Source organism: Danio rerio, chromosome 9 (genome assembly GCF_049306965.1).
Source record: "Danio rerio strain Tuebingen ecotype United States chromosome 9, GRCz12tu, whole genome shotgun sequence".
NCBI lineage: Eukaryota > Metazoa > Chordata > Actinopteri > Cypriniformes > Danionidae > Danio > Danio rerio.
In genome coordinates this window covers 28,919,967-28,992,055 of record NC_133184.1, presented here as the reverse complement: position 1 = coordinate 28,992,055, position 72,089 = coordinate 28,919,967, and the positions used below count along the sequence as shown (strand labels likewise).

Here is a 72,089-nt window from a genome sequence, read left to right as displayed (position 1 = left end):
TCTGATTTTCAGTAAGAGGAGAGAGTAAAAATAAAACGTGAAATTACATTTAAAAATCCAAAATAAAGAAATAAAACTACTATTATATTATTGTAATAAAATACACTATATATCCCAGCAGGCACAGGACATCAACTTGATGTCAGATTGAAGTTGTACTCCAATGTTGTGGAAATGTTGTATTTTGCTTGGAAATGAAAATTGGGTTGACATCAAAACCCAACGTCAGGCCGATGTCAGTGTCCAATGTCCAACCTAAAATCAACCAAACATTAATGTCTTATGTTGCAGCTTGATGTGTGGACATTACCACTATGCTGTCTATCAGACGTTGGATTTTGGTTGCCATACCTGACAAATACTTGCCAGTATTTGACGTCAATATGACATTAGTTTAAGATGTTGGCTCGGTGTTGGATTTTGGTCACTTTCCAACACAAACTAAAATCAACCAAATGTCAACGTCATTTCATGCCATTATTGGACGTCAAAATAACATTGTCCTTAGACTCTGACTAGACATTGAATTTTGGTCACCTGAAATCACAACCTAAATCTAACCTAATATTAATGTCTTATGATGTTGTGTGCCTGCTAGAATTATGCATAAGTTAATAAAATTCTTTCTTTTTAACATTTTTTACAGTAAAACTTGACATTAAATAATTTTATAATATAAAGACATTTTAATTGTCCTTCTATAATATAAGATAAGCATACACAATATTGTGCTATTCCAATTTGTATAACAATAAATAGCAAATTTACATTCTAAAAAATATATTTTGACATATGATTTATCCCTGATGGAAGAGTGTAAGTAAGGGTTAATTCTTCACCATGTCGTGATCCTTTAGAAATCATTCCATTATGCTTACTTGCATCTGAGTAAATATATTTTATGCTGATATATTGCTGCTCCATCTATTTTTTCAGTTTTTTATGTCTGTAATAGAATGTCCACAAAACAGAATATACAGTTGAAGTCAGAATTATTAGCCCCCCTGAATTATTAGCCCCCTGTATATTTTCCCCCAAATTCTGTTTAGCGACAGATTTTTCAACACATTTCTAAACACAATATTTTTATAACTCGTCTCTAATAACTGATTTATTTTATCTTTGTCATGATGACAGTAAATAATATTAGACTAGATATTTTTCAAGACACTTCTACACAGTGTAAAGTGTCATTTAAAGGCTTAACCAGGTTAATTAGGTTAATAGGCAGGTTAGGGTAATTAGGCAAGTTATTGTATAATGATGGTTTGTTCTGTAGACTATCAGAAAAAATATTGCCTAAAGGGGCTAATAATTTTGACCTTAAAATATATATATATATATATATATATATATATATATATATATATATATATATATATATATATATATATATATATATATATATATATATATATATTTTTTTTTTTTTTTTAAATTAAAAACTGCTTTTATTCTGGTCAAAATAAAGACTTTCTCCAGAAGAAAAATTATTATCAGACATACTGTGAAAATGTCCTTGCTCTGTTAAACATCATTTAGGAAATATTTAAAGAAGAAAAAAAAAATTAAAGGGGGGCTAATAATTCTGACTTCAACTGTGTGTAATATGTATGTAGAAATAACTGTAATATCCCGAATAGTGCAGATTAATGGTCAACGCTTTCCTATTTCTAGCCTGGAATTGAGTCTGTAAGAGAATGTGTTGTAGAGGTGAGAGATGTTGGTGAAGAGACAGAATAATATAGATGACTTTGTTTATAAAGGCAGCATATGGAGTGAAAGAATCCCGAGTCAGAGCTCAGTCTGACAGAGAACCTGTAATTACTGCTGTCAGAGAACGGCCTACAGTCACAAATGACTGTACCAGCAGCCAAAGTCACCCTGCCTTACAACACACACTCACACACACAACTGGCACACACAATGCTGAGTGATAGAGGCTTGCAGAGACAGAAAGAGGTTGGAATGTGTCCTTTGTTTTAGTCCCACGACTTGTCCTGAGTCTGAGGGAAATGCTACAATTGGCCTAGCTTGTTTTTTTTTTTTTTTTGTTTTTTTTACAGCAAGGGCGTCCTGAAGGACAAAACCCCTGCCGCACCCACACCCATCTCCATTTCTAATACGGAGTCCTGTGGGCCCTGCTACTTTCAGAGATTTTTGGAGGTGAGAATAAATGAGGCGATGTGAACCGACACTGCTGTCCATTGTGCCTCTCTGGGCTCTGACAACACACAGAATACTAACAATGTGTTTAATGGACACAGGGAGCATGTGGTGCTTCACCCCTCCTGCAGGTGTCGGCGTGGGGCTTTTGTGTGTGGGACAGGGTATTTAGGACATGTGTGTGGGCTCAAGTCATCTGGACTCCAAAAAAAAGAGTATTATTATGCGTAGTTTTATGTGAAAGTAAAGTGTCTTAAAGGCATAGTAGTTCACATAATAATGAATGTTTACTATTACTTCAAGGCCATCCGAGATTTGGAAAGATTTTAGCTGATAGTTTTGGTAATTCATAAAATGAAAAGTAAATGGAAAACAAAAGTAATACTCATGGTTCCAGATGACACATAAAGAAGTGAAACTATTGATATGTGGAAGAAACTGAACGTTATTTACATCATTATTAATCCACAGCCAAACAGTCCTGAAAGCAGAAAATCTTTTAAATCTTCTACTGAAGGGAAAAAAGAATGACCTTAGAGTGAATAAATTAACGGCAGACTTTCATTTTTTGGGTGAATTGCATGGAAATGAAAAGTAAAACATGTTGTATTTATTAGTGGTTTGACATGTTTACTTCTGGCTCTGGTGGACTGGGACAGGTGGGAAATTTTTTGATAGGAATGCTTGGGAAATGTGTTTTGCTCTTGTTTCCACTCTTGTTTAAAATGATAAACAAGTAAAAAAAAAAAAAGCATAGTAAAACAATAAATGTGAGTTACATGCTGATGTTAGCCTGACAATATTTATAATGTTTTGAATGTGTTAAGCCTGATTTATACTTCTGCGTCAGGTAACCGGCGTAACCCACGGCGCAGGCAACGCGCGTGGCTGTGCATTTATACTTCTGCGCGCTGTGTCTGTCGGTCTGCATTAACACTTCCGAAACGCTAGTTGGCAGTGAGGTGTAAATGTTCCTCTGTGTCGAGTTTCTTCGCTACTATTTTGCATTTCCTGAACACTTCCAGGATGTACAAGTGGCTCAAACTCGCTCATTTTGAGGCAGGAACCGGCGGACATGCAACAAATTTAACTATGAGGTAAACACAAAACAAAACTTTCCATCCGGAGCTCTTTCACGGTACTCCACACTTGTAAATAATCGCTCGCGCGGCGTCGCGCCATTCTTGTGCCTCTCGGTCCCGCCCAGACTCGTCAGCGCTACCAAGCCGACCAATCACAGAGCTTACGCTACGCGTCGTGTAGTTACATTTTTTGAGAGGTGCACGTCAGCGACGGTGATGGCCACGGCGAAGGGCTATGCGTCAGCGCCGTAGCATACGCCGGCGTTTGACGCAGAAGTATAAATCAGGCTTTATACTCACCAAAATAGCCTTCATTTTATTAAAAAAGGAAACTTTTGTTATATGTTATCATAGTATTAGGTTTTAAAATAACTGATTGTATATGATTATAATAGCATGCTTGAAAATGAAAATTTTTGATGATAAAGATTTTTTCTTCACTCCGGGCTAGTATACTTAACTAAAACAAAAAATATACATTTTTGTTTAATAAAATAAAACTATAAATTAAATATAATAATACCAACAATTCTGTTCCTAATTTTTATGGACAGAATTTCAAAGCGCAGCCTTGGGCTGGAGGGGGTTCACTGGATCTCTTTATTCACAGACGATGTTGTTCTGTTGGCTTCATGGACCTTCAGCATGCACTGGGGCAGTTTGCTGTCTAGTGTGACGCGGCTGGAATAAGAATTAGCACCTCTAAGTCCGAGGCCATGGTGTTCCACTGAAAAAAGTAGAGCTGCTGCTCCTCCACATTGAGAGAAGTCAGCTGAGGTGGCTTGGGCATCTGTTTTAGATGCCTTCTGGAAGCCTATCTAGGGAGATGTTCCAGTCATGTCCCATCAGGAGGAGGCCTCGGGGAAGGGAAGGACTATGTCTCTTGGCTGCTCTGGGAACGCCTCACAGCAAGAAGGTTGCTGGTTCGAGCCTTGGCTGGGTCAGCTGGCGTTTTTGTGTGGAGTTTGCATGTTCTCCCTGCGTTTGCGTGAGTGCTCTGGTTTACCCCACAGTTCAAAGACATGCGGTACAGGTGAATTGGTTAAGCTAAATTGTCTGTAGTGTATGAGTGGAATGAGTGTGGATGTTTCCCAGAGATGGGTTGCAAATAGAAGGGCATCCGCTGCGTAAAAAACATGCTGGATAAGTTGGTGGTTCATTTCGCCGGGGCGACCCCACATTAATAAAGGGACTAAGCCGAAAAGAAAATTAACATGATGTTTAATAAAATGATAATTATAATAATAGTAATAATAAAATCAGGTATTGATTATGTCAGCAGCTATATCATGAGTGTTATTTTAATAAATAAAAGTAATCTCAAAATAAATATAAGTTAAATAAATATAAAAACAATGCAAATCCTGTGTAATAATTTATTATTGACACATAGCATGATTTATTTAATTTGTTTATTGGCCATAACTTCAAAATAATCCTTGCCACAACGTTATCTGTATATCTGTTTTAATATATTTTAATGTCAGTATCACCAACAGAATCAAATTAAAATCCAGTAACATAAGTGTGCATTTGTTTATCCAAATCGACCACTTGTTTCTGTTAGTAAACCTTCATCCTAATGCTTTCCCCTTGAGATCCTGACATCCCTTTATCAGCTATAGAAAGCATCAAGAATCATGCATGAATATATCCTGGGGTGTTGGTTGTGGCCCTCTTGTCTCGGCGTCTGTCCCAGTCATGACAGGCTGCTTGCTGTGGCCTCTGTCTTGTTAAGAGCTCTGATTGATGAAGGTGGTCTGGCAATGCCACCCCCCAACCATCACCTTTCCTCACACACTTTCACTTGTCGCCCCATCTGCCCAGCACCATTTTCTTTTTTCAATCCATTTCTCTTGTTTGCTCTGTGTGGAGGAAGGTCATTCATCTCTTGAGTTATGATGCTTTATTTTGTTCATAATACCCCCTGCACAACAAGTCAAGATCTCATGATTTGTGACCGACCTCCATCTGCAAGTTTTGGCATTTCTGTCTCAATCGGGTCAATCTGTTCTTCTCTTTAAAGGGTTTATAAGAGTGAGAAAATACTATGTTTTTTCTAACTAACTAACTAACTAACTAACTAACTAACTAACTAACTAACTAACTAACTAACTAACTAACTAACTAACTAACTAACTAACTAACTAACTAAACTGAAATAAGCTGCCTATTGTAATCATTGTTAGCTGAAACAAGCAAATGAGCAAGATAAAAAACAAACAAATAATTAAATAACTTGAAATAAATAGGTTGTCATGCGTCATCATGGTTGTTATACACTTACCGGCCACTATATTAGGTACACCTGTCCAACTGTTTGTTATTGCCTTAAAATTTCTCATCAGCTAGGCACATAGCAGCAACTCAATGCATTTAGACATGCACACATGAGCAAGACAATCTGCTGCAGTTCAAACTGAGCATCAGAACGGGGAAGAAAGGTGATTTAAATGAATATGAACATGGCATGGTTGTTGGTGCCTGACAGGCTAGACTTTATGAATATTGTTGCTGATCATTTCCACCCCCTTATGACCACAATGTACCCATTTTCTGATGGCTACTTCCAACAGGCTAACGCACCATGTCAGAAAGCATGAATAATCTCAGACTGGATTCTTAAACATGACATGGAACACACTGTACTCAAATGGTCGCCACAGTCACCAGATCTCAATCCAATAGAGGACCTTTGGGATGTGGTGGAACAGGAGATCCATATCATGGATGTGCAGCCGACAAATCTGCAGCAACTGTGTGATGCTATCATGTCAATATAGACCAAAATCTTTGACTAATATTTCCAGTACCTTGTTGAATCTATGCCACGAAGGATTAAGGCAATTCTGAAGGCAAAAGGGGGTTCAACCCGGTACTAGTAAGGTGTACCTAATAAAGTGGCAGGTGGGTGTATGTTAAAACAAACAAGAAAGCAGGCAAGCAAATAAACAAACCTGAAAAAACTACAACAACTACTATTACAACAACAACCACTACTACTACTACTACTAATAATAATAATAATGACCAATATTACTAAATTATGTTACTAGGACACCACATACTTCTAGCAAATGGTTTGTTTTGTTCCTGACTAACCTGCACTTTTAACTAAAACCTCAAGTCGAATTAAATTCCTCTGCTGCCGCTTGCATAATTCATGATACAGACATACAATTATGCAAATCCTGCAAGCAATTAGCAAAACAACAGCGCTTTAAATATATAATGAACATAAAACAAGGCTTCAACCTGACAGTCCCTATTGCCTGGCATCCAGCAGGAGGCAGTAGAGCTCTTCACAAACACCTCCACCATCTCCATCCCCCACACCTCCACTCAACCCAGGAGGAGATCTACCGAAGGCATTTCCCCCAGTTTACCAGGCCGCTAGCTCTCAACAGGGGGCAGTAGAGCTCCACCAATCTCCTGGGACGCACACTTTTTCCACAGTCACCCCGAGTGGGACAGACCAAAAAAAAAAAAAAAAATCAGATATAGGCAACAAATCGGGATTGGGCATCAAGACCTGATAGTGTAAAGAGGGCCATCTGGAATTGTCTTCCATGATGAGCATTTTTCTCATACTCTTATGCTTATGTTCAGATGTTAAAAGCTATGCAAATAACCTGTTCTTTGCCATAAAAGTAAAATTACTGAATCAAGACAAAGAAGCCTGAGAAAAATACTAATTTTAGCAGAAATTTTCAGATATAGAGAGTAATATAGAGGCATATAGAGGTTTTTGCATTTGATCTCTTCATTTATTAAAGTTAAAATACCGAGCTGTGAGTATGTTAAATGTGCTGTTACTATATTATATAACAGAATGTAGCTTTATTTTTTTCTTTCATACATTAGAATTGGCTATTTTGAGCAAAATATTAAACACAATAGAATAAAATAGTGACATTTATTGGATTTAGAGCAGAGATGTCCAAACTAGAGCCTACGGGGTAACGTTTGATTTGGCCCACTTTGAGAATGTTAGGCAGGGTTGGTGGTAATGCCTTTACATATTGTCATTTTTAATGTTTTCGTAAACTTTTGTTTGTTTGCTTTATTGTTAAACTACAAAAAAATTTACATTAACTGTTGTGAATGAATCCAATTGTTTTTTAACATACTGCTGTTTGACGGATACACCACAATTCAGAAGTCCTCGAAGAGCAAATCAGGGCAAAGGTAGATGCAGATTGACTTGTGTATTCATTCAGCGATAAACTCCATTGTGATGTAAATTGAATTATTGTTTTCATTGTTATAAAATGTTAATAAAAATAAATAAATAAAAAAATACATTAGTTAATATTATCATAATACATTAGTAAAATATAGTTAATATGATTGAAGTAATGTGTTTATTTTGAAAGAATTTAGGAAATGATCCATGGCAATGTTAATACTAAACTTCACAGCCCACAGCCCTCAATCAAGTTTGGTTTTTGGCCCTTCATGAGAAAAAGTTTGGGCACACCTGATTTAAAGAAACACTTCAGTGATGACATAATAAAATACTAAGAAATTTGCAGCCAAAATACTAATGCAACTGTACATAGTTTACCCACTTTACACTTTTTACTTTAATATTATAAAAAAAAATGCAGTATTATTCTATACACATTGTATAACACACTTATTATTTTATATATTTTATAATCAGAGGTCAGCATAATGTTTGATATTTTACTAAATATATTTCATCTACATTTACTTCTTTATTTGCTTATTTAAAACATTACTCTTGAATTCTGTATACTTTATATTTACTGTATATAAATCACTTGTGTAATCTGTGTTTACTTTGACACCAAAATTTTACTTAGATAATACCAATGCTGCTTTCAAAGTGGACAAGCATTTAGTCAGCTGTGGTCTTAGAATAAACAAAAGTATTACACACAAATGGTGAAATAATAAGAATGAAAAAAAAACATATATTAAGTTTGATCTATATTTCAATATTTACACTACAGATATTGCTGTATGTTACAATTTACTACACTACAATATACATTACTCTTAGTTTTTTTCCCTTTACTTTTGTCAAATGGTGAGGTTTTGGCCACTGTCCCCACTGGCTTGCTTGGTTTTGGACTTGTGGAGCTGTGCATTGATTGATTTGTTCTTCAGTGTTTGGACTTTCAGCAGTGAAAATTAAGCCACACTGAACTGAACTAAACTGAACTTCAACTCTGAAAACTGCACTGACACTGTTTCAATGTACTAGAACTTCTATGGTAAGCAGTCTACATTGTGAAAGCGCTATAGAAATAAAAATGAATTTAAATGAATTGTCACATCTTATCATACTCTCTGAACATACAGGTCAGCATTCACCAAAGACAACATTACCCACACTTATGTACAAAATTCAATGGAGTGCAAGGCTAACTGGTGTGACCGCGGCTTTAAGCTTGATTTATATCAAAATGAATATAGATAAATTCCCGAAAATGTTCGCAGCTGGCGGCAGCAGAATCTGTATATACACTGTGAAAGATTCTCAAGAGTAGGGAAAATGTGAGCTGCGTTTGATTAATGAGATCGCAGCGAGAGCGGTGAAATACTGATGGGAATGGATGAGAGGACTATTAAACACAGCCTCTGGAGTCCAGAAGTCAGAGCTTTGCAGAGCGCCTCTGAAAGGAGATCAGGTCAGGGGAGATGCATTTGAGGGAGTCCCACTCCGTGTCCCAGGAGAGCTTACGCCGATGTTAATTGGGATAGCCTGTGCTGGAGATCCAGACCTGGTTTGCATTGGCCTGTCCTACTCTTTGTCCCCGTCAGTTGAGATATTGAGGGTTGAGAGAACAGATTCTGGCCCATGGGAGGGTAAATCTGCCCTGATCCGAGGGATGTGTGTAGCTACAACCTTTATCTCTCGAGTTCAGTGCAGATGCCATGAGAGAGTGAAGACGAACACGGCTGGAAGGAGAGAGGGAGAGAGAGAGGTGGTGAAGCGCTTATAAAAGAGAGAGGGAAAGAGAGAGAGAGAGAGAGACTTAGAGAGGGTGAGAGAGATTAGGTGGTACTTTGCTCTGAATTCAGATCAGTCTGGCATGAGTGAGACCCAGCTGATGTGAGAACAGTGAACATGAGGATGAGCTGATGGATACGGTACCTTACAGAGCATTTAAAAGCACACATACACACTTGTACAGCTATCTTTATGGGGACTTCCCATAAATATTAGTTTTATATTGTACAGGCTGTATATTTTATCTTCTTACCCCAAAACCCAAGCCTCACAGAAAACAATCTGCATTTTTACTTCTTCAAAACACTTGATTATGTGTGATTTGAGAGCTGTTTTCCTCATGGGGACCAAAACAATGTCCCCACAACTATAGCAATACCAGTCAATTTTGATCTTGTGGGTACATTTCTTTGGTCCACACGAGGGATTGGTCCCCATGGTTGGTCTCCATAAGGGATTGTGTGACATCTGCACACATGTTCTCACTCACCAATGCGCATGCGCGCACACACACACACACACACACGCGCACACACACACGCACACACACACACGCACACACACACACACACACACACACAGACACACAAACACGCTCACACACATGTACACTGAGCTCACAGTCTAAATGAATCCAGTTGAGGTAATTAGCATATTAGTCTCAAGTCAGTTTGTCTCAGTCATTTTAATGGCCAGAATTTTCAACTGTGTACATGTTTATGAATTTATGATGATCCTGAAGATCTTTTTAAAGCCTTGAGTTAAAATGTTGCATGTCGACAAATTAACTATCAGCTGCATTTATGTTTTCTCCCCTCAAACACAGTCAAATTAGAATAAAAAAGCCATGATAAAATAACTAAGAGCTATACCACAGAGCAAAAGAAAAGCTATCAACAAGTGCAAATGTACATGGAAGTTCATTCATTCATTCATTCATTCATTCATTTTCCTTTGGCTTAGTCTCTATTTCAGAGGTCACCAAAGTGGAATGAACCACCAACTATTCCCGCATATGTTTTATGCAGTAGATGCCCTTCCAGCCACAACCCAGTACTGAAAAAAGTGCATGGAAGTTTCATCCAACATTGTTATACAAGTTTCCCAAGTAACACCTTATGAAGATTATTGAGAGAATGCCAAGAGTGTGATGAGATGCAACATAGGAACATACTGGCTACTTTGAAAAGAAAATTTGTGCAGTATGTTAAAGACAAAGTATATAAAAAGTGGTTAAACTTTTATATAATTATGACATATATGCTTAATGTAGGGGTGACGCGATGGCGCAGTGAGTAGTGCTGTTGTCTCGCAGCAAGAAGGTTGCTGGTTCGAGCCTCAGTTGGGTCAGTTGGCATTTCTGTGTGGAGTTTGCATGTTCTCCCTGTGCTGGTGTGGGTTTCCTCCGGGTGCTCCGGTTTCCCCCACAAGTCTAAAGACATGCGGTACAGGTGAATTGGGTAAGCTAAACATTGACCGTCGTATATGTGTGTGAATGAGTGTCTATGGGTGTTTCCCAGTGATGGACTGCAGCTGGAAGGGCATCCGCTTAAAACATATGCTGGATAAGTTGATGGTTCATTCCGCTGTGGCGACCCCAGATTAATAAAGGGACTAAGCCAAAATGAATTAATGAATGAATGCTTATTGTACATTCGTGTATAATTTTTACAATACATTTTCTTATTATTAAACTGTATTTCACCTAAACATTTTCTTGTTATATATCATGTTATTTATATATATATATATTATTTCTCACAATGGGGGCGACGTAGTGGCGCAGTAGGTAGTGCTGTTGCCTCACAGCAGGTATGTTTGAACCTCGGCTCAGTTGGCATTTCTGTGTGGAGTTTGCATGTTCTCCCTGCTTTCGTGTGGGTTTCCTCCGGGTGCTCCGGTTTCCCCCAGAGTCCAAAGACATGCGGTACAGGTAAATTGGGTAGGCTAAATTTTCCATAGTGTTTGAGTGTGTGTGTGTGTGTGTGTGTCGATGTTTTCCAGAGTTGGGTTGCGGCTGGAAGGGCATCCGCTGCGTAAAAACCTGCTGGATAAGTTGGCGGTTCATTCCGCTGTGGCGACCCCGGATTAATAAAGGGACTAAGCCGACAAGAAAATGAATTAATTAATTTCCCACAATGGCAGAGAGAGCTTAACGTTCTGCAATTTAGGAAAAAAAAAATTTGCAAAAAAAGTAAAAAAAAAAAAAAAACACCCAGCGAATTAAGAAAAGATCTTCATCTGATTGACAGCACACTTTCTGCAAATTCTCACAATGCATAAACGTTAAAAAAGCATGCTGCATTTTCACACAATGCACACAAATTACACATTTTTGACAGCGCAACAAATTTACAAAAACACGCTGCATTTTCTCTCAACACCTGCAAAAAGAAGGGAACACAATAGAAATGTTTTTAAGGGGACTCAAAATTTTGACAGATGGACGCTTAGCGAAGTTGTAGGTGTAAGTTTGAAAGGTGAGTTTTTTTGTCTGTTTATGTTATTATCCCGATGCCCTTGTCTTTTGTATTTTGTTAGCCTAAATAATCATAACCTAAATAGCCGTGTCCGGCACGTTTTAGAATCTACTTGAAACGTTTTTGTTATATTCCGAGATATTTGAAGATGTTGTAAGAAGATGCAGCGCGTTTTTAATAAAGTTGTTTGTGTTGTGAGAAAATGCAGCATGTTTTTTTTAATTAATTTGTTTGCGTTGTGTGTAAGGGCAGTGCGTTTTTTTTATGTGTATGCGTTGTGAGGATTTGCAGCACATGTTAAACGGATGAAGATCTTTTCTCAATTTACTGGTGTTTTTTTTGTAATTGAACGTGTTTTCTCAATTGAAGCACATTAAGCTTTCTCTGTCACTGTTTTTTCCTATTATTTTAAATGCTCATTATTCATTCATTCATTTATTCATTCATTCATTTTCTTTTCGGCTTAGTCCCTTTATTAATCATGGGTCGCCACAGCGGAATGAACCGCCAACTTATCCAGCACATGTTTTACTTAGCGAATGCCCTTCCAGTCACAACCCAACACTAGGAAACACCAATCCACTCTCATATTCACATCCACTACAGCCAATTTAGCTTATTCAATTAACCTATAGCGCATGTTTTTGGACTGAAAGCGGAGCACCTGGAGGAAACCCACATGAACATGGGGAGAACATGCAAACTCCACACAGAAATGCCAACTGACACAGCCGGGGCTTAAACCAGCGACATTCTTGCTGTGAGGCAATCATGCTACCTTCTTTATTATTTTTTTACTTCCCTAATTAAATATAATTTACATCCATTCAAAATAAATAAATAATTAAATAAAACAATCACTCACCTTTTCATTATCTTAACATATATTTCACATCAACTCAGTATTTTACAATTACAATAATTCGGCTCATAATTTGTCGGTGTCTTTTATGACAACAGTCAAACTGCATATTTACTCAGCATTAACCATTGTTTCTTTAAAATCCATTATATCACATCTTTTAATTCAATCACATTTAGTTGAAACAACAGCCTGCATTCAAAACAGCACAGGTTAAATATGACAGTGCTCTATTTCTGTTTCGATGAATTTGATCATTTTATTCTGAAATGTGGAAAGCGGTAATAACAAATAATAAGCAGATGTGCCTAAAATTTTGGCTGTGCACTGGATTGGCGAACTAGCATCCTGCAAAAGCAGCATCTATATTTAATGGATTAGAAACACTTCTGTGGGGTTCATACACTGATGTGCCAACTGGGAATTACAGGAACAGAAGACACAGGGTTCTGTGTGTGTGGGATTGAAGCGGGAAGCTCTGAACTGACACATCGGGTGCGTTGACGAATTCATTTTTAAATGTTAAATTGCCATTTTTGAATGCTAAATTATAAAACTAACCCTGTCTTTTATCCAATCCAAAACCCCAATCATAAAATACAACATTAAACAAGGCAATATTGCAGCATGTCTGCCAAAACAGTCATTGCAAAATCTTCAAGTGCGGTCGCTGTGGTCTTTGAACCCTAGCCTAGGATAAACACTCTCCAATGTTACATCTGGATTTTGGTGCCGTGCTTTCAGGCCTTGGAAGCGAGGGTGCTAGGTGGTTCCCTGGCAGCTCAATTGACGAGTTGACTCACATGGCTGGCAAACTTCTGAAGCAGACCTTCAAAATTCAAGCCAGTGGAAAGAGCTAAACCCTCCTAAAGCCTCCCATGCTTTCAAGAGGAAACAAATCTTTTGAAACCACAGCCAACTCTATTTGTAGTTTTTTTCCCTCTTTTGGTCAGATGTCCTCTTGCCAAGACAATGACATGACAGAATTGTGCATTCTGTTCCCTTCCAAGAGTACGATTTGGAAGTGGCAAATTAAGTGGCGGTTTTGTGGCCGCTGGAGATCAACAATCTGAAATTATTATCTAGAAGGAACACTAGAGATTTACTGAGAATGAGAGTGGTGGTGTTCCTAAAGCTCATTGTCCCATAGAACTCGACACGATGATACAACATGCATTATAGATCAGCTAATTGCCAATGTCTTTTCCTCCTTTAATTTTTACCCTTCAGGTCTGTTTCTGACCGTCTCTGCTGTATGCTTCGGAATTGATACATTTACATGATCAGATCATTCACTCCTTTAATTTCCAAATTAGTTTTAGTGTTTAATAACAGAATACTGCCATAAAGTGAAGTCAAATAAGTAGATAATAACTTTTAAATATTACTGCAGAAAATAGTTTTCTGGTCCTGGATGCTATAAGCATCACAAAATTCACAAGGCACACTTTGTATTTTACTTATAGTTACCCTTTAGATCAGGGGTCACCAATCTCGGTCCTGGAGGGCCAGTGTCCCTGCAGGATTTAGCTCCAACTTGCCTCAACACACCTGCCTGGATGTTTCAAGTATACCAAGTAAGGCCTTGATTAGCTTGTTCAGGTGTGTTTGATTAGGGTTGGAGCTAAAATCTCCAGGACACCGGCCCTCCAGGAACAAGTTTGGTGATCCCTGCTTTAGATAGTCTGTTAATCAAAGATGACATCATAGTAATGTTTAACCTCTTATCTATCATGCAACTCTTATTCTAGTTTTATACGTCTAGGTTAGTAGAGTTACGGTGGCACTGGTTCGAGCCTCGGCTGGGTCAGTTGGTCTTTCTGTGTGGAGTATGCATGTTCTCCCAGCGTTTGCATGGTTTTCCTCCGGGTGCTCCAGTTTCCCCCACAGTCCAAAGACTTGCGGGACAGGTGAACTGGGAAGCTAAAGTTGTCTGTAGTGTTTGTGTGTGAATGAGAGTTTATGGGTGTTTCCCAGTGATGGGTTGCAAGTAGAAGGGCATTCACTGCGTAAAACATATGCTGGATAAATTGGCTGTACATTCTGCTGTGGCGACCCAAGATTAATAACGGGACTAAGCCAAAAAGAAAATGAATGAATGAACACTGATTATAAGGCGACACGGTGACACAGTGGTTAGCAATGTCACCTTACAGCAAGAAGGTCACTGGTTTGAGCCCAAGCTGGGTCAGTTGGTGTTTGTTCTCCTTATGTTTGTGAGGGTTTCCTCCTAGTGCTCTGTTTTTTAAATTTTTTTATTCAATGTTTAAATGACTTAGTTAAATGACTGGTAATGACCTACCCAGCTAACATGGAACGTTTCTTTGTATATTCAGTATTGTTGCTTAAAAGATTTGTGCAACATAAAAAGGTTGTTATTTGTTATTGATGAATCCTCTCATAATGTTGATATATCTCATACTGTTTTAAATAATGTTCTAAGAACATTAATATAACATTAGCCTGAATGTTAAGAAAAATTTTGAAAAGGGTTCTTGCATGTAGTGGTAATAAATCATCAATACATATTTTTGGACGTTTTGAATGGTGAAAGAACATAAAAAAATTAACTTTATATTACAAAATGTGCATGTTAAGAGAATGTTTTTAGATCTGATAATTGTCCTCTGGATAATCGCCGTCCAGACCTAAAATTCTTGGCTAAAACTAGACTGCATATCACCAAACTGACAGGATCAAATGATTACACGTGAAGTTTGCCTAATCTGTCTATTTGATGACTAGTCTATTTTTGGACTATTCCCTGACAGCCCAAATTCAGCATTTTTGTTTTACCCAAGACGTCTGTGTTTTGATGGCTGTTAGATGTCTTTTAAACCCATACACACACGCCCAAACATGCTTGCTGGATAATTAGTAGAAGTGTCTGTAGATATTAAGTTTACAATCACTCTAATGACTGCTAGTTGGCAATGTAGAGTTAGTATTCATGATCAGCAGAAATTCTAAACGGGACAATGAAAATAATGTGTTACCAGTTCATATTATAAATATCACAAAAACAACCCAAACAGGCAAAGAAAAATTTAGTTAAAGTCAAGCTAAAGACCATAGTGGACGGATGGTGTTTAAACAATTAGCTTAATACAATTAGGCACTTCAAACCATTTAAGGAAAATTCTATCAAGCATTTTTGTTTATATGGATTTAATAGGATTTGTAAAGGGTACATGGTTCAGTCACACAGGGGGTGCTCAGTTAACTGCTATATCCCTTCATGCTGTGAGCGATTTTGATTGGTTGGACTTTTAGCTGCATTACTGACTTAATCTGGTTTTGGGACTAGAGTGGATACAGCAGATTTGTTGGCATAGGTTGTTGTTGGATGTGGTGTTATGAGGCCAGCAGGGGTGCTCACCCTGTGGTCTGTGTGAGTTCTAATGTCCTAGTAGAGTAAGGGGGACTCTATTCTATCAGTGAGCACTGCATTAAGAATAAGACTGTAAACCAAAGTCCTCTCTCTGGTCATTAGAAATCCAATGGCATTTTTCCTGAAAGAGAAGGGGTGTAACCTAGTGTCTAATTTTCTCCATTGGCCCTTACCCGTCATGGCCTTCCAGTTCTATCAATTCAATTCATTTTTATGAAACAATGGCATTATTTCTTTACAGGTCTTGGATTGCATTAACAGCGCTGCATAATCTCTAGAGGCTTTGGGATGAGTATTCCCAGGTGAAAATACAGAATAAAGAAAATAATTAGCGTAGCTGCTGTTCATTGTGTATTTAAACACAAGATGCTAAAAATGAAGTTCTATAAATGAAAATAGTAGTTATATAAACAAACATAGAAACAAACATGTAAAGCACATGAGTGTTTATAACAAAATGCCAGGTGCAACTTTAGACAGGAGAAGTGTGTCCTACAGGTGGTTTGTCAAGTCCACTCACCTGGGAGGAGCACACGCATCATACTGTTACGTGATGCATTGTGTGTATGCTTTACTTAAATGACAGGTCTTTGATCTAGTTTTGAACTGAGAAAGTGTGTCTGAGCCTCAGAACTTATAAGAAAGGCTATTCCGGAGTTTAGGAGCCATAAATGAGAAGGGTAGACCTCCTTTAGTAGATTTTGTTATTCTGTGTATTATCCAATCACCCCATCCACTCAATTGGTTGTATACCTGTCTCTCCACTCCACCAGTTCTCCTGCCGTAGCAGGAGGTGGATACTGCACAATGGTGGTATTGAGGAGAGATCCCATAAATGTAAGCACTTTGGGTGTATGTTCATACACATTACTTACTTAAGTTTTTAAAAATCTCTTTAGGTAATTAGTACTCGAATTTAAGAACTTAGAAGAATGTGATTAGACATTTTGGATATCCTTGTGGCTGTTTTTCTTTGTATTCTTTCCTTTGTTAAACAATTAGTGAAAAAATGGGGAAAAATCAGCCCATCAATGAAGGTTAAAAAAGTTAAATTATTACATTGTCCCTACTACCAAATAGGTTAAGCTTATTGAATGCTTTTTATGGAAAAAGTAAATAGCAAGTATTAACATAAATAAAATATTATTTTTCACAGCAAAATGGAGTGTTAAAAGGCATATTTTGTAGATACTGGTACAAAACTGGTACAAGTTTTGATTGAGTAGCAATATCTAGCTCAGGGGTGCCCTAGAGGACCAGTGTCCTGCAATGTTTAGTTCCAACCCCAATCAGACACACCTGGGCTATGTAATCAAGCTCCTGCTTTCTAAAAACACCCTTGTAGGTGTGTTGAGGCAAGTTGGAGCTAAACTCAGCAGGTCACTGGCCCTCCAGGACTGAATTTGTACACCCCTGATCTAGCTCAACCATCTGAACCTGTTGAATTGTTTATACATCTGTAGTAGAAGCAGAAAGACAAAAACATGCTGGGTGTAGCCCTATTATTTGTGACAAGATTTTTACCATGCCATCAGCACTCCCAGATAGCAAAATACACTCGGGCCAGTTCCGGCTAGATTGTCACCTGCCGAAGACTTACCCCTCGGCCCAACTTCGGCTGCCGGACTCGGGCCGGATGCCTGTGGACTCACTGCCCGATTCCGACCCGAATCAAGCGGGCCAGATGCGGCGGCCGTAAGCGAGCCGACGCTGCGCATCCGCGCCGAAATCGGCGCGAGGGTAATGTGCGCTGTGGCCCGGAGCTGGCGCGACTCCGTATTTATACACCTTATAAAACCTTTTGGTATTACATTGGTACTTGATATATGGTATTACAACCATTTGAATTTATATAACAGCAAACACAGACTATAATGTAAACACAAAGTGTAAGCACTGCGTTTAACCTTTGAATAAAGTGCAAACTGCATACATATTCTGTAACGAAAATAATCAGACAAATGACAAAATAAATAAATGTTAAACGTTTATTGATTGCAAGAAAAAAATAGTACTAAAATTTTATAAATAATTTTGTAGTGCACAAGAATATCAATATAAAAACAACAATAAAACACAAGGACACACAGAAAGATTTAAACAAACAATCTAAAAATTACACACAAACACAGATGTTTTTAAAACAACCCTGTTTTCCCAATAGACTTGAATTAAAAATTTGTAAAAAACAGCTAAATTTTATATAAACCTAAATATAGAAACCAATTTAAGATATAGCAAGAAACATCTTAAAAATACCAATGACAATCTGTAAAATATACAAGTCAAACTTGTAAAAAGTACTGCAGAATTCTGAAGAAACATCTTGAAACATTTTTTAATAAAACATTAAAATAATAATAAACAAACAAATATATATATATATATATATATATATATATATATATATATATATATATAATTGCAGAAGTATAAAGTCAAACTTATTTTTAAATAAACTTGAACAAAATCAATTGCACAAACAGCAATTTTCTTTCAACACGTCTTGTGCAATTTTATATTTACAATTGTATTTGTATTACGTTTATTAAAAATGTATCAAGATGTTTCTTCAGAATTTGGCGCACACACATACATACATACATACATACATACCATACATATATACACACACACACACACACACATATATATATATATATATATATATACATACATATACATATATATATATATATATATATATATATATATATATATATATATATATATAAATGCAAATGAAAGAAACAAATTGTTCAAGTATCAGGGAACATCCTAATACACTTAAAATGTTGTTTAAAAAATAAAACAAAATAGTGATGTAGACATTTGACACATTAGCTTTCTCTTCTTTCTTCCTCCATCCCTGTCAGGGGCAAGTTGTAGCTACCTTGTAATGCATTTTTCCACTTCTTTATCAGTGGCGTGGTATGGACATTTGTCCTCACTCCATCTGTGATTAAAAGATAAACAGATAATTAGTAGTGAACAAGTACTAATGTAAAAAAAAAAGAAAAAATTAGGAAAAAAGTAGGCTACCTACGAAGCAAAAAAAAAAACAATCAAAAAAAACAAATAAACTTAAAACACTTTGAAATTAGCAAGAGCTTGAACTTACCAGTTTCTTCATTTGTTCAGGCTGCTCCTTTAGTTGATTTTCAAGCTTTTCCAAATCAAATTGGCCAAAGGAAGGTCAAATGTGTTTACATCTGGAATTTCATCACGTCTGTTTTGGTTTTGTGAGAATCAGGCCCAGCTGCTGCTTTATGACGTTGCATGATTTTAAAACTTCAGTCAGTCGTGCTAAAAAAGAAAAATAACAGATTAGTATAAATCAACCTGTAGCTTATTCTCATACAACTTCTGTAAATACAACAGTGGGTTAGACACTGCTGATATTCTCTAGTTGATCTTTACTTTCTAGCTGCATTAAACCTTAACAAATTTAGTGATGTCTTCAATTCTTACAAAGACATCACGAGATGCAATAAGTTCTGTCTTGATCTCAAACTGCACTAGAACAAAGACTGTAAATGTTCATAGGTGTACTGCAGGAGTGTCCAAACTTTTTGGGTCGAGGGCCAGATGCAAAAAAACAAACGTTGTCGCGGGCCAAATTTTACATACATCACACAGACACGTGTGTGTGTGTATATATATATATATATATATATATATATATATATATATATATATATATATATATATACAGTTGAAGTCAGAATTGTTAGCCCCCCTAAATTATTAGCCACCGTTTATTTTTTCCCCAATTTCTGTTTAACGGAGAGTTAAACATTTTTTTCCACACATTTCTAAACATATTAGTTTTAGTAACTCATTTCTAATAACTGATTTATTTTATCTTTGCCATGATGACAGTAAATAATATTTGACTAGATATTTTTAAGACACTTCTATACAGCTTAAAGTGACATTTAAAGGCTTAACTAGGTTAATCAAGTTAACTAGTCAAGTTAAGGTAATTAGGCAAGTTATTTTATAACAATGGTTTGTTCTGAAGACTTAAGGGGCTAATAATTTTGACCTTAAAATGGTTCATAAAAAAATTTAAACCGCTTTTTATTCTAGCCGAAATAAAACATAAGTCTTTCTCCAAAAGAAAAAATATTATCAGACATACTGTAAAAATGTTCTTGCTCTGTTAAACATTATTTGGGAAATATTTAAAAAAGAAAAATAAATCAATGAGGGGCTAATAATTCAAACTTCAACTGTGTGTAGATAGATAGACAGACAGACAGACAGACAGACAGACAGACAGACAGACAGACAGACAGACAGACAGACAGATAGATAGATAGATTTATAGATCATAACAAGAACTGCTGCTTAATTGAATGCATGTAATAGTGACACCCGGTGGTTATTTATTGAATTACGTTCATTTTTGTATAGCGGGCCAGATTCTATTGATATTTATAAAAAGCCGGGCCGTAGTTTGGACACGCCTGGTGTACTGGAATGTACAGTATCTGTGCATCTTGATGGTGGTCTTAAGATTTCTGCCATAGTCATTGATGGTGATGGTACTTGTGGTGCTGCATTGATTTCTGAAATCTTCATACCTGCCTTTTATCCAGCCTCTTTGTTCCAAGTAATTTTTCTTCATCACGGTATAGATGTGTCTATACTGTCCCTTAATCAGATACATTTACAAAACAAAACATCACTTTAGTATAGTGCCAGGTCAAAACTCACAGGTTGTAATAGATCAATGACATAATGTTGACAGTATGTGTTTAAAATAATTGCAAACAAACTTGTTCTGTCTTTAGATGTATGACAGGCGTTCATCATCCTCATCTGTCTACCAGTCAGAAATCACAGTTGGGTTGGATGTTGGATGTTTGAGTCGAGCTTCCTCATATGCATCTATAATGAAACATCACATTGTTGTTAACCTGCCGTAAAGAAAAGTTCAAATCCTAAAATACTATCAAAGTTAATTAATGCATATAATACCTATAGTGTAAATAATCAGTACACAGAAGGTTGCACAAGATTTATTTGGAGATTCATGCAGAGTGACAGCCTTATGAATCTGAGACATAGATTTGTAAGATGGTCAAGCACATGCATTATTCTGTACCCATGAAGATTAACCTACCATTGTGAAAAATGTTTGATGATGATAGCCAATAACAATAGACCATTTCAGCTGTTTGTGAAGCAATTAGTAATGTAAAGTCTGAAAAGCTCAATCTATGTTGAAAATATATCAGCAGTTTACAGCTTATAATGGACTTTTAGCACACAACTATAACATGCCTGTTACGTTCAAAAGAGTGTGCCATTGACTTCTTTGGTCGTGATGTGCAAGAACAATAAGACTTAACCAACAAATATTGTTACCCATTCATTTAAATCAGAATTTATCACTGTCAATAACATAAAAAAAACATCAAAATCTGCTTTAAGACGTTCAGTTTTACATTAACTGACCATTACAGCTTGAACAAAAGATATAATTGATTCACATAGGCTAACACATATGAATTAAAGTGCACACTAATATATTTCTCTTGGATAATTTAAAGAGAATAGTAAACAGTCGAGTTTCAATCATTTTTCGTGACTAACTGCATAAACAAGATAAACAATAATATTTTATTAATCCAAAACGATTAGTTTTTATTTACACATAATCACAGAATTAATACTGTTGGATAAGTATACGCCTGTACAATGATTTTTTTCAACATCCACGGTACTTTATAATGTTAAATCAGGAAAAAAACACGTTTTGCCATGTTAGCGTTAATGGATTCGTCTACAGAAACTTTCTTTAACGCAAAGTTAGCATACACACAAATTCGTTTCATGTTTCTTTAAAATAATTAAAATAGTTTTCAGTTACTACACACGTTACAATCTAACATTGTGTAAAAGGAAAAGGAACTTTCAGACGTGTTTGTAACTGTTAGCGTTAGCATACATTAGCTCCAGTCGTGTTTCTTAAAGCAAGTTACATTTCGTATCAAACTGTTTTAAATTACTAAACGCTGTTACAACCAAACACCGTGGAAATGTTTTAAGCTCTAAATTCGCTAATTATACAGTACACAAGCAGTAAAAAGCTTACCTTTCTGACCGGAATCCACATGGAATCTTTAGCTGCGTCCCAAATCGCATACTTATGCACTATTTTACGCCATTTTGTAGTATAAATAGTGTAAGTAGTGTGTTCACATTGAAAACTCTCAAAATAATAAGTGCACTTTAATTACCCGGATGATGCACTCATTCAGCCGCTAAAATGAAGTGTGTAATGATGGACACTTCACGCACTCAACGACCGCAGGTTTGCTTACGTAGCGGAAGGGGCGGAGCGATCGGACGCACATGTTGAATAACTTTATTTATTTTGGATGGTGAAAGCAAAATTCTCCTACGAGAGTGATTATAGCGCCTCCCGATGGTGAATGTGGCAATACTCACAGCAGGTATTACTTGATAATTCAGTCGTTTATTTCACTGATTTGGCAACAGTCAAACGTCATCAGGGAAACGGTTTGAATTTCCGCTTAGTAAAAAAACATTAGTGTGCCATTTGGGACGACACTACATACATATAGGCTACTATCCTGTTGAGTGTGTAAGTGCATAAGTACATAGTGCATGAGTGCATAGTGTATAGTGTGCCATTTGGGACGCAGCTTTTGAAAAATCAAACTTTTTCTTCTTGTGATCTTCGTGCCATGGTGGTTGACAACCAGCTTGTTGGAGCATTACCGCCACCGTCTGGATTGGAGTTTGGATCATGAGTTTAGTCACGCATGTGTTTATTATGAAACCTACTTCTGCTTTAAAAAAAAAAAAACAGTCAGCACAGGAGCGTGCTATCTCAAAAATAAGCGAATTTTACATAGTTTTTCTCTAGATGACATGTATAATCTATTTATAAATAATATTGTTTTGTTTGCGTCTAAACATTGAGACCATCCACACTAAATATTCTTTTTTTTTTTTTTTGCTATCGTACCATGAATATTTTCTCAAATTATCATTAAACGTGGAGCTAACAGATTACTAGATAAAATAAGAACTTAATCGGTTGCCATCAGCCGAGTCCTTGCCAGAAGCGGCCAGGACTCTACAGACAGACTCGGACCGGATATGGTTGACCGGAATCGGGCCAGTGCTTTACAGCCGCATCACAGCCGCATGTGCGCGAGCGAGCTGCGGGCCGCACTCGGCCCGGATAACACTCGCCGATGCCGAGTCGGAGCCGGAGGCGCCGGAGGGCAGCCGAGCTCGGGCCGATTACTGCCTGCTATCTGGGCTATTACTTTTACACTATTACTACTATTACTGTATTACTTTTGCACAACACCAAAACAAAAATTAAAAATAGGAAAGTATTGACCATATAGTAAAAACAATATAAGGAGTTGCAGGCACTCCACCCTTAAGTGTCCCTGCATTCTCACACCTTACAGCTTAAGTAATATACAGTCATTAATTCTGAATATTTCTTTGATTAGAGTATCCTTCTGGCCAGAGTTCAAGAGCTGCATTACCATTCCATTCTATCATGTGACCAATGTCTATGACATCATCGGGGAAACTGGGAACGTTTGATCCACCCTCTATCATTGTGATGATAATGAAGGTGGAGAGTGTCATCACTCCCTCCTTTGTTAATATTATTCATGACATTTTCCGAGACTAACATATTTCCCTGTCTATAAATGATTTCCCATTCCCAACAGATCTGTCTTTGTTTAGAAATGCTATTGAAAGCCATATGTGAAAATCAGTTAGCGCACCGTTCAAAATAGAGGCTGGAGGAAAGAAAAAAGTAGTTCTTTAAAAGTTTACCCAACCCCACCCCTAGGCTGAAGTTGTGAGTGGTTTGCTCTAGGGGAAGCTCAGTCATGAGTGAATGACAAGCCCTGGACAGCTCCATTAGGAAAACAGATGGTGGGGGAGTGGAAAAAGGGCTATGTAACAAATGTAATATTGTCTGAACGCAGGAGGCTGCAGGACCTGCTCACAGCTTGAGCGCTTGGCTAGAAGTCAAACCATCCGTTTTGGCCAGCGAGCGGCCGGCGGACGGTCGGTAACCAGCCGAGGCGCAGGCTGACTTGCACGGTCTGTAGTCAACTTCTCCACGTCACGCATCAGCTAGTTATCTCCACAGCGTTCATGAAGGGAGACCGTGCCTGACCAGCTGTCTTTGAGGCCACACAAAAGAAAAGGAACTTTGGCGTGAGTAGAAACGTTCCTTCTGGCACTGCCTTCATTTAAATCAGCTTGTCAGAGATGACGGCTGATGGAGGTCAATGCTCCTTTCCCTTTGTGTCCATTTTATCTCTTTAGCAAGAGCAATGCAGTTTGGTTTCTTCCATCAATCTGTTCTTGAGGCTATTTACCTCACGCATTGACATACTAGTTTCCAAGCATGTCAAACAAAAATTGTGTCATAATTTACTCATAACTAATTTATGTTTTCTGTGCATTCCTAAAAAATAAGTCTTCTACTGGCCTTGACAATTCTACAAAGAACCTTTAGCATTTTTACAATCTTTTCAATGCACAAAAGATTCTCTAGACTGCAAAATGTTCTCCACACTTAAGCTGCAGTCACATTTACTTTCGCTCTGCAAAATTTCCCTCACAATGTCCAGGCACTTTAATAGGAATCTTAGGAATTGAGAGTTTTTTTTGCGAGAGTATAAAAAGTTCATGTTCAAGTTGGCCACGTAAATTCACTACATAATTCATATACTGCTACATTTTTGGCTATGTTAAATTGAAATTTACTAACACAATATTGCACCATTTTTTCTTTTTAATATTACCACAACCTTATATATTATACATACATATATATACATATATGCTTGAAATAAAGGTTCCAAAGTTTAGGGTTCTGATAATTTTTAATGTTAAACATCCTTCATGGAATCCCTAATGCCAATATGAGCCTGTATTTTCATAACTTACTGTAATTATTGCAAAAAATCCAATTCCTTCCTTGTTTCCTTCCTTCCTTCCTTCCTTCCTTTCTTCATTTATTTATTTACTTATTCATCTGTTAATAAATAAGTGGATTTTTGTTGATACTTGCCTTATTTCATTAATTGCTTTAACCCTAGCTTTAACCTAAACCAGGGGTTCCCAAACTTTTCAGTCTTTCACCCTCAAAATAACAATGCCAGTGACTCGAGACCCCGATATTCCTGTGGTTATAAATATATACATACATTGCGCACACAAGCATATTGACAACACAAAAAACTGTTTAACAACCATATAATTTTTATAGTCAGTTATTAATTAGTTTAATTTAATTTTAAGTTTAACCTTGTGCTATAAAATCAATCTGAATCTGAAAAAAATATTGAAAGACTGATGGCTTTTTATTTGCATGTTGATGTTTTTATGCAACTATTAACTATTTTTATTTTCTGTGGGTTATGAATAAATATGGTAATTCTAATAGTTTATTAAAATTTATTTGACTTACCGAGCAACTTCGTCATTGTCCCGCGACCCCCCAGGGAGTTCCGACCCCCACTTTAGGAACCACTGACCTAAACTATTATATGACCAAATAGAACCTAATGATTCCAAAGTATTATCACCTCATGGAAAGATGTACAGGATTTCAGCGGCTCATGCTTTTATTTCAAATTTCACCCAACTACACAGAATTGGCTTGCAGCTGCGATTTATTAGTCAAAACCAAGCACATGATCAATCTACATAAACATACACCCTGATTAATATCGAGAGTGTTGCCCTGTGACAAGATAAGAAAAATAGAGACAATTACACGCTCTTACAGTCTAGACATTTCTAGAGAGAAACAACGTCAGCATACCCCAAAATACAAATAAGGTTATATTTGTGCTTTAAAAACAAGACTGAGGCCAAGTCCTGGCTCTCATTAGATGCTCTGACTGTGTGAAGGAGAATAAGGACAGAGCTGCAGATAACAGCGCCAGGAGAAATCCAGCCAAGTCCTTCAAAACTGGCCCAGTGAGCACGAGACACCTCGCTGGCTCACAACATCCAAAAATATGCCTGCGCTTTTGTGTTTAATCATTTTGTACATGAATCCCTTAGGAAACATAGGCTGACATTTAACGCATCGTTGGAAACAATCAAGACACGGTACGTTCATTAGATTGAAGAGCAATAACTCATCATCGTCATCAGAATTCTAAAATGGTGACTGGACCTTAAGTGCCTCCCTGTGCTATTTTAGTAGACTTCTTGGAAAAAGTGGTCACTCAAGAAACACTGCAGTGCCCGGTGCCAAAGTCAAAATGGCCAAGTAAACCACTCTGGGACCCAAAGAGTTTTTTTTGCTGGCCTTAACGTGGTTTGACTGAAACCAACCCCATTAGTGGTCTCAACTGAGCTGTGTCGACTTCCGACGTCATGTTACATTGGATCTCACTTGAGACTTAAGGGGAAAAAATCTTGAGACTTCCTCATTTGAAAATCGATGATAGATAATGGGGCGATGAAAAACTGGCACCTCATCTCAAATGAAATGAAACGGATACAGAGACAAAACTGGCTTACCGATCCGTCTCTGCCTTCCTCTCAGTTGTATTCCCATCGGTCAGATGGTGGCTTTATTGATTTGTGCCCTCTGAAAAGGCTGGCTTGTATTCTGGGTGGTATCTTGTACCATTACGGCTTGGCACCCTGTGAGGAGGAAACAAGGGCGATCAGAACTGTAGATCCTGTCACCGTCTGCCATCAGTGTTAATGACAGCCTTACCACAAGAGAAGGAAACTATATGACTACAGAGGCAGAAGGGGAAAAAGAAATAATTATGGAGAAGAAAATTTGTGCAGGTTATTTCACTCAGATTACCTTTCTTGTCCATCAGGATCAATGAATGCCAAAGCAATACTTCAAATTAAGTGCTGGCAGTATTGTGTTATTATCAACCTTATCCAGGACACTCCTCATTCTAGATCATTTCTGCAGAAGTGTATTGATTTTTTTTCAACTTTAATATTTCTTCATATTAGGCATTTCTTGACATAACATAAAACACTGAAACTTCATTATAAATAATATATATGGGCAATATTACACTCATAGCAGTGAGATATGGCTTTACATCAGCACTGGTGGGAGGCGTGCGTTATATATCAGCATTGGTGGGAGCCGTGCGTTGCCTTAGCATCCCACCAGTGCTGATACACAGCCATATCTCACTGCTGTGAGTGTGATATTGCGTTTATACAACAGTTTGATGGCACAATTGTATATATAAATAAGAAAATCAAACACGAAGAGTCTAAAAACCACTTTTTATAAGGAACTACTTTCTTACGCCATTCATTCACATCTGCAGCTGACGTAAAAACAGCAGATGCCGTTTCAAAATCACTATTACTAAATTCACTTTAGAGCTAGTGTTCGAATGACTCTATAGCATAATTTCTAAAGTGATGAGAAAACAGGTGATTTTGCTCACACTTTAAGATTATAAGGCTGAACATGACATGAAATGCCATGCATCTACTGAGATATTTTCTTACAGTGTTACAATCTACAGTATTTCTCTGTTGCAATCGGGATATCACAATAAATAACCCTAAAAAAAGCAACACAATCACTACCAGACTGCTGTTGTGTTTGCGATAAGGAAAAACGCTAATCAAGTGCAGACTTTGCTTCTTTCTTTCTGCTAACACAACACACATTCCTGATATGCAAGCAAATTGGTATAAATATAGCACTACAACATACACAGAGAGATCATCTTACCTGCCAACTTGTCTCTGAAAATCTGAGAGACCTGGGGGAGGGGGTGTTCGAGGGTGAGGTCTCTGAATAGTGAATAACACTGTTAAGAACCGGGATAGGATGCAGCGGGTTTTAGGCGGCCGCTGCTATCAGGTACTGTACCAAAGTTGGCAACCCTGGAATGTTTGCGGACTGTACCAAAAAGAGGGGTGGGTGAAATTACGGGAGTTTTCCCGTTAAAAAAAAATGAGATGGTTGCAGGAGATTGGTCTGAAATATAGGATACTCCCAGGAAAAACGGAAATGTTGGCAGGAATTGCTTACCAGTTTAATAATGATTTGATCTGCTGTAATTACAAATCAGACTGTTATAAGCTTCTAAGCGTTAGGGCTTATTATGCGGTTCTGTCGCCATCTTGTGAATAGAAAACGTCTTCTCATCATCCAAGTTGATGCTGCACACTGGTGTTGGTGTGGAGAGACCACCTCATAACGCCTTTGTAGCCTTTCTTTCAGTTTAAACCAGTCTGTCTATTCTCATCAACAAGGCATTTTTCGCCCACAGAACTGCCACTCACTGGAAATTTTCTCTTATTCGACTATTTTCTAAATACCCTAGAGATGGTTGTTCTTTAACATGGTACAGTACATCATGGCCATAACACGGTATAACAAGTCCAAATCAAACTAGGGCTAAAGTTTTACTTGTATGAAGCTTCAAAGCACAGCTACACAAAGTTGGTGTTGCTGAATTATCATGACGAGTGCAATTCAATCAAGAAAACAACATAAAAATGTAAATTCCACAATGTAACCTTTAAATCTACCTGAACCGGATGGAGCTACCATTAGTATACATTTCTTTTCTGTAAAAAATATACTCTCCATAGCCACATAAATGGCAAACGTAAGAATGCACTTCTGCATGGTATAATTTTCCAGCAACACTTATAGCTTAGTGTTATGTGACTTCAGCAAAGTATCTCAACCTTGTTTTATTTGCCTCCAGCAACATCTCACATTGGAAAGAGACCCTTGTTCACAAACACACCAGAGTGTTAATGAGTTCCTGAAATCACTAGTTAAGACCTGAGGCTGGGTTAGAAGAGGCTGAAAGGTACAGTGATGGAAACCAGGTGTTTGTGTGTGTGTGTGTGTGTGTGTGTGTGTGTGTGTGTGTGTGTGTGTGTGTGTGTGTGCGCGTGTGTTTGTGTGCATATGTGATGCTGCAGAATTGCTTTGTAATTACTGACTCATTGGCTACAAAATATATATATATATATATATATATATATATATATATATATATATATATATATATATATATATATATATATAGTTATGAGCAATATCATTCGAATAGCAGTGCAATATGGCTGTATATCAGCACTGGTGGGAGGCATGCATTGCCACGAGGTCATAGGCTGAGTGCCTTAGTGTCCTACCAGTGATGATATACAGCTATATTGCATTGCTACTCATGTGATATTGTGTTTATACAACAGTTCGACAGCATGGTCATGTATATAAAGAAAAAAAATCAAACACAAAGAGTCTAAAAGCCCTTTTGTAAGAGGAACTACTTTCTTTTGCCATTCATTCACATTTGCAGCTGACATCAGAACAGCAGAAACCATTTCTACTTCACACACATAATTTTAGAGCTAATTTTTGAATCATTCTCTAGCGTAATGTCTGAAGTGATGACAAAACAAGTGATTTTGCTGACATTTTAAGATTATAAGGCTGAAAGGCTTGAAATGCCATTAGTCTACAGACATTTCCCAGTATTTCTCTATTACAATCGGGATAAGGAAAAATGCTAAACACATGCAGGCATTTCTTCTTTCTTTTCACTGAACTAGTCTGTAGTAACGAAAACAGAAGACTCATTAGAAACAAACAGATGGTCAACCAAAAAGTATCTCATGGTTATACAAAGAGTGGCCAACACAAAATACATTCCTGATATGTAAATACACTACAATTTTATGTAGAAATACAGCTCTACAACATGCAAAAGAGATAGATAGACTTAGAATTTTACTTGTCTAATAATGTTTTGATTAGCTGTAGTTTGAAATTACGCTGATTTTCTCTTCTAATGGCTTATTATGCTGCCTCTGTCGCCAGCTTGTGTTTTTACAATGTCAACCATCTTTGCTCTGCTCAATGACAGGCTAATGGTCGCAGATGCGCTGTCTCTAAGAAATTTTTCAGCTGTGTACTCTTATTATTCCGAGTTCGCCACAGTAGAATGAACCACCAACTTACACTGCAAAAAATGCTTTTCTTACTTAGATTTTTTGTTACTTTTGTTTTTTTTAAAACAAGCAAAATAATCTGCCAATGGGGTAAGCAAAATAATCTTACGTCAAAAGAAAAAACAAGATTAATTTGCTTACCTCATTGGCAGATTATTGTTCTTGTTTTAAGGAAAAACTCACTTAATATTGGCATTTTATTTCTCAAAACAAGACAATATGTTTTGCTTGTCTAGAAAATGCTTCTTGATATAAGAAATTACATCAATAAATTAGATATTTAAACTAGAAACAAGACAAAAAATCTAAGCAAGAAAAGCATTTTTTTGCAGTGTATGTGCTGATGTTTTATGCAGCGGATGCCCTTCCAGCTGCAACCCATCTCTGAGAAACATCCATACACACTCATTCACACTCATACACTACGGACAATTTTACCCTACCCAATTCATCTGTACAGCATGTCTTTGGACAGTGGGGAAAACCAGCGCACCTAGAGAAAACCCACGCAAACATGCAAACTCCACAAAGAAATGCCAACTGCCAAAGCCGAGGCCAAGCACTACCTACTGTCCCACTGCGTCACCTCTCAGAAATTATAAATATTTTAAAATAGGTACTATCCTCATAAATAAACTGCATAGTTGCAATCTAAACCACTACATTCTCGACTAAAAAAGACTCAAAACTACATTTTGTTGGTTGTCCAACAGCAGCAATATTGGTCAAACTGTAGTGTCCTCTGCTGGTTGCTGTATGTGGGTGGAGTAAAACACAGGGGCAAAGGGTAAAGAGTGCTGCTATTTGCAGAATATTGCACAGCTATTAGCCAATGATATTTAAGAACCAGACAGAACTATTGACAGAACACACACACACACACACACACACACACACACACACACACACACACACACACACACACACACACACACACACACACACACACACACACACACACACACACACACAGTCAAGCCCAAAAATCATACCCCAATATTTATTGCATGTATGTTTCTGTATACATTCTATTATATATGTTTCTTCTATTTATATATTAATATATTATTATTATTATTATTATTATACAATTACAGTGTAAACCTCAAAATATCCATATACACAGTTATTGATGAAAATTACAGGACTCATAACAGACTGAGTGGGCAGAAGCCTTTGGCTGTTTCTGGTGAAGGTCATATCCATTAGTTTGACCCGCAGTGCTTTTTGGTACAACAGCATGATTATTCTCTGTCTGGGCCAGAAGGTATTCAGTCAACTTTCTCCAGAGATTCTGGACAGAGAAACAGGAGATCCTGCTCATTTTCTCATTTTTTAGTGTGGAAAATCATACACAACTCACATAGGGATTACTCAATGTTAAAGATGTGTACATGTTTGTGTAAATGTAGCTGGCGAAGAGAATGAGAGAGGGCAAGTGTCAGTGCCTCAGTCTTTCTATAACAGTATAGCCTGTCTCTTTATTTTATTTATGTAATCAGGCCTGCATTAATTCTGAGTTGTGAATGCTGCAAGCTATGTGACCTCTGAGCTCTAGTACTGTATTACTGTTCACTATTGAGCAATTACAACGGCCGCCAATCAATAAAATAATTGTCAAACAACTTTTGAGAATAAGAGGAAATTTTCTAATACTGGATGGATTTTATAGCTGTTAAAACACTATAAAATGGTTCAAGATAGAATGGCCAATTCTAAATTTAGCTCAAAAAAAAAAAAAAAAAAATCTAAAATGTACTTTTTTCACACCACTTGTGTTTTCAGCATCTTTCATCTCACTCTATGAGGAGTCGGACATTATAACCTAAGAACACATGAACTTCATCTTCTGCTCTGAGAGTCACTTCATCAGAATATTATCACAAACAGCAAACTAAATATCTCACATTCTGGGAGGAAAAAAAATATATAATGCAGCCAAATTACAGGTTACCCAAATTAAATTCAGTAAAATTGCATTAAGACTTATTTTGAGGGATTCCTTCCTTCATAATCTAAGTTATAAAAGCACTTTTACTAAAATGCATGTATGAATTCATAAACAAATGGCACATAGACTGATTCATGTGTATGACTTTTCTGACATACAGTAGCAAACTTGCATGGTTGCCAAGCTGGTACAGCACCACTGCATTTTCTGGAGTACCATAAAAATTACACACAATACACAATATATTAAGAAAGCTTGATTGTGTAAGATTTTTTAGATATATTATTAGATTTGCATATCATTAAAATGGTTAGATTTGTGGTTAGGTTGATTGTATCTGTTTCAATAGTAATTTCAATAGTGTTAGTGCATTAACCTTTGATTGCCACAAAACCAAAGCAATACAATGTTACCAGAGTCACACAAATCTGTTCAAGATCTAATAACTAACTAATTAAATAAATAAATAAATAAATAAATATTTTTAGCAGCACTTACTGGACATTTCACTTGGCAACGTAATATAATTTTGCAGCAATGTTGCCTCAGGCATGCTCCTATAATGAGCCAAGGATAAAAATAACTGACAGCCTGATATTATAATTCATGATATAATATTAGATAAATAACCTTAAACAGGGAGTCAACAAGGGAGCTTAAGCAAGGTAAAAGAGACACTGCCTCGCCGCTGAACCTAAAATGTGGACATTGTCACTTTACAAAAATTAGCATTTTTAAAGACCATGTGCTCTCATATTTCATACTATGTGTGTTGGCTTGACAAAGCCAAACATACTGAAATAATATTAAAAGCTCATTCTCCCTTTTCCTCTTCTTTTGTTTACCAAAATTATACACTCATCTCCTGCTTGATCTTTCAAGTTTTCTGGGTCAGACGGTTGTTTGAAAAAAACACTCCCATAGATTTTCATTTAGAGCAACACGATAGAGCAATTGCCTCACAGCAAGAAGGTTGCTGGTTTGAGCCGCCGCTTGCTCAGTTGGCATTTCTGTGTGGAGTTTGCATGTTCTCCCCTTGTTTGCATGGGTTTCCTCTGGGTGCTCCGGTTTCCCCCTCAAGTCCAAAGACATGTGGTATAGGTGAATTGGGTGTGCTGTGAGAGCGAATGGGTGTTTCCCAGAGATGGGTTGCAGTTGCAAGGGCATCCGCTGTGTAAAACATATGTTGGATAAGTTGGCGGTTCATTCCGCAGTGGTGATCCCAGATTAATAAAGGGACTAAGCCGATATTTTCATTTATGGGGTCAAAACTTTTTCTTTAGTTTATATATCTTTCACCAGCAGAGCAACTATCCCAGAACGTGCAATAATTCATATGAGGAACATGTTAAGCATGCCCAAAACATGCGCTAGCAACATGTTATGTGCATAGAAACAACTGGCTTCACTGCAATTATAATCTATAATAATCTTATTCATGGCAAAAATAATGTCAATTCATGTAGCCTATCCAAAATGTAGTAACGTAATAGTTGAAGCATGCTAGTAGCAACATACTCATGTTTGAAACATGCTAGCAACAAGCCAATTGATGCTAGAAACATGATAGCAACATGCTACTTTTTTCTAGAAACATGCAAATTCATACTAACAACCTGCAAATTTATGACAAAAACATGGCAACAACATTCTAACTCATGCTAAACATGTTACAAGCTAATTTATCAAAACAGAGTGCTAATTAATTCCAAAAGCATCTTAATATGATCAACTATTGTAGGAACATGGTAACCCATGCCAACAATGTTATTTCAGGCAGGAAACAAACTAACTCATACAGCTTTGTCAAAGCAACAGCAACCCTTCTCATCTAGCCATCTAGTTCATTTTGTTTTTGACTTTGTTTTTTGCATAGATGCTTTTCTTATTCAAATTTGAGAAACTGCTCAATACTCCAAGTAGATGCCCCTGGGCACACACAGGCTAACTGTTGTCAAGCACCACAGCTCTGCTTCAGGGCCGCCTGAGGTACCTCAACTCAAATAATGGCAAATCAATTTCATCCTGACCGCCTGGGTGAGGTGAGTTTAGGGCATAATTGCTGGGCAAAGGGAGAGAAAGAAACAGGCAACTTGAGAGAAAGAGACAGAAACAGCAATGCAACAAGCGGAAAAATAGGTGTGACATATTGAGGAGAGAAAAAAGTCTATGAAATAGGTGGGTGAGAGAGGATTGTGGGAAGAAAGGATGGTAATAGAAAAGGCTTGCTGTGTGAGCTAATCCACTGTTCTCCTGCTCTTGTGCTGATGTGAAACCAATAGTGTTATCCAGGCAGGAGCGCCATAGCATGAAAGACACACATGCACACTTTGAACGTGGAGCCGAGACGGCGTCACTGATGTGAATAGCACCGTTTAATCAGATTCCTAATATACCGCCTGCATTGGCCGGATTTGCCGAATTATAGCTTTGCTTCACTGTCCCTGTGTGTGGCTGTTTGTGTATTAAAACAGATGCTGTGAAAAACTATAGCAGACACTAAAACGCTAGACCTTTTATTCAGAAACTGAACAAAAACACTAAACACTCTCTGACTTTGATTATCTATAGGGTGTTTAGCAGGTAAAATCATTAGCAAGCCACATTTGGACTAGACTGTACACTGTAAAACCCAACAGTCAGCTTTATCAAATGAAGTGAGTGTAGTTAACTCAAAATTGACTGAAAGTTAATCATACTTTTTAAAAAAATGGGTTTTGAACTCAGTGTTGAAGGTAATGAGTTACTTAAATACGTCATTATTTCATCTTAAATGGAGTAAGTTCACAGTACTCATGTAGATTAGTTTATTTGTAACACAAATGGTTTGTAGCAATCGGATTCCTCAAACAATTTGAGTTGCTTTAACTTATTGGGTTTTACAGTACTCGGTTGGTTTGAGTTCTCTTCATTTATCTAGTTTTACTGTGCTCAAATTGCTTTATTTACTGATTAGTTTTAAACGTAAATAATTCAAATTCTATTAAATATAAATAATGTATTGTCATTCATTTACATGACAAAAAAATACAATTAATAAATGTGACCTGGCATGCATAATACAGAGTTTTTAGTCATTTCTGCATAAATGGGAATGGTTTTGACATCAACTGTTCAAAAACCAATACAAAATTGTTATGTCAACGTACACATAAAATGCAGATCATTTTTTGCAACTGATAATTTTATACTCTAAACCAGGGGTGGCGAACCCTGTTCCTGGAGAGCCACCTTCCTGCAGATTTCAGTTGCTATCTATATCAAACACACCTTAACTAATTAATTAGGACCTGAACACCTCATGATAATTACAGGCAGGTGTGTTTGATATGGGTTGCAACTGAAATCTGCAGGACGTAGTTGAAGAAATATAGTGCAACATGATTTGTGGTACATTCACAAGGAAGGATGTCCAGATTTGATCACATGATTGTAAATCGGGCCCAATCACACCGTTTCAGACTTGATTGGAATTTGACGTTACCTCCTGATCAGGACTTGAATATATATGTGTACATATATTCACATAATTTTTTTTAAACAAATCTATAGGTAAGCGGTGGCACAGAGTTTAACCTCTTTTTTGAATTCACACAGAAACAGCGATGTGTGCGGCATGACATCACTGTTGCATAGACGCTATTGGTTTAATGCTGGCAAAGTAGAGCATGGAAGCAGCCTGAAGTGGAAAGCGCAAGTGTGTCTGCGGTTTGGAGGTATTATAAAATTGATGATGACAACATTGCCATAGCAAACCAAATTTACTTGATTTATTACTTGATTTTTCAAGCTACCTCACAGAAGTGTTTTTTGCAAGAAATTACGGTGAATTAAATAAAAAATAAGGAACATCCTGGACATGTTTCTTTACTCCTTTATTTTTTATGCACTGTATTATAGAAATATCGGATCAGGTTTCGGTATTGGTAGTTACTCAAAATCAAATGACTTAGACTTGAGGGCGAAAAAAAAAAAAAAAACCTGATTGGGATATTTCTATTCACAAGTAACAAGATTGTTTTCCTTATTAAGTCCTTGTAAGATGGAGTTTAAGTAAAGTGTCCAGTGCATAAAGAGAGAAAAATAATGTTTCAAAATATCACAGTTTTTACCATGTTGATCAAGTAAACACAAACTTAGAGCAACTATTTGTGATGTTCTACTGTATACACACATACACATATACCGAGTGCATGTGAAAATGTATAAAAGTAGCAGAGGTCAAGGACAGGAAAAAAAAAAAAGCACAAAAACAAAACACAAAAAATCAATTTCTGACCAAGTCAGTTAATTGCTTTAAATTCCTCAAAGGTCCAAATCTCCTCAATTTCCCCCTTTTTACCATTTCTTTTATCAGTATTCCTCCTTATTCCTTTTCGTTAGTATTTCTCCCAGGGGGCTTTTAGGCTTTGCCCAGTTGGGGTGGCGACGTACTTTTGAGCGTGTCTGCGAATACAATATGGGTTTAACATCTCTGAACTTAGGAGCGAATCCTGGAAGCCGCCAACAAACCCAATTAAGGGAGAGTCAATAGAAAGCAAATTAAAAAGCCTCTGGGCTTTAAACGGTGCCAGAAAATGCCAGTCGTATCAAGATGGTCAGGCCCACAAACAAAGACAGGGACGTCCCTGGTTTCATCCATCCGCGCTGCAGCACCATGATTAGACGAGAGAGCTTTCACAGGGCAAGAGGAGAAGGGAGTTCATTCACACAGGTCTATGGGTCGAACAAAATGGCAGCCATGGGGGCGAAAGGCATTGAGCTTGTTCAGCGAGGTGTAAACGACCACCTCTCAAGAACCACAATAAAGAACAAGCAATGATTGAGAAGAAAACCCACAAGGAACTCTGACATTGATTAAGACACAAGAAAAGCAAAAGATGGTGGTTAGTGCCACTCAATGTAGATAGATGGTCTTTCAGGAAGAGGAGTTCAAATGAAATGTGTTTGTGTGTGATTGGAATATAAACGTCATCTCTGCTTTCATGCCAAGTTTATTTTGAGGTGAAGCTGACTCATTTGTCTGTCTTTATGTATATCCATCCATCCATCCATCCATCCATCCATCCATCCATCCATCCATCCATCCATCCATCCATTAATAATAATAACAATAACAACAATCCCTTACATTTATATAGCGCTTTTCTAAACCACTCAAAGTGCTTTACACATTGAGGGGAATCTCCTCATCCACCACTAGTGTGCAGCATCCACCTGGATGACATGATGGCAGCCATATTGCACCTGACCGCACACCACACACTAGCTGATTGGTGGAGAGAAGATATAGTGATGAAGCCAATTAAGATATGGGGATGTTCAAGAGGCCATGATGGTATAGAGGCCTGTGGGCAATTTTTTTAAACCCAGGATGCTGGGTTTAAACCCCTACTCTTTTTTTTTCGAAGGACATGCTGGGATTTTTAATGTGCAGAGAGTCAGGACCTCGGTTTAACATCTCATTCGAAAGATGGCGCTCACTGAGAAGTATAGAGTACCTTTCACTATACTGGAGTGTTGGGATCGCAGGTTAAGCACCCCCTGTTGGCCTCACTAACACCACTTCCAGCAGCAACCTAGCTTTCCCATGTTGTCTCCCATCCAGGTACTGACTGGGCGCAGCTCTCCTAAGCTTCAGTCGGCAACCATGTGAGAGTTGCAGAGTGCTAGCTAATAATACTAATGATACTAATGAGTAAAGTTTTTACAATATCCCTCCAAAAAATGATAAACTAATTAAATTACTGCTTATTGGAAAAGGGATATGAATGTCAGTCCACAAATATGAAATAAAAACTATTTTAGCACCCTTTTATAAAAATTACAGCATTTTATATTTCTAAAAAAAATAACTGTAGTGATCTACAATCATTCAATCTTTTAAAGCTTGTACAATTCACAAGATCAGAAACATATCAGAAGTCCCTTTGGCACACTTTCACTATATAATGAACAGGAAATCCTACATGTTCCCACATCTTTTCTATTTTCAGTAACAAGAATAGTCTCTGCAGTAAGATGACACTCATATGGACAGATCCAGCATCTCTCAGCGTGCCACTTAAACCGCATTCTGTGTTTCTGGAAGGCTTTCCTTTCTTCTGCAGTGCACACACAATAGCGTTCTTCATCTAATTCAGGCAGTTGTTTGATGAAGCCCTTCATGTTTTCAGTCATGAGGGCTGGTGGTAGGTTCATGCCTCCTAACCTTAATCTCAAAGGGTTTGGAACTGATTCCATAGCTTCTAACTTGGCTTTTACCATCAGGGTCTTAACATAGCGGCATGAGAATTGTGTAAAGGCAGTGTTTTTTTCTTGAACTAAAGACCCTCTCCTGGCGCGAGGTGAAGCAGAGAGAGCTAAACTAATTACCAGACCTGTTTCTCTAAGCCTGGAGCTCAAGGAACACAATGGAAGCTTCTGCTTCTCTTCTGTTCATTCTCTTCTCCACATGCTGCCATCACCGCAGCCAACAAAAGGACTCCATTAGAGTAATTAACAGCTAAATTAAATGCACTCTTGTTTTGTGTGTTGAACTCATTTTTTCACCCCACTACCCCAACCTTTCCAACCTTATTTTTTTTTTCTGGTGAAAGAAAGAAGACCTTTCAGTTTTCATTTTGGGCTATCCAGCACATTGAAAGCTGCCAAAAACACAAAAATGCAATAGGATTTCTATAGTACCTTCCTGCTGCCATCCTTCGGTGTGCTAGTACATCTACCTCCTTCCTGTGTTTATTATTTATTTTTCATTTTGTGCCAAAGGAAAATAAATAAATCAGGCTGCAGCAACAGATTAGTCAAAGCAGTGTAGAGAAGCCTTAGTTTCGACAGCTGGAGAGTTAGTTTGGATTCAGTCTGAGTCTGGACGATCATTTGTTTTCACATTGGTACAGTTTATAATTAATAAGAGTCTGAGAGCCTAGACAACCATTAATTTGCTCACTACAAAAACAATCATAGGAAATGACGGGGTGAAAGAGAGAGGGGAGAATAGAGAATAGGTGCAGAATGGATTTTTATCATTGTTCAATTATATTGTTGGGAAAAGAATTGGGGCTAATTGTGGAAATGTTTTGATAAGTTCTGTCAAACTTGCTGTTAGCGGGAACAAAGAATACATTCATTTGACAGATTGATGTCCTTTTTCTTGGAAGACTGCTATCTGATCCTGAACTTTAAATAGTATTAATAATTATCCTGGTGAGAGTGATTGGGTATTTTGAAAAGCACATTGAACACCAGAATCAAAATGAGTTTATTTTAATTAGGGATGAACTGATATTAAAATTCCGGCTGATCTGGATAAGCCAATAATTATTTTCATCCAATTGCAGTTAACTCTTAAATAGCTTATTAAAAATCAACACTAAAAAGTCATTCAGAAATCAATTAAATAAGCAAGAAAACAAATAAACACACATTTATTCACTGTACGGGACACAAGTGAATTAAAAACTAATAATTATAGTTTATTTCTTATAAACATGTATTTGTGCCAATAGTGTGATTCAGATAACAAGTCATTGTTATTAATTTAAAGGGCACCTATGGTGAAAATCCACTTTTAGAGTTTATTTGGACAGAACTGTGTGTAGTTATATAGCAGGGCTATTCAATTAGTTTGTCATAGGGGCCAGTTCATGAAAAGCATCCCAAACGAGGGGCTGGAGAGATATGCTTTGCAATAGGACTAATGACACAACAGCATATAAGAGCCCATATGCTGTATTTTTGTTCCTTAAGACACCCATGTTGCCTTTTTCTACATTACAACGGTAACATGTTGTATTTTGAAACTACATAACATCACTGCATTGTACAATGTACAATGGCTTTTTTACAAGCATATCCAAATGTTGTATTTCAAGAAACAAAATCAGTGTATTGATCATGTAAGGCTTTTTCTACATTCAGACACATTCATATGTTAAGTTTTAAACTGCGTAACAATTAGGGATGCAACGATTATAGATTTTGGTTGTACGATTATAGTCTGAAGAATAGTCATGGTTTCATGGTTATCACAAATATTATGCGATTTTTTTAAATTTAAAACACTACTAGTTTTAAAAATAACAAGAAAACTGCTTATATTTAAAATTTTTGTTTATTGCTGCTCAGTAACCAAATACAGCACAAAATATTAATAAAAAACAAACAATAGTCCGTTTTTCACTTTGAACTTAAAAATAAATGAAAAAGTTTTTGATTTAAACATGAGTGGTAATTTTACAATGAAAATAAATGACAGAACAGCGAATAAATAAATAAATAAAAATAAGAATAAATAAAAAAATCGCATTTGTCTAATGTTAATTTAGTCTAAAAAATTTGTTACAAATTTAAATAAACTGTTGCTATCATCTGTACATACATAATCAAATTAATAATTCTTTTGTTTACATTGCACTAAAAACCACACACAACTCTTACCACAGCATGGGATAATTTCTACTGTGTGCGCCAAAAGTGTGCGAGTGCGTCAGTCTGCTTGTGAGCCATGTGCGCACCACTTCCACCGAATTGATTGACGTGATATGTCTCCATAATAACATGTATACACATGTCCACAGAACATTGTTTGCAAAGATACTGGGATTAAAACATATGTTACAACTCTCTGTGATCAGCTGCACCTCAATTATTAATTTTATAAGTTAAAAACTTTTTAAAAAGTGCATGTTTGCAATAAGGAGTGTAAAATCGCCAACGGATTCATAACCAATATAATCATCATGGCCGCATGGTGTCAGTAAATTGGCACAAATGTGTGATTACTCATCATTTCAGAAAGGCTTCAATAGACTGAACCACAAATACATCAAAAACTTACTTGGTATTTTTGACTAGTGATCTTGCTTCAGCTTCATTTGTGGCTGTCTATGTCACTGACGGCTGTTAATCTGACATAACACATACAAACATGCACATTGGAGTGATGGGCAGGGAGAAGCAGCTTATTTGAATTTAAAGCAATTTTTTTTTGTATGAAAATTCATATTCAGCAGCACAAACAGTAGAGTGTGCAGCCTACTGTGATATGAAACATTACAATAACCATACAATATTAGACAACAGTGCACAATGAAGAGGGGGGAAGAATCGGACAGGAATCGAACTCAGGTCGTCATGAGTGCCATGATGCTATAAGTGGGCTCACTTAACCTCAAGGCTATTGGCGCCAACTACCTGTATAATTCAAGAATTCACACTAAGATATTATTTGACAAATGTTAGCAGGTTTGGCATGCTGTCCTGGGAGATAACTCGGAGATAATTGAGCCCAGGGCTACCACCTAGTTGATTGAGCATGTGGAGTATGAGATCAGGTAGTTCTCGAGAGCTCCCCGTAGTAAAGAAAGAAGGGGGGAAGGGGTGGATGGAGGGTTTCCTCGGAAAACGAAGATAAAGGAGTATTTTTATTTAATTTTTTTGCTTGGTTACTTATGGTGAGTTTGGATTAATCTGATTGGCTAACTAATGATTGTAGATGAGAGACCACCTGCGGTCAATCATATCACATGCTCCTCTCAAAATTAGTTTGTATATCTTCAATTAATGAAAACTACTTGTAGTAACTAGTAGAAAATATTATTTGTTTTGTCTCCTAGAAATAAATAAATAAATGTTTCAAAACATGACTTTCAGAAGTTGGAACACAAAAAATAGAGCTGGTCACTCTAGATGGCTGTTTTCACAAAAATCCACTGCAACTTTCAACACTCCTCATGAAATATACGGTTATGTCTGAAAACATACTGACCCTTATTACATCAGAAACATGCTTGTTTGACCTTTTCATCTGTTTTGTCTCTATACTCATCCAGCACACTCCCCTGCTTGACAACTGAAGGTTCATGATATGAACATCCGGTGTGAACTATATTATGGACACACCAAAGCCTTTTCAATAAGTTCAAAAGAAGAGATAGAGCTTTTTATGATGTGTTTGGACAAGTACTTTTAACAATTTCATTTCTGAACTGGGAAATAGTGAGAGAACAATGGCAAAAAACAAAGAAATACACAGTAAAAATTATTTTTATGCAAATTAGTAGTTTTCATATTTAGTGTTTCATGTTTTCAGTTTTATTTACCCTATTTTATTTGTGCTTTTGAAGTGCATTATGGGACTTTGATCAAGCTTTAATCTTTAACCATGAAAAGTTATTTTTTAAACATTTCTAGTTGAAAATTGATATATTGTCTGGGTTGGTGTTGTTTACTAAAGTACAAAAAAACTTTGTAATCAACTGCCAATACATTTGCTGTTATTTTACAGGCTTATTTCTATATATTGAATTTATTATACATCATATTATTTCAAACTACTAAAATATCAAAAAATGTCACTTTGTTTAACTGTTGAGCTGAATTTTGAACATCAAAAGTCGACAGAGCAGAGATCACAGGTCCCTAATGCACAGCCATAAATAAATGGAAAACACTTGTTATATGGAAACTGTTAATTACATGTGCAGTAGGTGATTGTTTTCAGAAACATTTCTTCCAATAGTAATGATTAAAGTAAATGATCTAAATGTACTATTTTTATATTCTGGGTAAGGCACAAGACTAAAAAAATGCTCGTCCAATTGAAAATTGTCGTGCCGACAAATAACTCAATTATGACAGGTAACTCAAACTGTCTGTTAACAAATATAAATGTGTATTTCTGCGCAGCCTCTTTATGCAGATACAAACTTCTCTGGAACTAGATACAAACTTTTCTGGAACTACCAATTTACTATGACCATTTATGTAAAGCTGCTTTGACACAATCTACATTGTAAAAGTGCTATACAAATAAAGCTGAATTAAATTGAAAAATACATCATTTCTGCATACATGTGAAGCATGGCCACCTACAGCTGACAGAGAGGCATCAGACAAAATCTGCATCAGCCTGAAAACTTCTTTCTGAAAAACTAATTGTATCCATCAAAAGAAAGATTGTTTTTGAAAGGGCTTCTGTCAAAAATAGAGATTTAGAACTTTTCCTAAAAAAAAAAAAAAAAATCGGAATAACTTTTGTATGCTAGAGGGAAATGACATTATGCAGTTCAAAACAATGATCTGAAGGTGACACCATGGCTGGAGTATTACTTTTAGACAGGTTTAAAGAGAGTTTTTAGTCATGCAAAGCTTATGTAGATTGTGTCATTGTTAATGAATGGGTTTATATGCACTGAGAAACATCCAGTACTTCATGGAGTGCCTTTTATAGCATTGATAATATAGTCAGTTAAATAGACATAAGCAATCATTTAGTTGTTCAAGTGTAAAAGAAGATAAAAACAAATGATGTATGAGGATCAACGAGCACAATTGAACTTGAAATGAAAAGTCACTCCTTGTCTTGGTTACGTAAGTGTAATGTAAAACGATGGCAGGATATTTCTGTTTTTAGCACTCCTTTTTTTGATCAGATTTTTATTTAGTTGAATAACGAGACATAAGTAAATAGTGCTCTTACAGGTGAAGTTTGATTCATATTCACACATTTGTTCTTTTTTGAACATTGACAACCTGTGACATCCTCCCACTCCAATGTTACTTTGAATATTCGGTCTGAAATAGCAGGAATGGCATGACTTCCAAACAACATAAACACCATTTCATTGACAGTGAACAATGTTGTGTTTTATAGTCATTGGCTGATTATATGATTTTACTATTTAGAATTTGCAAATAATACTTTTCTGAAATTATATTAAAAGCAGAAAGTCTGAATGTGCGAATATAAAACCAAAATTACCCCAATGCCGGTTTTGGGGAAATATAATTCCTGCACCCACTAGCCTGTCTACAACTACGCTGGACAAAGTGCGTGTCTCCATAGAGTTTTCTATCTGGTGTTGTCTATCTTCATCAGATCGTCATCTATTTAGTGTGTGTTCGCGCGTTCAGGACTTAAGGAGGCATGGCTTTGGACAGCAGGAGAGAGATGCCAATTTCTAAGCTATTATGCTAACATTCTGGCAGATCACCTACTGCACCTTTATCAGATATTTTTTGCCTTGTATCAGATTATTTAGCATTCTGTCATGTTGCACACGTGTGTCAGTAGTGTGCTGGATACCCATAATTTACAGAACTCCAAGTTTAAACAACTGTGGTTGTAATGGTTAACGAAGCAGAAACATAAGTGATATACAGTATGAATGTAAAAGCACTTGCATAATGTTTATTTATGTTAATGCAAGCTCTCTGTGCCTCAGTTTGTACCAGTAAACCCCAGGCAAACACAGCAGGTGCTGGGAGCTTTACACACACACGATTTGACAACTACACATCCTCCAATCAGCACTGATCTCTGGGATTGTGTGCATATATGTTTGTGTATGTGTTTAGATGCAGGTGTGAACTGGGTTGGCTTTCAGGAGAGTTGTCTTAGGGAGACAGGTTAAGCGCTTATGGTCCTGTCTGCGGTAGGTCCTGTTTTACAAATGTGATTTGGTGCACTGCATGCTTTTTGTCAACAATGCAAAACCTGCTGTCAACACTTCAGTCTCTGAGCTCCATCTGTGACAAAACAACTGCTCAAATGTATATAAGCCCCTGAACACCAATTACTTATGAGATATATTAAAACCAAATGATGCAAAAAATAATAGGATGCTTTATGGCAGCACAGTTCAGCTCTGAATGGCTTTGGACGTTTCTAGAATGTTCAAGTCTTTCAGAATCATGCTGTGTTTTGACTGTGGTATATAGCATGTCCATTTGATGTGTTAGCAGGTATGGAGAAGATTGAATTCACACCTGTGTGTCCATCTGTGAAATGCCCCTTTCCTAAACACTCCCAACTGAATTGCTGTCACACACAAACATTCACCTGCTCTCTCTTTTTCTTTTTCTATTGTTAAACCCAAACTAGTTCTACCAGTACATTTACTTTGCACATAGAACATTTTATTTTAATAATTTATTTGATTGTTTGTGTTACACTATCTGAATTTGCACAGCTCCACAAAGCAAGCAAGACCCGTAACAAATAAAATAGGACACCTTTAAAATTAATGAGGAGTCCTGAGTCTCACCTCCCGTTCAAAAGAAAAACAATAAAAACGGTTGACCATTGAAATAACGTAAAGTCAAATTTATTTGACATTTAAATTTAAAGGAGACATAAAAATCTTGCAGAGGTAAAGCCAAAATAACAAACAAAATTCAACAGCTAATTAACCTAAGTTTTAAACCCTCTTAGCTGTACATAAACTAAAACAAATTAAACAGCATTCACTTACCTCCGTACTAACCACAAAACATGAGAAAACTTAAAGGGGTGGTCCACAGTGTATTTTTAAAGATTGGTTGTGTTTAAATGCATAAGATGCAAATCAATCTGTGCTCATGCTTCACTTGAATAAAATTACGTTATTTTTTCAGATACCTTACTTTGATTATATTCAGCTACTCAGCTAACATGAAAATGACTATCAAACTTCCTAGTTCCTCTAAAAGGCTGGCCCTCAAAAGGCTCTGATTGGTCAGCTAACATACAGTAATATGCTGTGATTCGCTGATTGGCTTCACGGCATCACATCATGCTCCTACAAGCACAAGCTATTGCAATGTGTAAACAGTCCAGTCAGAGTAGCCGTTAGCAGCGTTAGCTGCCTGAATCAGACAGAAAAATGAAAAGCACACCAGGTACACCGCCTGCTCTCTAAAATATAATCTGACAAGTGTCTTTCACATATATTAAGAATAAGCATGTGTAAGTAAAATGAAACGTATCTTTCGAAAATGTGTTATTTGTTATATAGAACGCAGGAAAAGTGTGCGCATAGAGAGACACGCATAGAGAGACACTGCATGTGCTGCTGAAGATTGTGTGTTTACAGTGGTTAGACTAATATTCGTGAATTTGTAGCTAAATTGTTAGCGCTGCCAAACAGCATTTCCCATTGTTTACATTCTTAATGCTAGAAAATGTGCATGACCTTCCAGTCTGGTTTAAATGGACTTCACCAACACGCCGGCAAACTCCCATGTATCGGCACCTCATTCATGCACCTGTGTGCTCTCAAAATGAAACCTGTCAGAAAGACAGCGGATAGAGGTGGAGAGAAGAAAACCACAACAAAAAGACATATACAACAACACAAAGAAAAACTTAATACTTAAAATAAAATATATTTTCTTTTGCTTTATTGTTTTAATAAATAAAAGAATATGTAACAGTTTGTTTTAACTTTAAATGTTTAAACAACATCAAAGTACAAAGCTTTGTTTTCAGAATGATGGTTTGGTGTGCTTAAAAACATGCACGCACACACACACACACACACACACACACACACACACACACACACACACACACACACACACACACACACACACACACACACACACACACGCACGCACGCACGCACGCACGCACACACACACACACACACACACACACACACACACAAAAGGCTGTCTTTTTATAAAGCCAGTCAATATTGCTGCAACCTGCATCGCGCTTTAGTTTATGGAGCAAAGGGGAAGATATTTCAAAAGCTTAAACTTTTAGTTGGAAATTAGAATTACAGAGCTTTCGTTTTAATCCGCTCCATCTATTTAACTCATTTACTGAAGTGTAAGAAGTAAAACACGGACTCTCTTGCTGTCAGGATAATCCTTTGTGCAAAATGGAAATAATGACTTAGAAACATTAACAGGTAAGTGTACGGCAAGTTTGTGTGGTAGAGAACTAGTTTCAAATGCATTAAACAACACACACCCGAGATGAGGGCAAACAATGCATGTGTATAATTTAGTTGGTAGGACTTCATATAAAACATGTATCTGGAAGTAGCCTATTCTGTGTCTTATTTAATTTTTCACATGTGTGTTCACAAAATCTAACTCTATTAATATAAATGAATATGCAGCAGATGCTTACACGTTGACTTACACATGTTGTGGTTATGACAAACCTGCATTCAAAACTTTTTTTGAAATATTTTTTTTTAACATATTTAGTACAACATTGTTTATATGCTTAGCTATTTAAACAACTGGGGAGGATGGTTTTCTAATATTGTAGAGTTACAACCAAAACATCAAACTAGTACACACACAGCTGAGCATCCTCAGCAGCAGCATGAAATAATACAACAATGTTTTTCTGGGAAATAACTTGGGCCAAGATGTTGTGCATGGACAGATCCCTGTAGCCCAGGAGATGTACTGAAAGTTCGCCTGTGTATGTGGAAGAGACAAATGAAGTATGTTTTGAAAGCTGTGTATTCGGCTCTGCACATATGGTAGCTTGTTAAAAAATTAAAGGGATAGTTCACCTAGAAATAAAAATATAATATACTGCCTATTTACTCATCATCAAGTAGTTTCAAAACTTTTTTCTGTTGAAAAAAAAAAAAAAAAGATTTTGCAGAATTTTAGAAATCGGTAACCATTGACTACCATAGTATGAAAGACAAATACTATCCAGCAACTTTAAACATAGTCGTCTTTGCTAGAACTAACTTAAATTTGGGCTGTCAGTAAAAATCTAATAATAGATGTCTAAAGAATGGACCAAAAATAGTCATTAAATAAACAGAAATAAATGACTACACATATAAAGTATGTCTAATCTGTCTATTTGACCACTGGTCTAGTTTTGGACTATTCTAGATGTCTATTAGATTTTCACTGACAGCCCAAGTTTAGTCTTGTTTTAGTCAAGCTGTCTATCTTTAAATGTCTATTAGACATCTATTAAACACAAAAGTGTTTGCTGTGTACACTGCAAAAATGTTTTTCTAACTTAGTTTTTTTGTTTCTAGTTTTTGTTTTTGTTTCTAGTCAAAATATCTAAAAACGTTTAAATCAATAAGCAAATTCTAGAAAAGCAAAACTTATGGTTTTAATAAATATTATGCAAAACTAAGTGAGTTTTTACTTAAAACAAGCTAAATTATCTGCCAATAGACTAAAATTATGTTTTATTTATTTATTTTTTATGTTATATTATTTAGCTTACCTCATTGGCAGATTATTTTGCTTGTTTCAAGGAAAACTGTATGTTTGCTTGTCTAGAAAATGCTGGTTTAAATGTTTTGTTTGCTTTTTTTTGATGAAAATCAAAAAATCCGGATCACCTATCCCCACCTGGGGATACTCATCCAGAAGCCTCTAGAGATCATACAGCACCACTGATGCGATCCATAACCTGTGAAGAAATTATGCCAAGGTATCCATAATCTTGGACTAGGTCATATCCAGCGCAGATGATGTGGCGGTCACGAAGAAGCGGAGAGCATGATGCAGATTCCTGAAAGACCACAGTGACAGACGGGTCTTTGCATTGATCTTGAAATTATCGTGCGCAACTGAGCCTAGTTTCTCTCAAGGTTTTTTTTTTTTTTCTTCACTTTTGTCAATCAATGAAATTTTTTCCTCACCACTGGCTTGCTTGGTTTGGGACTTGTGGAGCTTTGATGGATTTGCTCTTCATTGTTTTGCACTTCCAGCAGGGAAATTTAAACCTCACTGAACTGAACTAAACTGAACTTAAACTCTGAAAACTGGACTGACACAGTTTCAGTTTATTAGAACGTCTATGTTAAGCTGCTTTGACACCATCTACATTGTAAAAGCGCTATATATAACCATGAATTGATTTGAATCGAAAGAATTGCAGTGTACGAAGTTAAATTCAGAATGTTCACGTTTTCTGAATTTTTCTATATATCTTCCTTTGTGTAAAACAGAAGCAAGAAACCCCAACCAGGTTTAAGTGTGCTTTAAGTGTACTTTGAGTTCACAAAAAAGTCAAACTAACTTACTGCATATTTTAGACCAACAGAGTAAAATCAACACACGTCTGTAATTGGACACAACATGCTCAAAATATAATTACTAATACTGTGTAACTTTTGAACCCCAAGTCACTACTGGCTTCGGCCTTTCCAATAGCGAGTAATAAAACTGACAGGATAAATGTAGCTGTGTATCAGTTACATCTCTGTGTTTGATGAAAATATGTAACATTTCATGTTTTGAAGCAGAAATATGCTGAAGAGAGATAGCGAGGGTGTTTGTAGTTTTGATGTATTAATCTCTACCCAGGGATGCCCTTGGCTATTTACTTTTATCAGAGATGCAGTTGAACTTCCCTGTTTCACTTTTTCTCTCTCTGTGCCTAAAACACACACATATATAGACACACACAGTGCTCATTGTTTTTGAGTTTAGCCTTGAAGTTAATGAAACAGCAGCGGGAGGTAAACCACTGTTTTTTCTTGCTATTAAATGACTGTTTATTTCCCTGGATAGACTGCCATCCAAGAATTCGGTCCACGAAAAGCGTATTCCTCCTTAGAATGTGAAGCAAGTCTGTTTTCAGATCAGAAAGTGAGACCAAGGCATAGGGGAAAAACATGGAGTAATTAAAAATGGTAAGAAACACAGTATATACCCATGATGCCTGCTTGTTAGTCTGACACCCCCTCAAACCACCTGAGGTAGCAAGCGTACATTTATCTTCATTGTTTTGCAACAGCTTGAGTCTCTAGCTGACTTGTTTATCTATTGTTTTTCCTTTAGTAAATAATTCCCATGTATACGCTCGCTTTCCCGGGTCAATGTTTTACTACAGGTCTCCTGTTGCGTGGTTGCTATTTTGCGTGAATGCAGATAGAGGCCGATTCGGGGCTCTAATTTCTGAGCTGTGGTAGTCAAGAGACAGTGGGTATGGCTCTCTCTGATAGCATTGGCATAAAACAACACTCACTTTATCAGAGTCAGGCTGCTGTAATCACTAGCCTGAAATTACCTGTCCCCGTCAGGCCTCAGGTGACTGCGCACATTAACTCACATGCTGTTTTTTTTTTCTCTCTTTGTCCAACTGTAAAGGCTGAGGGTGCGTTTGAATTCACATACTACTAAGCAAGTTGCTACAGATCCCCCTTATTGTGCTGTTTATAAGTTAACATCCAGTTAAAAAGATGAGTTTTTATCTACCTAAAATATGCACAAATACTATAGGGAAGTGCCGGAAGATTCCCAGATTCATTCTGAGCATCTATAAAACAAAAGTTAACAATGTGATGTATCAGTTTAACTATTGTGTATCAGATATACGATGATATTTATATTGCAATGGACCATTCCTAACTTATTGCACCAGTAACAAGCATTAATGCACAATACATTTATTGTTTATAAGTGACCAATTATTTAGATTTCTCCAATCTCTAATCTGTTTCTCAATCAAAGTCATCACTGCTGCTGTGTAAGTTTGACGTATCACAGCACTGATTTGAGAAGAAGTGGGGATTAAGTCCTTATTGTTAACCAACTGATTTACAATAGGAAACAGCTACAATATTTGTGCTGTTAATTGTATTTGATATGTTGTGTTTTCCTCAGAGTATTACTGAGATGTCACAGTATTTTTTTCATTTGTAAATCTTAGAAAAATTATTGAAACTGAATGAATGGGTGAGTGAACTAGCTCTGCTACATGGATGCAAATTAAATGGACACTGTGCACATTTTGATAAAATACTGCTGCTGTGCCTTAAACCTATAAACAGTATATGTATGTATTATGCTAGGAGTAACTATAAAGTGAGTATAATAATGGGTAGATAAAATGTAAGCTATAGCAGGGATTCTCAACCGGTGAGGCAGAGATCCTGCAGGTGGGCTGTGAGATAGCTATATATATTAATTTTATACTATTTTTGATTTCAATAATAATATGCTATATAAAAATGATCGAAGCAATGCACTCCTGTTCTCTGATTGACATTTGTCTGTATATTTCATGAATAGTAGATATTTATTGGTATATATTTTTCGTCCAGTTTAAAGCAGAAGCTGGTCTTTTGCAACCTCCCTGTTGATCTTTGGTTCTCTACAAACCAAAGTGTTTGTGTGTGTATGTATGTATGTCTATATATATATATATATATATATATATATATATATATATATATATATATATATATATATATATATGTTTTAGGGTTCTGCTATTTCTTTCAGTTTTATAAAAGTTAAAGCTGTCATAAAAAACAAAACAAAAAACAAATAGAAAATATGAATGGCTATAATAGCAGCCTATGTGAGTGAGTCAACAGGTAATAACATAGCTTTCCTATTAGTCAGTGTGAGGATCTGAGCTAGGCCTGACAGTTTTTCTTATTAGTCAGTGTGAGGAACAGAGATAAACCTGACAGTTAACAAAAAAACAAAAACAACAACAGCAAAGACGGGTAACACTTTATTTTGATGGTCCATTTGGGTATTAGTAGACTGTCTGCTTAAGGTCCGTTAATACTGCTGCTAAACAGACATTTAACTGACTATAAGAAACTTTGCAAGTGCATGTCAATTTATGCTAACCCTAACCCCTACGTAACAGTCCACGTATAATCTAATGAAAATTAGATGGCATGTAGATGCAATGTAATTCAACAAACAGTTAAATTCAACAAACAGACCATAAAAATAAAATCTGACTCAAAAACGATGATTTAAAAAATATATATGTGTATGGCACTGCATCTTACTGCATTGTGTTGAATTAAAACGAATCATGCATCGTGATTGGGGTAAATTGTATCGCGTTGGGCAGTTGTATGATTGAACTTGTGGAAGAAAAAACATATTTTAATTCATTCATTTTCCTTCATCTTAGTCCCTTTATTCATCCGGGGTCGCCACAGCGGAATGAACCACCAACTTATCCAGCATATATTTTACACAGCGAATGCCCTTTCAGCTGTAACCAAGTACTGGGAAACATCCATACACACTCATTGACACACACACTCATACACTATGGCAAATATAGTTTAATCAATTAACCTATAGCGCATATCTTCGGATTGTGGGGGAAACCGGAGCACCCAGAGGAAGCCCACGTGAACACAAGAACATGCAAACTCCACAAAGCAATGCCAACTGGCCCAGCCAGGACTCGAATCAGTGACCTTATTGTTGTGAGGTGACAGTGCTAACCACTTGTCGCCCATATTTTTAAGTGAAGTTTTTAAACTAATTTCGAGAGGAGCACGTGATATAATTGACAGCAGCTGGCCACCTATCTACACTCATTAGTTAGCCAATCAGATCTATCCTAACCCACTATAAGTAGCCTAGCTAGACATTACTCCCTTATCTTCGTTTTCCGAAGAAACCCCCCATCCACCCCTTTCTCCTCCTTTTCTCCTTTACAAAAAGGGGAGCTCTCGAGAACCACCTGATCTCGTACTCCCCTCACATGCTCTATGGACCTGGCGGGAGCCCTGGGCTCAACTATCTCCGAGCTCAGGGTTCTCTCCCGGGACAGCATGCCAAACCTGCTTACAGCTGTCAAGCAATATCTAAGTGTGAACTCTTGAATAACAATTATAATTAATGTGCACTTTGTAGTGTAATTCAAATCTTATTAGCACATCTAAAAAAATCTTATATTATTAATGAAATTTAAAAACCAAATAATTCCATGCCTCTTAAAACACTCACAGTAAGAACACTTTAGAATTACATGTTTGTTTTAAATTACAGTATGTATTCATTATCAAGTCATTTAGCAGACAATTTTGTCCACATGAATTACAATTTAATAGGTATTTAGGGATTCAACTAGAAAAGGCAATAAACACAGGTGCTAAATATACAAAGCAACTGTTTGTGCTGAGAATGAAGAGCTATGGAAAAGGACAATTTTAAAGAGATAATAGTGTTTCTACAAGTGGTTTGTCAAGCCCAATTCCCTATGTGAAGCACATTTCATAAGTGCATAATGCTTTTTAAATTTTTTTTTGATATTTATTTTTTATTTATTTTTATTTTTTAAAGTGATTGTAAGAATGTGTCTGGTGCAAATGTGCAAAACTGGTGTTGGTTAAAGAAAGGAAAAACTTTCTACAGGTTTTTCTACAGGTGGTTTGTCAAGACCACTCGAGTGTGCGTAAAGCACAAGTAAAGCCCTTGACTATAACTTTAACCAAATTGTTTAAAAAATCATTATTGGAGATCTGTAAATAGGATTCCCTCAGACCATTTAAGATGTGTACTTCACTTCTTCAGCAGGAGATTAAATTAAATATATTAAGGATTCATATATAACTTGGAGAGTAAAAAACACTACAGGCAAAGCAAAGTTTTAATTCATGGCTCTTGATGATTCATTGAGGTGTTTGAAAGTTTGGTCTGTGCAAGAAGCAGAATATTATTTCAACATTATTACCTTTAATCCACAGCCTCGGCGAACAGTCCTGAGCTATAATTATAAAATGTTCAACTTCTTGCACAGACCAATTGTTTTTCTTTATGAGACCTCGATGTATCATTATCAAGGTGCAAGTATGATTGCCTTTCATTTTATGAATCAGCAAGAGCCAGATGAGCTAAAAAACTTTAATGTTCGACAGAAAAAAAAATGACACTAATATATTAGATAGACTGAAGGAGAGTAATCAACGGCATGTATGTATCTAAAAACATTACATTCAGTTTTATAAAATACACGGCGTATATTATTTCTGTAATATGTATTCTATTGAAAAGTATGCTAAAGTGTACTTTGGGGTAAGAAGACTTGCTAGGACATTCTATGGGCAGAAATGCTAGGTTGCGAGGCACAGGTTTGTCCTACATATACAGTACCCTTACATCACACCAGAGACATGCTGATAATGTCATACATTAGTACAAGCTAAGTGTAATGTCTTCAGGAGGAGAAACTGCTGCAAAGAACAAAAAAGACAAACAAGATTACTGCATTCAAACTAGCAATTTAGAGGGAGAAGGTATTATAATGCTGCTTTTATGCCAGCACACCACAGTGCTTGTTCTTGATGAAAGTCAAAGTTGTTGAAATCTCAATTGTTTGCTGACGAGCAACATAAAAGATATTTGACATTTCGGTTGACATTTTCAACTGTAATTGTTGCATTCAAAGGAGGTTAAAAAGGAGCGCTTCACCCAAAAATGAAAACAGAAATTTAAGCATTTCAAATCTTCCACTCAGTGGTTGCTCTCATTTGTATTCAGGGTTTTGAATTGTCAGATTTGTTCTTGTTGTTGAAGTGATTTACCAAATAAATGGTTCATTATGATGGCCACATCAGAAATGCCTTTATCGTATTGGAATTTTTGAATCTTCAAATGTACTTAGAGACTTCAGTGCAGTATTTCAGCATCAGTCAAAAAATCCTACCAAATCCTACCATCATGTCACAATTACACTTATAAATAAATAAATGTTATAAGTAAAACCAGTTATTAACTTATTAGTGAATAAGGCTGATTTTGTTACAAAAATGAAAATGAAGGATTACCATTTTAATATATTTGAAAATGTTATTTAGTTTGTTTGCTTTTTACAGTAATATGTTAATTTAGCAGTTGAATATGTATTAATATAAATCTGCAAGCAGGTATTTGGGACCAAGCACAAAAGACATGTCAAGAGCAGCAAAAATAGCAAGTAGATCAAGCATAGCAAGCATGCAAAATGTACATTCAGGGGGTCATCAAAGGCACAAAAATCATCAAAAATACTATGCTATAACAGGCACAGTGCCCACATGAGGCAAAAGGGGTGTCTCAGATCTGATCTGTGCTCATTTTTTATATTTTAAAAGTTTAAAAGAGGATTTGCAATTAAAAAAAAAGAAATTGTTAAGAAAGTATTTTTACATTTCATCTTTGCCATTTTTCTCTTTTTTAGTACACAACAGGAATACAGCTATATGTTTCCATTTCCAGATCAATTAAAAATAAAAAAAAAATGCACTAAAAAGCATTTAAAAGTGGATTACTATCAGATTCATGAAAAATTGATTGGCTACCTGATGGTTCTGAGTGCATCTCACAGAAAGAAAAAGAAAGAAAGAAAGAAAGAAAGAAAGAAAGAAGGAAAGGAAGAAGAAATGTAAAGAAGAAAATAATAAATATACAATGTAAACTTTGATTTATTGTAATATGAAAAGAACGCTTCATTAAAAATATTGGCTAAAGAAAAGGTTTGCTTTGGTTTAAAGTAAAGGGATAGTTCACCCCGAAATAAAAGTTCTGTCATCGTTTTCTGCACACTTTAATTTATTCAAACCTGTCTGAGTTTTTTTTTTTTTTTGAATACAAAAGAATACATTTTAAAAAAGCTGTAATCCATAAATTTTTTGCTTTCTTCAAATTATCTTCTTTTGTGTTCAACAGAAATAAATGTATAGAGTAAACGAAATAGCGTAATTTATATAGTAATAATATTGAGCGATGCAGTGATACAGTAGGGAGTGCTGTCGCTGGGTCAGTTAGCGTTTTTGCGTGGAGTTTTCTTGTTCTCCCTACGTTCACATGGTTTTCCTCCGGGTACTCCGGTTTCCCCACAGTCCAAAGACATGCGGTACAGGTGAACTGGGTAGGCTAAATTGTCCGTAGTGCATGAGTGTGAATGAGTGTGTATGGATGTTTGGTAGAGATGGGTGTAGTTGGAAGGGTATCCACTGCGTAAAAACGTGCTGGATGAGTTGACGAACGCAGGGAGAACATGCAAACTCCACACAGAAATGCCAAGTGAGCCGAGGCTCGAACAAGCGACCCAGTGACCTTCTTGCTGTAAGGCGACAGCCCTACCTACTGCGCCACTGCTTTGCCTGACTGTAACTTATGTAATGACTGTAACTTATAATGTAATTATGTAATAATGTTTTTATTTGTATTTTTTTATAGTATTGTATTTAATTCTATTTTATCATTTATTTTAAATGTAATTTTTGTTTAACAAATGTTGGGGTGGGAAAATACATTCTGATAAAACACATAGGTTAATATTCTCTACCGTTTACTGGGTTTTGTAATATAATTAAACTCAATAAAAACAAAGTTGAAAAGAAAAAAACATGCATAAAACCATACAAGATTTGTAGGTGACAGACAAAAGCCCCTTTCACACAGTGATATGGTAAATATCCAGAAAATTTTCAATACAACATTACCTTTTCCAATATGACTGTTCGAAAAAGCGCTATTCACACAGGCAAGGACGTTCTGGAAAAAAAACTTTCGCATATCGGGATGTACATAATATGTATGTGTGTGCTGGCACTTACCAGAGCACTTCTTCACATGCACACGCTTCAAGCAACTGAAGCAGAGCTTGAAAGTAAACAAACAGCATTTAAGCATTTTATTGATAATTTTTTTACACAGCTGGCATTAGGAAGGACAATAGAAATGTTATCTGACTAACATCTAGCAGCTAAATAGGTCATGAAAAATATTCAAAGACTTTTATATTCATAAACAGCGTAAATGTGTATGCGTCCGAATGTTTTGATTGGCTGTCTCATGTCAGCGCATTCTAAACTTGAACACACTCTTTACAGCAATTCTCCTTCTGCATTCACACAGAGCAGCAAATTACCAGTAATGTTACAACTACTCTGTCTGCCAAATTGCCAGAACAAATTTACCTGTATTTTCAAAAAGGGCCTGTTTACACATACAGACTTTTCCATAAAACTGCCGGCAATTTTCTGGAAAGGTTTGTATGTGTGAAAGGGGCTAAAGTAATGGAAATTATAAAAGAGATATCATTGGAATCACCATAATTCAAGTAACATAATAAAACTTAAACTAAGTTTTGACAAGTTTAAAAAATGTAAGCTTTTAATTGTGAATACTGAAAAAAAAAGTTAATTATAAAAAACAGCCACGCTCACTATTTTTGCAAGAAACTGCAATAATTTTTTTTTCAGGATGCTTTAATGAATACAAAGAGAACTGTATTTATTTAAATCTTCATAAAATATGAATTTTAATGTCACTTTTGATCAATTTAATGTGTCATTGCTGAATAATTTTTCTCTTTCTTCTCCAAAAAGAAGAAAACAAACAGCTTTCAACCAGTGTGTCAGTGGATTTTCATTCACTAGCACATGTCTAATTTGTTTACTTCATTCATGAATCAGATAAACATTCATTTTATTCATGAAAAACAGGTTTTGTTCAGAGTATAAAAAAAAATCACATTTAAAACAACATGCGGGTGAATAAGTGTGCAACATGTTAATGTTTGAGTGAACATTTCTATTAAGGCTGGACTGGCTTGTTTATGTAGCTTTGGAATGAGCCTGTGCTTGGAAGACTAAGAATGATGGCTAATGTCATTCTCTCTGTATGGGAGATGAGAAGGGAAATTTGAAAGGTTCTTTAGAGCTCTCTGAGTTACCCCAGCCGAGCTGCAAACAAAGGACGGCAGAGCTTTTTTGCTTGTTTTCGCGCTCTCTCGCTCTGTGTCGTATGATGTTCCTCTCTACTAATTAATTGCTAATGCAAAGTGCAGATAAACCCTCTTTAAAAGCATTCAACAGATGAAAGAACATGGATTATGAAGAAAGCGCCGGGATATTAAAGGATGCCTTCTTAATGAAAACTTTCATTTCCCTCTCCTGCAGTCTCTATGTTAAACTCTGGCTATTCTTCTGTATTTTCTCTTTCAGTTGATGTTTCAGTGTGCGTGCGTGCGTGTGTGTGTCTTGGGTCAGTAATAACTGGCCTCAAAGCTCTGAGAAAGAGAAAAAGAGTGAACAGACCTTTGATGGTGGGCAAGTTTCGCCACTCTTTCCAGAATCCAGTGGCTCGACTGTATCGCCCCGTGCATGTCATGCTACGGTTGCCATAGAAACTCTCTCTGGTCGGATTTGTTATTGACAGAATGACAAGGCTGAGCATGTTCTGTGTGAGAGAACTGTGAGCAAAAAACACAACTGTGATAGACACAAAAACACACCGCCAACAACACATGCTGGAAATGTAGTCGATGCACGTCAATAAGTGGAAGAAACATTTCAAAGTCAACAACAAACATCCATGCAAGAAAAAATTAAGATGAAATTCGGTTGCTTTAAAGGAACTGGTACTTTTATGTCTTCATATGTCTAATCTAATCTCAGTAACCAGTGAAAATGAGAAAACGTAAAAGCAAAAGGACAAACTTTCATTTATTTTACTTGATCTTCCACACAATCTGTTTGCACTTCTTCTTTTTATCTCTCTAGACCTGTGCAGTCTTTATGACAGGCAAATTAAATGTGAAATGTTGCAGATTTTACTGGCATTTACAGGCATATTTATTTACTTTCATTCTGCTTGTTTCTATTATAAATAGTAAAGTCACTCTAGTCTCGTAAGCTACAGTCATTAAACATTATGGGTGGCAGCAAAGTATCACAATGAGGCACTTTCAAGAGTAGCCAAACGTATAATGCACCCTCATTATTTCAGTCCATACGTACATCAAATAAATCCAAGTAAAGCGCTGTTTATATAGCCACTGATAATATGTAATTATACAATCAAAAGAACATATCTGCATGTAATTTCATAAAATTAGCAATTGAAGGGGGGGACTGTGGGATGGAAAGACAGATTGTGTGTGCATCTGCTGAAGGTGGTCATGAATGAATATGACTGAGTCAGAGAGAGAGTTTGGACATCATCTGATTTCAAACATCTTCGGTCATGCACAGATGTAGCTGCAGACTATAGCCTGCTGCTAGAGGACATACATTAAGAAATCAAGAAATATATTCAGCTGAACCTCATTTAGATGGAAAAATGCAATAGGTCCCGTAAGACTTAAATCTCCTGATCCAAGAACCAGGCCATACATTTTAATGAACTGAAATAGGGGAAAGTATTAATTTTATCATGAACTTGAAACAATTATTTTTATTTGGAATCAGTAGATTCATTAATTAACAGGGTTGTTTCCCTGGAAGGAGAAGGGAAAACAAATGGATGACTGGTGAACAGATTTATTGATGGATGCTTAGATACACTTACCAGCCATTTTTTAAAATGTAAAACTTACTAGTACAGGATTGAATCCCCTTTTGGCTTCAGAACTGGCATAGATTTAACAAGGTACTGTAAATACTCCTCAGAGATTTTGGTCTAAATTGACTTAAAAGCATTGTGAATTTGCTGCAGATTTGTCAGCTTCCAATCCATGACACGAATCTCCCGTTCCACCACATCCCAAAGCTGCTCTATTGGATTGAGATCTGGTGACTGTAGAGGCCATTTGAGTACAGTGAGTACTGTTCAAGAAACCAGTCTGAGATAATTTGTGCTAACAATGCCTTTCTATCAGCTCGAACCAGTCTGGCCATTCTCCTCTGACCTCTGAACTGCCGCTCACTGGATAATTTCTCTTTTTCAGATCATTCTCTGTAAATCCTAGAGTTTGGTCTGTGCAAAAATCCCAGTAGATGCAGCAGTTTCTGAAATAATCAGACCAGCCTGTCTGGCACCAATAACTATGCCACGTTCAAAGTCACTTAAATCACCTTTCTTCCCCATTCCGATGCTCGGTTTAAACTGCAGCAGACCGTCTTGACTATGTCTATATGTCTTAATGCACAGGTGTCAAACTCAGTTCCAAAAGGGCCGCAGCTCTGCACAGTTTAGTTCCAACCCTAATTCAGCACACCTGATCAAACTAATTGAGTCCTTCAGGCTTGTTTGAAACCTACAGGTAAGTGTGTTGGAGCAGGGTTGGAACTAAACTGTGCAGGGCTTCGGCCCTTTTGGAACTGAGTTTGACACCCCTGCCTTATGCATTGAGTTGCTGCCATGTGATTGGCATTGGCTAATTATTTATATATAAATTTGCGTTAACGAGCAGTTAGACAGGTATACTGAATAAAGTGGCCAGTGAGTGTAGATTGATGGGTTATAGAGAGCTGGATGGATGAACGTATTAGATGAATGAAGGGATGGGTAGATGGATGGATGGAAGGGTGGCAGGTTGTTGGATGACAGACAGAGATGGATGCATAGACAGATGAATGATGGATCTATGGATGGATGGATCATGAACTGATGGAGAGATTGTTGAATGAATTAATAGGTGAATGGATTGATAGATTGTTTGCTATCAGAAAAAAATGGATAGATGCATGGACCTTTGGGTAACAGAAAAAGATGAATAGATGGATGGACTGATCGCTACATGACATAGAAAGCTCTACGCTGTGACTGAACTGAACGGTACCGTTTCAAACACTAACATGAACTGAATAATGAAGCTGTCTTTACTGTTTACAAAACTGTTATATTTCACACCTAGTTTCAGTTTCAGTTTAAAGCTTCACATAACGAGAATGACAAAACACTTAACATCAAGTACACCAAATTAAAAAATGAATAAAAAATAATAATACAATTTTATTAAAAAAAATTTACTATAATAATCCATTGACTAACAACATTTATTACTGAACTGCTTCATGCACAAAAGTAAATTCATAACGATTTGTGGAATTATTGTCGTATTGTCCTTAGATGTTGTAGATTATTTGATGAGCCTTAATAATAATTGAATGAGTGTTTTGATCAAATTTCAACCTGTTGTGAATAATTGATCCTAGGTACCTATATTCCTCCACAAATTTGACATCTGTGTCATTTATGACTACCCTTTGGAGAGAAGGTGTATTTCTTCAAAGTTAATGAGCATTTCTTATGTTTTTGACACAATCAAGTGTAGTTTCTAAACCTGAATGTTTAGAAAAACCTAGACATTTGTTTTGGAACCTGGTGCATTTTACTCCTTAGCTAGGTTTATTTGAAGCATATGTAAACAACACAATCGCACTCATCTGCACCAAAACAGTTGGTTTGAGATAGCCTGAACAAGGTGGTCTCATGTTGGAACAAACTCTGGAGCGATTTGGTCAACATAGGCTCATTCTAAAAAACGTAGCCCTATATGTTTCTGGAGATCTTAAATCATGTAACCATAAGTTTGTATGGTTGCATTTAATTTTTAAATTGAGTGGTATTTTCCACGCTTACCATGGATGGCTTTCCTGCTGTTACCAGTTTGTCCTGTTAGCTCGCCATGTACGTAGGCGGACTTGAGATGCAGAGAGGAGTTCACCAAGACTACGGGGTTTGAGTCCGGTGAAGAACAGTTCCAGAAAGCAGGTAAGATAAAATCAACAAACCAAAAAATAAAACAAACAAGTAAATAACAGGGTGAGAATGTAGTAAAATCTGAAAACGTAGTAAAAAACATGCGAGGACTTTGAAAATTGTTGGTTGGATTTAGGGAAATGGGTGGGTGGGTCAATCAATACAATTGGTTGGGCTTAGGGAAGGAGGAGGGTGGGTCGGTCGATCGGTCAGACAGTCAGTCAAACAGTCAGTCGACAGCGGCCTCTGGTGGGTTTACATGAGAACAGCAGGCGCAATAGCACTCGCAAGAAAAAATCTGGGATCTGAAAATGTGTACACATTGACCTCTGGTGGATTTGTGAAAACAAAAAAACTACAAAAAATGTAGCTGGGATGTATCTGGCAGTCTCCAGATATGTATATGATGGTACATTTTCAGAATGTTATATATGAAAGTAAAAGCATACTGAACTACTAACGAATTCTGTTTATCTGTTAGGAAATCTTGACCGTTACAAAAAAGTCACTTTGAAATAATTGATATAAAAGTGACGATTGTAAATTCATTCAATACGTAAATTCATTGACTGTAAGACATTAGGATTTATTGAGCAGAATCTATTCTTTCTACTATATGACCAATATTTTCTGTTTGATACAAAACCACAAAGCATAACAGTTACGCTTGTGAAAGTACCCATCAATGTCTTATTATTGAACTATAAAAGTAAAACTACACTCTCACCTGTTCTGCTGCTAAATTTATAGCTAAATCTAAGGCGATCTGATATTTAGCAACATTTCATCAGATTATCTGAAATAATTATATTACAGTTATCTCTGTCACACTTTTTTTCAGTCACAGAAGAATGAGTGAAAGGAGCAAGTATTCTCTGTCAGGGAGAGGAAAGGGTGAGACACAGAGCCATAAAAACAGAAGGAAGCGAGGCAAGAGCAAGATGGATGAGGGACGGAGCTCTGCCCGTTAATCACAGCTGGATCTGTCCGAGGTGGAGAGAACAGAGGAGGATGCAGCAGGTTTCATCACGACCCCTCGCTTCTGTACTCCGGCTGGGTCCTCAGGGGCCAATGTGGCCCAGAGAGGAGCACCATATGGATGAACTTGAAAAGACCCCAGATGTGGAGCTGACAGCAGGCCCCCACTGCACATGCATGTGTAAATATCACATGATACTTGCTTTATATGCAAAATATACAGTATGACCCATTCACTGAAAAAAAAAACACTGAGTGAACAACCCAGTGGATGATTATATTAAGAAGATCCAAGTGAAGATTATATATCTAGAAAATAAAATGTAAGCTGAGAGTGGATACTATGAACAAGTCTTTTGATTAATCGGACCTACCGAATGAATATACATGTATCATTTTGTGAATCACTGTGTCTTGGGCATCAACTGAGCATGTTTTAAATCTTATTTGACACGAAGAGAGAAAAATTTCAGATTTTTTTTTTCGTTTTTCTGCTCCGCTCAGCGCGAGCTCTCCCTGTTGCAAGGGCTTAAGTGTGTGTGTGTGTTTGTGTGTGTGTGTGTGTGCGCGTGTGTGTTTGTTTGATGCTATCTATGTTTTTGAATGTGTTTGAATGAGAGACAGTGTGGTGCTGTGTGTCTGTGTGTTTATACAGACAGCATGTTATAGCCTCCCCCCTAAAATATAACACTGTATATGGAAAGCATCGTTAATGCACCGTGATGCACCGAGATATCGAATTGAACCAAATCGATGGCATGATAATCGTAACTGAACCGAACTGTGAGACCAGTATAGGTTCACACCTCTATTCAATACTGTTGAAAAATATGATGTAGAATATTCAAACAGCAATTTCATAAATTCAGTGGATCAAATTCGACTGTTAAAATTACAAGAAAAGCAATAGATTGCAGATTGATTACCTCCAGATGCTTTTCAACTAGCAGGTGAATCAATTTAAGGTTTTTTAACCAGTAAACAGGTGAAAAAAAGCACACAAGTAACATTTAATATTTATGTCGATGTCTAGGGCATTATAAGTAATAAAATGTTTATGAGTAAAATTAGTAAAATTAGTAAATTATGTTTTGTACTGTACATTTCCTGAGTTTCCTGGCTGTAATGTCAAATTTTAACAGCCAAATTTGATCCAATAAATTTACGGAAGTGAATTTTTTAAACTAAAAAAAATATATATACAATATAGTGAAATCTGGAAATTGAATATGATTTATTAAGTATTAATATGTATTTTGAATATTTTTAGTTAAATTATTCATATCTTAAATAAACAGCTATGTAAAATTCAGGCCCTAAAAATACAAACCCCAGCAATTCAAGTCAATAAAATGCAACCACTTGTTAATTCAATGTATTATTTTTATTTCAGCTTGTGCTATTCGATAAGCTTTTTATTTCAATACTTTTGGCATTGATTTTGTTCCATACAAAAAAGTTTACAAAATAAGTCACGCTTAGGATTTCAAACCCAATGTCTTTGTCTGCATATAAGACAAGACACATAAATGACGTGTTAACAGCATTTTTATAAATAAAAATGGTAATTCTAACAAAAAATAACTCTTAAGTCTAAACTCATCTCCAAATGAGAATGAATAATGTTCACCAAAGTACCAAGAGTTGTCAGGACGAAACAACAGGACGTGCTTTTAAGTAGAACTCTTTGTACTGACATACAGTTTTTCTCTGTGACTTGTCCGTCTCTACCCATTCAGAGTGAACGCTTTAAAGAAGCGTGTAATTCAGGTTAAGTACCGGAGAAAAGGGAAGCGCTTTACCTCGATTAGTCAGCGTTAAGCCTTTCATTTCAGTGCCGAGCAATGAGTTCGGAAAATGGCCAACTATCGTTTTAAATAAAGGCTACACATTTTTCTCACCTTTTATGGAAAGGAGACAAGAGAAGAGGAAAGAAAGGGTCGCCATTTGCTAAAAGCCAGTGCACACCTCTTAAAAACAATATTTTTCACAGACCCACAGACAGAAGTTGTCAAAGTCGATTTTAGTGGCTGCTTTTTAACTTTTTTCTTTCTTTTATCCTGCGTTCTCTCCGGAGAGGGCTAATTTATCATAATTTAGAGGCATGAGCTGAATGCTTTCTGCCTTTGTCTGGCACTTTCCCTCTCCTCTGTGCTCTAAGAGATGGAGAAAGTGAAGCCACAGAGAAAGAACGAAAGAGGAAAGGTCAAGCTTTTCCTCCCCTCTGCAGGCAATCACACTGACACCTGCAGGTGAACGGAATCCAGTCCCAGAGAGAAAAAGAGAAATAAAGTGAGACTGTGAGAGGTCGAGAGGCCATGCGGTGTCCAGACAGGTGTGTGTTAAGCAGGTACAGTGTGTGTGTGTGTGTGTGTGTGTGAATGCACGTGATGGTGAGCATGAATGTAAGTGGGTTTGAAAGTGCCCAGGCACAAAACCGAATTGTATGAAACCTCTGAGCGAACATGCGGCTCTGGCAGCGCCCATCCCATCATTTCTCACAGTAATAACTCCTGCCAGTGCTGCTGCCAACTGACAGACTGAGAGTAAAAGAGATAGGTAGAAAAAGGAAAAGGAGAGAGTTTTGTGGCTGGGCATTTTCTGATGGCCAACAGACACATTTTCACTGCGGCTATTCACACAGATGTATTTTCGGCTGTCCAAATTTTTATCACTGTGCCTCCAACTCTACCGCAGAAAGAGTCGTTCTGAAACGATCTTCAGTAAAACTGTGCAGTTCATTTCTATCTTTTGTGCACTTGTGAATAAGACAATTTTATTAAGAGACACTTTTGTGTTAAAGACACTGTTTGATTTCAGGAGCTCCTTATAAGCGGTCGAACATTTAGAAAGTTATTTAATGCAAACAAGACAAAGCTCTCAATTTTTCAATCATGTCATTCTAACTTGTATAACAAATGAGTATTAGCAAAACAACAACTTAAGCCATTTTCATTAAAATATGCAACAGTTTTCAAATCTCACAGATTCCTTTCATGTATCATGTTCACATTTATTCAGAGAAAATATATTTTGTAAATGTCCTAATGTATATATTTCAAAACTCAATTTTTGTTTAGTAATACCAGCCTGATCTAACGAGAAAACGTAAGTATTTTACGTTTTGCCAGTTTAGTGGCTAATTCGTACGAATTCGTACGAGTTCAGTCATACAAAAATGTACGATGTTAAAAAGACGGCGTGGCACCTAACCCCACCCCTAAACCCAACCGTCATTGAGGAATAAGCAAATCGTACTAAATTGTACGAATTAGCCACTAAATCAAAAAGTTACAAATTGCCGTGAGACTGTGTTGGTAATATGTGTGGCTAAGAACATATTTTGGAAAACTGAAATGCGATTTTCTCAATATTTAGATTTTTTTGAACGCTCAAATTACAGATTTTCAAATAGTTGCATCTTGGCCTAATATTGGCCTATCAGAATATTACACACACACACACACACACACACACACACACACACACACACACACACACACACACACACAGACACACACGGACACACACGGACACACAAGGACACACGGACACACACACATACACCTATGGACACACAAACACATACAAACACTTTGACTAAAACCTCTTATTGGTATTCAGGAATAAGCAAAAGTACTGTACAATAAAATACAAAAAAGAAACATTCTGAATCATTTAATTACATGACTATAATAAAATAGTGATAGACACGACTTTGAGTCTGCTCACATTCAAATGAACTTACGTTTTATTCCAACTGCTAACACACAAAATCTTTTTGTCACACAATTTGTGAAACATCTCACTCCAAATGCAAAACTACACAGCAAATCTCCAAAACACTAATATCTTAGCTGATCTGGGCCTATAAATAGGTAAAATGTGAAGGACACTGGGCTGTTTAGGTAAATAAAAAAAAAAAGAAAAAGAAAACAACTGGAAAACAACTGGTTTTGGACTAATAAATATTTTCTGTTTCTACATGTGATTGGTAACTACAGTGTACCTGTTACTCCTCTCAGCAGATTATTTTCACAGTAGAATGTGGTATTAAATCGTAGATATAAGCCTGTGAAAGAGCAAAGAGCTTTAGATTTAGAACAACAGTGTTTACATGGTACTGTATATTCAAACATTTGCTACTTTGAAAGAAGTGTTTGCCACTTGAAGCAGACGCTTCCTTCTGATGTGTACTTATGGAATTGGAATGTAGGAGATGTGAGGCTTTTTGCGTATGCAGTTTTGAGAATTGTGCATAGAGTTTTGAAAAACTGTGAAACTGTTTTGAAAATGTGTTTAAGCATTTGGAAAAGGCTGTATTTTACAGAACTTGGTCAACTATTGTCTCCCATATTTCATCAGAAATAAATGCTCTTTGGCTTGATCCTCTTCCTTGTTTGTCTCCTCTTTGTTACTTTCTACTCAGAGATTCTGATTGGTATGTCATCAGTTTTTCTACTTAGTCTTAAGTTTATTGTGTTCTGCACGCGATAGCCTGTGTTACTTTTATGTGTTGTCAGAATAATGGTTAAACCTGTGCAAAATTAGGGCATTTTGTAAAGAGTTTTGCAGACGACATTGGGAAAATTGTAACTTGTCTGAAAACAAGTGTTTAGAGTTTTGAGAAATGTGTCTGAGTTTAGAGAACTCAATTATTGGTTTGGAGAATTATACCATCTGAATCATAATAATATGTTAGCAATCAAGCAAAAAACTGTAATAAACAATAAGGTCACATTTTATTTTGATGGTCCGTTTGTTGTATTTAAGTTACATTACATCTACATGCCAGCTAATACTCATAAGATTATAAGTAGACTGACATGTATTTGTAAAGTTTTTTATAGTCAGTTAAATGTCTGTTGAAGGAGCAATATCAACAGATATCAAGCAGACAGCCTACTAATACTCAAATGGACCGTAAAAAAAGTGTTACTAAAAATAATAGTTCATAGCAAAAATAAACGAATATGAAATAAATAAGTAATATAAATAAAATTTAATTTTGTTTAAGTTATTTCAGTATTAAGTATTTTTGGCTCACACATAACAATCAATACGGACGTTTGGATTTGTTTTTTTGGGTGGTAAAGATGGATGTTATTAGACTAACAATTAGTGACACTGTTAAGCACTGTAGGATGAGTTAAGGTACTTTTATGTCTTTGGCTAATAAACTCAAATCAGCTTTTAAAAGTAAGTAACTGGTCAAAGCCTATTGATTATGAAACAATGACTTGCTGCTGTAATGTTGTGTTTCGCTACTCAGTGTGGGTGCAGGACTGAGTCACTGCCCTTGTTGATGTGGTCTTTTTAGACAACTTTTAAGACTTTCAAGCTCAGCCAAAATCATCCTCTTATCTCTCTGCACACTGCAAAAACAAATTCTAACATCAATAGTACAGTCACCACTGCTGCCTTAGTTTCAGATCAATTTGTCGGTTAATCTCTTCTACTGCTTTGATAAAACAAGCTCTTTTTTCTGACCAATTATTTACCCTACTGGTAGACATTTTTAATTAGCCTAAAACAAAATGGAGAATGCTTTGGTTGTCGTGCAAATTTTCTGTTGTGCTAAGGGTTGCACTATTTTTTTTAAATTTACACTGAACTTTAACAACTTTAACTAAGTTAAACCATAAAGGATTGGATTATGATATCCCTCTACAGAGTCTATACGTCTACAGTTTTAAGATAAAAATCAGAGCATGCAACTAATCACTACCGAGGCTCATTCTGAAAACATACCACATTTCTGGAGATCACCAAATACGTACAAGGAGGTATGTTTTTTTTGTTAGTTTTTTTTTTGGTGAAGAGTTAGGGGCCGCTGTGTATGCTTTTTGACATCTGATATTTCTCTTTCGAGTGCCATTAGCACTTGCTCTAAATTCACCAGAGGCCACTGTTGACTGACTGACTAACCAACCGACCAAACCCCCCACCCGCACCCTTCCCCAAACCCAACCAATAGTATTTTAAAAAACACCTATTAACCAGCGCCCACCCACTTACTGAAACCCAAACGACAGTGTTTTGAAAAGCAATCCAGAAAAAGAAAATCCGAGATTTTTACTACATTTTCAGATTTTACCACATTCTTACTCTGTTAATTACTTGTGTATTTATTTTTTTGGTTTCTGTTTTTGTTTTACCTGCTTTCTGGAACCATTTTTTACTGGACTCAAACCCAGTCATTGCGGTCAACTCCTCTCTGTGTCTCTAGTCTGCCGACGTACGGTGTACAAACTGGTAAATACGGGAAAGCTGTCCATACGGAGGTAATCGGTCAGCTGGTAAGCTCGAAAAGGAGTGGCGCCATACCTCCCTGTAGCGTTCTTTTTAAAGATGAAATGGTGCTATACTTACTTCTGGCTACATTTTATGTTTAAGTTTTCAGCCTATGCTGACTAATCATATGTATGTATATATATGATTTGAGTGTACAGTACGAACATGCTTTAGTCATGATTTAATGGAACAACTATAAATACAATAAACCAAGTTTATACCTGAGAAAACCATAGTGACCAAATTCCTTTTAGTGTTCTAACTAATGATCTCAAATCATGAAAAACAGAGTCCAGTCCATTCAGACCATTATGATTCACCCCAAACAAATCTACACTTGAATTGAAACTATGAAAGAAATGTCAGATCAAGTGTGAAATGGGCACCTTCTGTAAGTCCAACGGTTCTTGGAATCAGCTAGAAAGAGCTTGGAAAGTGTTTCCCAAACCGGCTACAGCTCTCTTGTGGAGGTCTGCAGGACAAAAAAAAAAAAGAAAGATTGATGCATTTCTGTCCTCCTTTCTGGACAATTTGCTCTCAATTGATGTGCAACACCATCTTTTCTCAGCCTACTGGCCTCCCCTTCTCTCTCCTCCACTCAAGGAGCTCATTTATCTGTCTTTTTCTTTGCCTTTTCTCCCTCAGCCTTTCTTTTATATTTCACAGTTCTTTTGAAAGGTACATTAGAGGGTAGTTGAAAAGGCCCTCATGTTGACATGCACCAGGCCTCATCGAGGCTGACACTTTGCCCATATCGCCGATGTAGCCTTAATTGCATGCTTTGAGATTGAATCGATACCGTGTTTGGAGTAAGGGAGAGACCGCCACCATCCATGGGTGTAAGTGAGGGTCGAATCCTGGCCTGAACAAGTGGATGGGACAGTATAAATTGAGCCTGTCTGCGTAAATACACAGTCAACTGTCATCAATGTTCAAAGACAAAGACTAAGCTCACCGTGAGCTGATTCGACAAAGCTGAAACAAAAAAAGACAGACATTTAAACTGGATGATTGGACAATCCGATATAACAAAATCATTAACATGAGATATATGTCCCATCAGTGCCATTATACAACCATATCGCACTGCTTCTTGTTTGATATTGCGTTTATACAACAGTTCGTTGGCATAATTGTATACATAAAGAAGAAAAACAAACACGTAGTCTAAAAACCCTTTTGTAATAGGAGCTACTTTCTTCCACCATTTATTCACATCAGCAGCTGACGTCAGAACAGAAGTCGTTACTAATTCACCAATGTTGTTTTAGAGCTAGTATTTGAATGATTTTGTAGCGTAATGTCTAAAGTGATGACAAAACAGGTGATTTTGCTGACACTTTAAGATTATAAAACTGAACGACATGAAATGCCGTCAATCTAGAGACATTTCCCAGTATTTCCCTTTTGCAATCGGGAGATCACAACAATTAAAAAAAGCCAAAGCAATGCATACACTACCAGATCACTGTTGTGTTTGCGATAAGGAAAGACGCTAAACACACGTGGATATTTCTTCTTTCTTTCTTTTTACAGAACTAGTCAGCAGTAAGGAAAACAGTAGACTCATGAGAAACAATCAAATGGCCAACCAAAAAGTAACTCAGGGTTAGAGATGTATAGTAACCAAGTAGAACTACTTCACTACTGTACTTAAGTCCTAAAAGGCTCTATCTGTACTCTACTGTATTATTGTTTTTTTCTCCTACTTCCACTTTTACTTCAGTACATATTTTCGATGAGTTTAATACTTTTACTAAGAGAGATTTTTTATGTGCTGCATCGTTACTCGTTACTAGGGGTGTCAAAATTATTGATATCGGTTTAGTAATAGATCATAACTGGTTATTACGTACTGACGTCATTCATCTCCTATGCGCAATGTCGCAGTAGAATACTATGGCGAAGGAGGCGAGGGCGAGTAAATAATGCTCTTACTACAATGAAGGCAGCACAGCACACGAGCCGCTATTTCACTATATGGAGAAATGCTGTAAAACTGTGACCCGCTAGCCTGTTTGTGAGGTAACTTTTCCTCTCCTCTTGGCTGTTAAAGCAATACTTGTGGATCCAGACACGAGCGAGCCTGTGGTACAAGTTTTCTCTACTCTGTCTATTACGGATTACCTGTGATAACCACGTATTATGCGCATACAGACTGTAACTCTGGCTGTTCTTCCCGCCATTAGTAAACAGAGCTTTCTTTTCCAAAGCCGATCCCAGCCCTTTCTGTTGAGCAGGTGAAGACAATAACCAGTCATCGTCACCAATCATGTCAAATTGTAGTGAGTTTATTAATCTGATGTCACTGCATGCAGGCGGAGTAATACAGAAGGGTGAGGAGGCTGTACGAGTTCTGATATTAAAGAATATTGCATGGCTATCAACCAATCAGATTCGAGAACCAGACAAACTGTTGTATAAACACTTATCAGACTTATCAGTAGCCTAATAAAAAGTGTATTGAAATCAATTTCTTGCTTTATATCAGACACTTTTCTGTATTTTGTGCGTTTTTGGGTACAGAATAAAACGTAGAAATATAAGAATTTTTTTTTCCTTCAAACATAATTAAAGTGTAAAAAAAAAATGTAAAAAGTTTTTTTTTTTCCATAGCTTTATGCAGTGTTGGGGAAAGACATTTTATAAAACAATATATTGCAATCCTGAGCAATTTAAATAAACTAAATGTTTGTGTGTGTGTTTTTTTTTCCATCTCGGCTGGGCTTGACCCAGCATGCAACACTAGCTGTATGCATATATAAGGTGCATTTTTACATGGCTATGAAAATTTTTTCATCATCTTATTTACTTTTATACTGCAGTATTTATACTAGTAATAACTCTAAGGGGAAACCTGTGTAATTGTTGGTCATAAAAATCACTCACAACCCCAATATCACTGGTGTAAATAAACCGGTGAATACTGTAAAACATGATTCATACCAGCAAAGGTTGGAATAATAGTTTATCATAAAACATTATATCTCTCTTTAAGAACAAGACACTGAATAAATACAACAAACTCCATCGTGCTTTATAGACCTCCGACACTCAAACACCTCCTGCTTAAATCTTGTTCTCAATTTCTTTTCTCTTCTCTTTTCCCTATTTCATCATCTCTTTCTTCCTGCGCTGCTCGGTTAAATCTAGGGGCCTCCTGATTCCCGTGGCTGCCGTTAGTTCTGTACAAACAGCAGATCTGGTTACAGAACAGTCAAAATGCACATGAGCTGGCTGATGTGTTTTACTTCTTCCTGTTCTGTCTCAGACATCCACTGTATTTCATGGACTGTCCTGGAATTAGGCAGATGTCAGGTGAAAATTTAAGTGCAATTTTTCCAACCCATTTTTTCAGATCTCATGTGTCCCCATATAGCCACTTATGTGAGGGTCAAATATCCTTTATTCACATCAAACCAGAAATGTGTTTGTATTTGATCAATTTTACTTTAAAATTTAACATGAACAAGTTTAATTTAAGACAAGTAAAAAATCTAAAATAAATGTTATATATTTGTTTCCCAGTACTGTGTTGCAGCTGAAAGGGCACCTGCTGTGTAAAACATACATTCTGCTGTGGCAACTCCTGGTTAATAAAGGGACTAATCTAGAAAAGAAAATGAATGAACAAACGAATGAATGAATGAATGAATGAATGAATGAATGTTATTAATTTTGTTTTACTTAGTGGTTTAACTTATTTAATGGTTTTACTTATTGAAAGTTTTTTGTGTATTTTAATATATTTATTCTAAAAATATATATTCCTATGATTGCAAATAAAATATTTGTTTGCCATTCATAAGACTTTGATGTCCTTCAGAAATAGAATAAAACAATTGATAAAAAATTGTATCTTTATACATTTATATATATATATATATATATATATATATATATATATATATATATATATATATATATATATATATACATATATAT

General features: G+C 36.5%; 1 long non-coding RNA gene across 1 annotated transcript; it reads right to left on the bottom strand.

Moving 5' to 3' along the window:
• Positions 1–22,960: 22,960 nt before the first annotated feature.
• On the bottom strand, positions 22,961–57,555 carry LOC141376141 (uncharacterized). The gene is made up of 3 exons (XR_012385435.1): positions 57,485–57,555; positions 56,000–56,045; positions 22,961–26,653 (listed from the first exon to the last, which is right to left on the bottom strand). It is a non-coding gene; the product is annotated as an uncharacterized lncRNA (long non-coding RNA).
• Between the last annotated feature and the right edge of the window lie 14,534 nt (positions 57,556–72,089).